The 69,670-nt window shown below is 46.0% G+C and overlaps 8 protein-coding genes and 1 pseudogene across 8 annotated transcripts; 4 read left to right on the forward strand and 5 right to left on the reverse strand.

Moving 5' to 3' along the window:
• Positions 1-279: 279 nt before the first annotated feature.
• LOC128297455 (calcitonin gene-related peptide type 1 receptor) lies at positions 280-13,215 on the reverse strand. Its single transcript, XM_053033093.1, has 10 exons — positions 13,097-13,215; positions 9,866-10,045; positions 8,003-8,135; positions 7,743-7,833; positions 6,635-6,726; positions 5,147-5,273; positions 2,809-2,910; positions 1,772-1,890; positions 1,050-1,230; positions 280-952 (listed from the first exon to the last, which is right to left on the reverse strand). The coding sequence occupies exons 1-10, from the start codon at positions 13,140-13,142 to the stop codon at positions 686-688; spliced, it is 1,338 nt and encodes a 445-aa protein (XP_052889053.1). The 5' UTR covers positions 13,143-13,215; the 3' UTR covers positions 280-685.
• A 1,222-nt stretch (positions 13,216-14,437) lies between these two features.
• Positions 14,438-15,135, forward strand: LOC128298272 (uncharacterized). Its single transcript, XM_053034018.1, has 2 exons — positions 14,438-14,552; positions 14,633-15,135. The coding sequence occupies exons 1-2, from the start codon at positions 14,495-14,497 to the stop codon at positions 15,010-15,012; spliced, it is 438 nt and encodes a 145-aa protein (XP_052889978.1). The 5' UTR covers positions 14,438-14,494; the 3' UTR covers positions 15,013-15,135.
• Positions 15,136-16,667: 1,532 nt separating this feature from the next.
• LOC128297145 (uncharacterized) lies at positions 16,668-18,021 on the forward strand. Its single transcript, XM_053032720.1, has 2 exons — positions 16,668-16,803; positions 16,881-18,021. The coding sequence occupies exons 1-2, from the start codon at positions 16,755-16,757 to the stop codon at positions 17,294-17,296; spliced, it is 465 nt and encodes a 154-aa protein (XP_052888680.1). The 5' UTR covers positions 16,668-16,754; the 3' UTR covers positions 17,297-18,021.
• Positions 18,022-18,269: 248 nt separating this feature from the next.
• Positions 18,270-19,647, reverse strand: LOC128298998 (uncharacterized). The gene is made up of 4 exons (XM_053034825.1): positions 18,868-19,647; positions 18,572-18,796; positions 18,411-18,500; positions 18,270-18,335 (listed from the first exon to the last, which is right to left on the reverse strand). Exons 1-4 carry the CDS (start codon positions 19,645-19,647, stop codon positions 18,270-18,272), a joined length of 1,161 nt encoding a protein of 386 aa, XP_052890785.1.
• A 1,830-nt stretch (positions 19,648-21,477) lies between these two features.
• Positions 21,478-22,724, reverse strand: LOC128299194 (uncharacterized; annotated as a pseudogene).
• A 299-nt stretch (positions 22,725-23,023) lies between these two features.
• LOC128299203 (uncharacterized) lies at positions 23,024-24,480 on the forward strand. The gene is made up of 4 exons (XM_053035094.1): positions 23,024-23,839; positions 23,897-24,040; positions 24,108-24,253; positions 24,324-24,480. Exons 1-4 carry the CDS (start codon positions 23,024-23,026, stop codon positions 24,478-24,480), a joined length of 1,263 nt encoding a protein of 420 aa, XP_052891054.1.
• Positions 24,481-26,644: 2,164 nt separating this feature from the next.
• On the forward strand, positions 26,645-27,497 carry LOC128299214 (putative gustatory receptor 28b). Its single transcript, XM_053035105.1, has 5 exons — positions 26,645-26,857; positions 26,927-27,076; positions 27,154-27,222; positions 27,283-27,372; positions 27,435-27,497. Exons 1-5 carry the CDS (start codon positions 26,645-26,647, stop codon positions 27,495-27,497), a joined length of 585 nt encoding a protein of 194 aa, XP_052891065.1.
• Positions 27,498-27,582: 85 nt separating this feature from the next.
• On the reverse strand, positions 27,583-33,258 carry LOC128297047 (uncharacterized). Its single transcript, XM_053032601.1, has 8 exons — positions 32,498-33,258; positions 30,759-32,429; positions 29,511-30,508; positions 29,178-29,432; positions 29,012-29,065; positions 28,661-28,712; positions 28,149-28,480; positions 27,583-27,968 (listed from the first exon to the last, which is right to left on the reverse strand). The coding sequence occupies exons 1-7, from the start codon at positions 32,886-32,888 to the stop codon at positions 28,176-28,178; spliced, it is 3,726 nt and encodes a 1,241-aa protein (XP_052888561.1). The 5' UTR covers positions 32,889-33,258; the 3' UTR covers positions 27,583-27,968; positions 28,149-28,175.
• On the reverse strand, positions 33,251-34,147 carry LOC128297048 (uncharacterized). Its single transcript, XM_053032602.1, has 3 exons — positions 33,877-34,147; positions 33,669-33,807; positions 33,251-33,607 (listed from the first exon to the last, which is right to left on the reverse strand). The coding sequence occupies exons 1-3, from the start codon at positions 33,991-33,993 to the stop codon at positions 33,300-33,302; spliced, it is 564 nt and encodes a 187-aa protein (XP_052888562.1). The 5' UTR covers positions 33,994-34,147; the 3' UTR covers positions 33,251-33,299.
• Between the last annotated feature and the right edge of the window lie 35,523 nt (positions 34,148-69,670).

Here is a 69,670-nt window from a genome sequence, read left to right on the forward strand (position 1 = left end):
CCTCCAAGCAGACCAGCCAAAATTCTCAATGTAATTTTCCTATATGTTTTGTATGTACATGAAACCAAATATTGGACCGAAATCGATTTACCGAATCCTTGCGGTGAGCACCTTCTTCTCCAATTCCAACGCGAAAGGATTCCGCGGTAAAAAGGCACACTCGCACTGGCAATGCATCCAAAGCAAACAAACGAAACTTCTTGTCGATACGTACGTAAAAATATTCTTTATTTCTACTTTATTTCTTTCTTTCAGCACCGGATGTGTTTCTCCCGGGTTTGCACATCCCCAACGTTACTGGTGTAATGTTAAATATATTTGTAGTCCTCTATGCTGCCGCACTCAAAATATCGCGTACCGACGACTTCTAAATTTGTACATTCACGGTAATTCACCACAGAAACAGCGAAATATGAACATCTACCATGGTTTCGGCTATACATCATGTGAGCTCTACACCCGAAAGCCCTATCGAAAGGACGAAAGGACACCTGCCGCGACTACATTGACCGTGTACGGTTGGGACACAGGGACACAGAAGTATACCAAGAGAGAGAGGGAGTGAGTGAGTGTGAGTCTCCTTCGTTCCTGCGACCGACCAGCCTTAGACAGCGCACTGTCCCAACTGGGGAGACGGTTCGCGCTGACTCACACTCGTCGGTGTGGAGCGTCGAACGTTCAGCAGTCATACGACCACGTCGCGGCTCTGCGTGGCCGGTTGCCCCCCATTGCTCTCGAGAAAGGGATGTGTCACAAGGTCGGGAAGGAATCGGCTCAGGTAGCACTGTACCGCAAAGATTACGTCGTGGTTGGCGAAGCAGAACAAACACGAAACGCACAAACCCTGAAGACTGATCAGCAGGGCGGCCCCGATCTGATAGTACCGTTCCACCGAGCAGCCCTTCTCCGGCCGCAGCGGCAGCAGGATGTGCTGCAGCCCGAACAGCGGTATCTGGAATAGAGTTGGGAATCGGATGGACCATCAGGCAATCGAATCTAATTCGAACATTCGGAGCGAAATCGTAACGAGCTTGCAGCAGAGTACGCACCAGAATCAACGTTGCACGTGTGGCTTTCCGCAGCCCGAGCGGTGCCGGATGGGGCGAGGTGGAGCTTAGCTTCGTCAGCAACACTCGGACGACATTGATAAGAAACACCAGGGAGGCGACCAGCGAAAAGCACACAGGAATCGTCAGCAGCCACATGGCGTGGCTTTCGTTCATCCAGCAGCTGTAGATTGCGGTTTCGAGAGCACGAGTACGACCGGTTCAGCGTGAGATAAGTGTTAATGGGGTGAAATTGGTTTGCAGGACCTGTCCGAACGGACGCCCTGAACCAACCTGATTGAGTTCAATTTATTTGCCAAATCGACCAAGGTCAATTCGACGAGATTGTTCGATTGGATAAGGTAGGAAATGCAAAGCCGAAACAGCCGAAGCCAAATAAAGAGTGGTCGTGCAAGCTTTATCGCGACTGCTTAAGCCTCATAAAAACGATATTTACTTCCCGAAGACACCCATCAACACCCAATCAATTAGGATGCAGCCACCGGCCGATAATCCATCATGCTGGGGAGCCCATAAAAGCGTTGAGCGATTGAAGCCGAAAAGGGAGACACAAACTTCACAACAAACTTCTTCCAAGGGCGCCACAAAAAGGGACATTCATGTGTATCCCGATCTGATTCCACCGTAGCACAAACAATCTCGTAAAAAAGCAAACAAGCACGCTAAAAAAAAGTGTGTGTATCAGTGCGTCGTAAAATACTTACTGCTCCGTATCGAGTGGCTGCGTGTTGCGGACGAGGGCGTACAGGCTCACCAGCACCACCGGCAATATCCAGCCGATCGTGACAAACCAACGCATTGCGACAATATCCTTGATGAAGACCTTTTTTTTGTCGTTGTTGGTTGGTTTGTTTGTCCGAGGTATCCCGAGGTGTGTGCGCCAGGAGGAAGAAAATGGTAGAGAAATCATACGGAAACGGAATTAAGTCGAGTAGAGAGAAGAAACGTTGACGGGGTGGGCATGAATCAATCTCGACCAACCAAAACCGCACACACACATGCTGCCTCCAGTAGGAACCGGTACGATATGTTCGCCCCAGACTGACAAGTCGGCTTTCGCAAGTTACACCAAAACGGAAGACACTAACGGACGTCGGGACGTGTCCGGGATGCACGGCACCGAAGCAGACGAGATACGCCTGTGACGCCGATAGCAACAGGCGACAGATACCACTGTGTGTGTGTGTTCTAGCCGCGTGGTTTGGTGGTTTGCCTCGAAGTCCTTCGGGGGGGGTGCCTACTGAACCGGTGTTGTTCTGATGGCCATCATCCGGTGGCCGGTTCCAGCAAACAACTTCATCGTGCGACTTCCTAATCGAAGAGAAAATGGGCCCCAATGAGGAAATGACCTCGTTCGTCAAGCTCGTCCTGTGGTGGTGGTGTTGGTGCGTCAGGTCGACATCGATAGTGCGGAACTTCGGAAGGAAGTTAGCACACACAATAACTAACTCACAAAAGGACACGAGTCAATTCGCCGTACTTGGGCCGGCTTAATCGGCCCACAAAAAGTTACCCAGCCTCCAGCCACAGCCCCAAAGCATCTGCCACATTCACTTATGAAGAGAGAAAATTAACTTTTCATCCTTGGGTCTTTTTCGAAAACCGGACCTATCCGGTCTTATCGGACCTCTCCCCTCAAAAGGCTTGCTTTCGAGACTAATGGCAATCGCTCCGATGCGTCCAAACCGATTGAGTCCAACCTTTTCCATGACGATGCTGCGTGTATGTGTACGATACTTACTATAACGAGCACGAGATGCAGGTGAAGTCCTTCGCAAAACATCCAGAAATAATTAACCAGCATCAGGTAGTGCAGCAGTACGTGAAGTCCGACGCACCAGCGCTGTGGAAAAGGAAGATAGTTTACTTTTTGTGACAGACAACGATTCCCGGAAGAGTGACACAAAATGGAGGTTAATGGTTGAGAGGTGGGAGAAGGCTTTGCAGAGTGTCGTGAAATATGAGAACTGATACAAAGAACTCGTCCCCATCCAATGGGTTCCCGCTTATATCGACCGCTCCATGAAGATACTGAACCGCATGATGACCCACCGGAGCGGCTAATGGCGTTTGTACGTCCAGATTGTCCAGCGCGTTCTTCCGGAATACCGGATTCGCCAACACTTTTGTGAGTGGGCAAACTTTAACAATTATCTCCACCACACTCTGCCCCCACAGTTTGGTCCGGTGTTCCCAGCATCACTATCCAAGGAGCCATGGTTTTAACTCCAGCACAAACTATGCCCCAAAACTAATCACATCCTTCGTGTGGATTGACCGTTGTGCACAATCACAAAATAAAACTGCATATTTTCACGGTTTTTTGGGAAATTCAGTGTGAAAATTTTACTGTTAACACTTGCCTTCATTCTTTCATTGCTTTCTTGCGTTTCGTGTGTGCTGCCCTTCGTACGCGCGATTCGGACGCAACACCCATGTGCCGTATCACGCGTAAAGGAAGATCACTTGAATAAACACTAAACTGCAAATGTCTGTGTTGCACAATAAGGTGTGAAATGTAGTCCTGAGCTCACACCAAGGCAGACAATGCAGGCGCGAATTGTTACACACCCGGAAAACAGTCGGGAAAACTCCTAAAACGTGCCCAAAAAGCATTATTCTCGATGGCAAATACTGACACAAGCACCGTGGAAGGTGGAATGTGTTTAATAAGTGAAGGCATAAACTCATTTCAACCGGCACCAGGAATAGCCCGCCAGCCAGCGAACTAATTTAACTTTTTTTCCTCTCCCGTGTGTTTGCTGCTCCCGGAATGACTGCTAAAATTGTTGCGAACCATGGCCATCTAGGATGAAATGTGGTTGTGAAAAAGCACACCCTTCGGCGGGTTTCGACTGCTGTGATGCACTCCCCTGCTTTTGCAGGGTTACACACACCCTGACATCCCGTAACCCAATCACTGTGACCGACACGTTCTCGTTAGCTCCGTTTGATCTTCAAATGAAACATCGAAAATAAAGCTAATTACCGGACGTGGTGCTTCCGGAAAACGCACGGTGGTGTCGTAACAATTTGCGCGCTTCCGCCACGGTGCAGACGGCGCGTCCCAATAATCGTTGATTATCATCCCGAAACGGTCAAGCCTGCAATCAAAACAGGTGAACCGTATTGATTCGATCGGCGTTTGGGTTGATTTGTCGAGCCCCATTTTGCAACTAGCTTCACTTACACACTCCGTAAGCCTTCGGTATCCACAGAGGGATCCGCCAGGGTGATTTAAACTAAATTAATTTATTTCCTACTTTCCCCGCAAAACAGCACTCGTTTTTCACACTTACGCTCACGCTCACATTATTAAACACATTTAGCCCGGGTGTTGGAGCTCGAGCCTAGTCTAGCGAACCTCGAAGCTCCCCCAGTGTTTCCAATATCCAGAAAAAACATGATACAACTTTAAAGCAAATAAGCAACAGAATGTAGTGTGAAAGTCCCTTTTTTCCCTCCAAGATTGCTTCTACTGTTTCACGTCTGTTTTCTCGTCTAGGAACGTATCCTTTTTTGTGTCTTTAGTTCACGATATTTGCATCTTGTATTCTACGCAAGTTTTGTCACCAAGAAGTACCAGCGAGAAGGAGGATGTTCATGACGATGATGGTACGTTGTGCTGTGTTGCTCTTTTGGCTTACACTCTAAAGCTCTGCCACCTCCTGGGGCTGGTGTAAGACTTCTCACTTGGTTTTTTTTTTGCTAGAAAATTATGCTCCAAGATGTACAAAAAGAAGGTGGTTGTTCACTAGAGCTGCTCACGGTCCATTGCGCCCGGTATTTCCCGTACGACAGGTGTTTGTGTGTTTGTGTGTTCCTTTCAGGTTGTAGGTTGTATCAGGTTTTACAAATTGTTAGAGACACATTTTGCAAATAGAAATCTACCTTCAAACCAGCACCACTAGTTCTTCCGCACGATCAGGAAGAGGCTACCGGGACATTGCCCGAAAAATTGGTGAAACCCTTGCCTGTCAGCCCGCCGTAGATTTACATAAGTTCACACAACAAATCACTAAAATTGGAAGACCCCATTACAGGGATAGACCATTTGTTAAGGGTGGTGTTGCGCTTACCGTATTTGCATTCAGGACCTCCGGAACCTCGACGACAAACTTGTACCAGACGATCCAAAACAGACAGCTCAGGGCCAGTGAGGTAAACAGATGGATGTGGATCCGTATGCGGGTGCATTTCAGTGTTCTGGGGGGTGGGAGGGGGGGACCAGAGAAAAATGGAAGGACACGAGAGCATTACACGAAAAATGTTCGATAAGTAAAAGTAAAGTCACACAAATACACGATTGGCTTTTGCTTTGGCCTTTCTGCGCGAATGTTTGTTTAGTGGAAGTTTTTCAATTTGCTTCTTTTTCGTTCACCAATTCGGATGAATGTTTAACGATGGTTGCCGTATGACTGGCTCGCCCGTACTTCTCTTCCGGCCCGGACCCTTAGAGCCGAGGTGGTGCGATTTCTAGTGCGATGCTTAATTTCCTCAAGTGGCCATCACACTCACCAGAGGAAGTGATTTCAAAAACAATGAAATTACATCCCCCCGGCGGGTCCATCATCGCTGGGTCCGTGACGGATGTCGCGTCGCGCTAGAACACACTTCTTCCCATTGCAAAACAGTGAAACTGACCACAACACAACACTTGAAAATAAAGATTGATTAAGAGACCACACAACAGTCGCTGACACGCACTCTCTCTCGCCTTTCCGGCAGTGTTTTGTGTTTAAAACAACCTTCGTCCAGTCATTCGTCCTTCCACAGCCTCCACAATGCTAGTGCGCTTTCCGGTTCCGGTTGCGATGATTTAACGGACAACAAATTTTTGGGAATTTTCATTCACACCCACCGCACTACTGCGAGCAGGGTGTAATAAATAAGATATTTAGCTTAACGGAATGTTCCGGAGCTTCGAACGCTCGAAAACGGGGTTTGTTCGGTGTTTTACACAGAAATTCCAGAGCAAAAACGAGGGATCACGGCGGAAACGGATCCGTTTTACAGCAGCCGACGGACGAGGAGGACGTCGTAACCCAGAAGGATTCGCTTTCGGGTTTTTCCCCATACCCAGAGGATCAATTATTCACCCAAACGGTCAGCAGACGCTGATTCCGGCTTAGTGGCCTTCTTTTTTGCCCAAATCTTACGAAAGTCGATGAGTCGAAGCTTTTCCTGCACACATCACACGCGCACCAAAAGAAGGCTGGCGCCACAAAGTGGTTCACCCGTTCCGTACGGCTTGTGGGCGCTTCATTCGGCAAAAGTCAACTCAATTGAAATACTAGTTATCATCAATCATCTGCTGCTAGGGCGGAAGCGTTTCGGCGTGATTTTCGGCCCATATCGCATCAGCTTCAAGCTGAAGTTGAAGGTGAGGAGGCAAAGCATCACAACGGACAAATTGCAGATTGGGACAGGAAGGCTCCAGCTGGCACCACGGCAGCACGATAGTCTCTCCTGTTTGTGGTTTCAAATTGCGCCTTTTTCTCGTGTCTCTTCAATGTCTAACGTCTACCCCAATTATTGCTATATTTGAAGGCGTACTTCGTACTTACCGAAAGCTATGAAAGATACACAACGATATAATTAGCGCTAAGAAGGAAACCGTGTAGCCACCGATGTAAATGTCGTTCACCAACCGACGAAGCTGGAAGAAGAAAATTCAATTCGACACTTTATTATTTCGCACAAAAAAGTTAAATGAGGACAAACACATGCATGAATCGGAGGTCACGAAGAAGAACGTGTCGAAATATGGCCAAATTATACGCCTCTTTGGGGACATCTGCTCCGGGAAAACGGCACCGTTGTAACCGGTAAAACAGTGAACCGACAAACATTCAACAAATGCGGCTCCACGTCTAAGGCAAATCACGCACATCATCATCAAAAAAAAATCCCGTCGTCGGTCCGTAATCTGTCGCTCTGGTGGATCGCTCGTTCTCGGTGGTTCATTTCTTTTTCTCATTTTATTAATCGGAATGAGCGTTTCACCATCACCACCACCCCCAGACGAGGCAAAACATTTGTAGACGAGTCGGCCGGTGCGTGACGCGTGTTGATTGCATTGCTCTGCTGGTCGTCGTCGCCGTCGTCAAGTATTCGTAGACCACCACTGGCAGTAGTTGTTGGCCGTCCGCGACAGCGTACTTGTAGTACCACCGGTACATGATAAGAGACACCATCCCCTGCTGGAGTGGGCCGTGATTTTTTTTGATTTTCGGTGCAGACTTAACCAGACTTAACAGTCAACCGCACTCGTCATTCGTCCGTCCATCCGTCCCCGGGGGTCGACTAATCGACAGCTCGTATCGCTTCTGATGTTAGGCATCTCCGGGGTCTCCCCAACAATTGATTTATTGCGGGAGTTTGAAGCGAACGAAATAAAACTAATGGTGAACCAAACACAGCCGTGCCATTCCCCGGGGCACGACAAGACGACATCATTACTCATATGTTGTCAAATTTATTTTATCATTACTCTCGGCACTCGCAGGGAACGGAGAGCGCGTGATGTGGGAGCAGAAGAATGATTGTAATTTAATTATCATTCCATGTTCCAACACCTTGATGGGTGGTGGTTTGTTGACATCGAGCTCGGTGTGGAATTGGAAAATAATACGCAAACTAATGAGGTAACAACAACCCCGAACAACCTGGTACCTGCATATCTTCCGTGTCGACACAGTTCGTGTAGTTGGACCATTCCCGGCCGGAGTGCGGGTGTACGAACCAGGACCCATTCTCATGACATCTGTAACACGAAGAAGTAACATGTCGCCCTGTTAGTACTTGCGCCAGCAAACAACCACGGAGCGGGGCCAAATACATAAGCCTAATTTCCCCGGAGCACTCTGCACTCTGGTAGAGCCTCGGGGAAAAAGGGGGCTAGAAGGGAAAAGGTTTAAAATAGTTATACTTACGTACGATAGGCTAGTCGCCGTGGATCAAAGCCCAGGATAAACTTTGGACAGAAATTGTCCGCCACCGTGCCCGCCAGTGTCGGTTCCCAGCAGGACCACCCGTCGAAGCGTCGGGGACAAAATGCCGTACTACCTGGTAGAGAGGGGAAAAGGGGTTAGAGGGAAAAGATGGGGAGTAAACACAAAATACAAATGAGGAGCTTCTACCGTACCACCGTGGGCTATCCTGTCGGTGTCCTGATGGCTGTTTGCACTTTAAGACGATGGTCCCGGTTCTTGAATGGGGACACATGAAACGGTACCACCGTGATTTCAGACCCTCGGTTAATGCATTACACGTGTGTGCTCTCGACCGTAGCGAACATTGCCCTGCCTGCCAGATGTCAATCCTGGAGTTGTCCAGCTATTTTTAAAAGACTTTGTGTCAGCTCACATTAGCTCGCATTAGCTCCTGTTAACCCGAGTTAACACGGGAGAGTCGTGGTTCAATCGAGCTGCTCCTTTATGGTGGAATTCACACCACATAAAGACACACATCACACGCCGGGCTTTCATTTATCCGCGAGAATATGCAACAGGACATTCCGACAGCATTTCGCTGCGATTCATTGCTTTGCCACATATTAATATTAATGGTGCTCGTTATAGAAAGGGAATTACCGCATGAAGCCATTGCCACAGAAACACAAACATATGCGAATTAAATCGTTCGTGTTAATGTTTGCCGCAGCTTTATAAACATTACTTCCGACCGAAATCCCATTTCGCACACTCGAAGCCGCGCGTGTTGTGGGCATACATTATAATACGTTTTGCATGGATCTCTGCCATTCGGATGCCATTACGTCGTTTGATGTAGTGCTTCACCAAAAGCCCTTCAAAATTCACAATGTCAGGGTAGTCAAATAGTATCTAAGCCCGTTTCCCAAGAGTTCAGTGCATTCAACAGGTTCCGATTGGTGTTATTGTACAATTAACTGGTCGAGTGATTTTAGACAAAACATTTCACCCTTGAAAACTTTACAAATTAATCTTAACCTTACTTTTTAATTAAACCCTTCTTGCCAGATTGAGGAGTGTTTTTAAATTGTTCCTTGGTTCCCCAGGACAGTAAAAGTAAGTGTGTCACCCCTTCAGCCTGAAGTTTCGCTCCCAACTTTTCCCAACCAAGGACAGCCGCGTACGTACGTACTTGTGCGGATGGATGCAGTATCATCTTAAAACGAGAATCAATTTCGATCCTCCGATCCAAGAAAGCCCAGGGCCAACCATCCGGGACCCGAGATCTTCGAGCCCGCCCCAAGAGCCGTCAAACCCGTATATGCCGTACACGTTCGCTCAGCTTGGCCCCGTAACTTTTACGCTCGACTTTTCACCTCGGCTTAAACTTGAGCTGTAACTCAATTTCAGCTACACCTCCACAAGGCCCAGCACACACACACACACACATCTTCAAGGACTTTGCATCGCACCGGAACTGGAACCGCACAATCTTCCTGTTTTAAAGCAAGCCACTGTCAAACCCGATTAGCCTCCGATGGTGCAGAACGGTTTTCTTTCTTGCCCGTAAGTTACAGGTTAACTTTAGCTGCCAACGTCTCTCCATCGTTCGTACCGGTCCTCGTCTAAAAGTTTCAAGTTCACACCGGATAGCGGCCATCGGAATTAGCAGCTATTTTTACGTTTAAATCAATCCCTTCTTCTACTGACAGCGACAGGGACAGGGCTTTTTCAAATCAACAATAAATGTTTGTTGCATTCTTGTGCGCCTTTCTACGCTGCACCACTTTAAGCAGGTAATTTATTAAGTTAAGAATATCCTCTACATCTTCAGGCAAACAGGTTCAGGCAATCAATACTTACCATCGGTGGTCCAGGGCGGCTCGGTAACGTTGGAGCGCATGCAGGTGTAGTACAGATGGCGCATTAAATCCTCCGGACTCTCGAACTGGAGCCGATCGAACTGAATTTGACCATCCTGTCCATCGCCCACGCGGCCTCCAGCATCAATCGGTGACGTTTGACCAGGGTAGCTTCCGTTCGCTGTAAAAGCAGAGCGTTGAAAGTCCGTTAGCACGTGCCACTCGACATTGATATTGTGCGAAATTCGATCAATCGCTTCAACTTAATTTGATAAACCGTACGGGAATGCATCGAGACTGAGGCCAAATTGGATGATCTTTGTTCTAGGATCTCAAAGTGTAAAGTATTCTGTACTCCTGCTTGCGAAACGTTCAGATGAAGTTAATTTGTATTGCCCAAACATATCTCGTTCCCTGTAATCAGTAATCGTTCAGTTAGGATTTTATTCAACCAGTTCCTCGATTTTTGTTCGACGCACGTTAGGACTCGCAATTCAATAACGAAATGTGCGCAATGTAAAACAAACTTCATAAAACCAATTTCGATCTCCACGTTCCTGGAACTGCAGCTGTTGACGCCGTTGCTGCTGGCGTCTGATGTGCTGAGGTGCCGTTGATTTTTTGCTGTTTTGCTTCTATCATTAAAATTTTAATACAATTTCACACCAAGCGGCATAAGCATCGGCACAGAAAAAAAGGCGTAAATCTGTTTACCAATTTGCCACTAGGGGACGCACTTAACACGCTTAACACACATAAAATCGACGAATGCTTCCAATTCCATTATATGTGCCGGTGGTATTGACATATTAAAAAAAAATAATAAGTCTTTTTTAGCTCAAAAAAAAGAACATCCTATTTCAGCTAGCAACTGCTACTACAAGCCACACCAAATGCCATGTCCTGGAAAGGATAACCACCAAAGCAACGTCGCTAGCTGTCGTAGAACTTCATCGTAAACGAATTACTGCACCATTCATGCTGAAAGCCAAGGACACCGGAGGAATAATCCTGATCAGAGAGCTGCCGGAGAGCTCGTGTCACTCGTAATGGCTAATGTACTTTTCCGCGCCGGCTGCTTTCATCGGTATGCGTTCGAAACGTTCAGGAATCAGGCTCATGAAAACATCGCTAATTTCAAAACGGCGACTGATCCCCCATTCAATGCGCTATTCATCATGAGCTGGCAACCCGATTACGGCCCTCCTCATTCACTGCTAATGGCTTGTAAGCGTTGCGGGAGATCGTGCTAGGCACTTTTAATCCTCCGGGGAGCTGTTTTGTTGGAAATCGTACTTCGATCGCCGTTACATCGCCGTGACTTTACCGGCTCGACAATGTTGCAACCTGTTCGCTGTCCGTGTGTAGCACACAAAGTATAACGTTCGTTGATATATTTCACACCGGAAATATACATCTTCCGTGAATTGTTAGCGTTTATAAACATATTGCAGGGAAAGAGCCATTCTTTATTCTTCAGTTTGTTCCTCACTATGAAAGGGATACAACGTGTCAATATCACTATTTAAATGTATTTAATTCCAATTTTATTGTTAATTATTGAGCAGCTTCTGAATGACTCGCCTAAGTTCGCTTTTATTTAATCAGATTAAAAATCCAATTATTCGTCCGAAATAGTTTGCGAGGCGTGTCAGTAAACCAGCACGTCGTTATGATACACATAAATGGTTAATGCAAAACGATAAACAATGGATAGCAGTAGCACACATTGCAATCTACCAATACTGCCGTTTATTAATATAAGCCTAATTAGTCCCCGGGATAATCCTTTTTTCCCATCCTTGTGCTCCAATCTAATTCGCACTATCACTCGGTCAGCGAATAAATACGCGAACCGAAAGCTGTATCAACATCATTCACGATCCATTAGGTATTCATTTGCCCCCGGATCCAACCTTCACGAGTGGATTCTGAAATGCCCACTATCAGCGCAACAAATTCATTATCTTTCCACTGTTAATTGCCTTAAAGGCATCGAATTTGATTTGCACCATATTTTCCCCCATCATGCGACGGTTCGTCAAAACAGTAGTGGCCCTTTCCGGTAGCGTTTCCAACTGATAACTGCTTTTTAGCAACATAACCCCCGCATGGTGGGTGTAGTCGTATGCGAGTGTCAAAGAGCGCAAATACTACTACCAACTCCTTGCTGTGGAAGGAGCATCTCCTCATCGGATATTGCAATTCGATACTTTAGCTTCCGGGGTCGGCTATGGCGCACCGGGGCAAACTTTTGCTGAACACCGACCACCTTCATCTCCCGGTAGGGCGTCGTTCAACTTTAACATTTATCACCTGTAACGAGCCGAACAAACATGTTGCGGTGGTACTTCACCTTCGGCACAGGAAATCAAATGATGTTAAACGATTTAATGCCCATTGTGTACGATTCATTGCGCCGTTATAATCACGGCCATGACCATTTCCATTCCCCGGTGAACGTGGCTCAAGCTGCAATTAATAGCGATGCTTAGTCCTTTTTACCGACACATTCAATGCAGGTTTAATAAGGTACAGAATGCTTGTAATCTCAAGATCACAGCGCAAGAAATATGTTATTGAGTTCCACCATGTCCTATTTGAACTTCAGTTTTCCCTTTTCGCATTATAACACAATCGGATATCGTTCGGTGCGTTGTGCTTCCTTGTGGCAAATCTAACACGAACACAATTACGCGGTCCGACGAGGAAGATACAGTTTGGCTTTGCCTGTTTGTTTTTGCCGAAAAATTGACGACCTGCGTTGCTATGTTCCAAGTACTGTAAAAGAAACTGCCATTAGAAATATGATACCGACGGTCATACTTGCTTGTAGGCAACTTGCCGCAACACTCAAATTTGATACCAACAATACCTCCACGGATGTTCAATCGATTTCGTCCCAGCAATGCCAGATAATCAAACAACGCCCAAGGAGTTTGCATTAGCCTTAAAAATGTTTGCACAGCCATTGGTTCGTCGCTAGTGCTTGGACGCGACATCAAATAAATTGGCCCAAAGAAGTTAATTCGGTTAAGGGTTCAAACGACGCTCCGATGTTCGTATTCTAGTGCCACAAATAATTACCATAATGAGCGCCATACGTCGCTTCATTGGAAGTCATTAAGGCTTTGTTTGATGTTTAATAGTCGGATAATGCAACACTCTCCACGGTTGATACATATTTGATTCACACACCATTTGACGAGCAAATGTAAATTCAACTATTTACCTTTCGCGAGATCAACGCGCACCAGCTCCATCGCGTCTTGGATCATAACCGTTGCCGTTGCCGCCGTCGTCGTCGCACCCGATCTGCAGAACCACCACCTTCAACTTCAATTACCTCCGATGAGCTTGGTGCAGATTAATGTTTGTACATTCAATTATCCACCATTCGCCACCATTTCCCGCAAAAGCAAATGCAGGATTATTTATTCAACAGGCGAGAACGGTCGTGTGAGTACGTGTTGCTACCCAATGATCGCTCAACATACACGTACGTATTACTTCCTCGCTCATTTAATAACACCAGCGCGCTACTTCGATTTTTTCAAGTCTTCGGGTTTCTTTAAATAAGACCATTGTCTCGTCACTATCGCCCCAATTCACCCAACTCGCGGACCGTTCGTTATCGGGTATTGTCACCGCAACGGGTTTGCTACAATCGCAACACAAATCACCACCATTAACGACACCGGAGACGCACTGCCCGCAAAGATCCGTCTGCATCCAGCAGCCCGACGCAACTGAAAGGATGAAACTGCCATGACGGTCCATATCCCAGCACGGTGGCGATACCATGACGACGGCCGTGTGCTCTTGCCTTTTCCGATATGAGGTGGAGGTGCCTGGTGTTATTTGTGCGTTCAAGAACATATTGGAACGGGAGCAAGAGAGAGAGAGAGAGAGTTAGCGAGAGCAAACGCAACGCAGCTACTAAACTACTACAGCAGCGAGCACGAATGAGAGAAGAGCGGGAGAGAGAGCGCAGTCGCATGGTTTCTCTCGCGCGCTGTATATTGTTTTCCCGCCATTTTCAAACCGCGTGGTCCGCGTGTCGTTTGTTGCATGATTTATGATTCTTTTAAACGTCTACAATTTCACAGCTATTGATGGCTTGTTCTAATCGATCTCTTATCTCAGTTTTTAACTTGTTAACGAAATCTTAATCTACGATCTCGTTCGTATTACATGTGCCTACTTTTATGTTTCAGAAATGCTTGTTTTGGTTGTAATGTGAACCCATTTTATAGCTCCTTGCCCTTCGGCTCGATTAATATTAATCGATGACCAATGTGCTAAAGCATGATAACTTCAAGCACACGAGTTCGTTTAGCAATCGTGGAAAGATATTGGTGGCGATGAATTTTATGGAGCGTCTGATAACACCAATACCAACACCGATCTGATTAATGTTTATCAACACAGATTGCTATTATCTGATGGTTCTCATGTGCAGAAGAATGTTGATAAGAGCGCTGATACGATACCGTATAAACACACCAACGCTAGGTTGGTCGGTTGACTGAAACCGCCAGTTTTTCGCCGTAGCTCATTGCCATTGCATCACCCCATTACGTTGTGTTTTTCGTACCCATTATTCAACAGGCGTTCCCTCGTACGAACCATGAATCATTGGAAGCATCTTCTTGTCGGTATTTTAGTGTGCTGTTTCGTGCAAAATGGTAGCTATCCGAACATAATGAGCAGTGAAACGTTCTCGGACTTCGCTAACAAGGTACTATTTGGTTGTTATTGTTGGCAGCATTTTCCATTTCCTGTTTTTCGTGCGAACACTCGGACAGTGACAGTGTGTGTGAGGACAACCTGATCGAGTGTGATGCGAGTGCGGCATCGCTCGGCATGGCAAGGGTGGCAGCGTTCAAGCCCACCATGCAGATAATCCAAACGTCAACGTTCAGCTGCTTTGAGCTGGTGGTGGAGGATAATTCCGCGGTACTGCGAACACGGGGCTGTGCCTACGATGCCGTCGATGTGTGTCCGGGTGAAGTGCGCGTGGGTGTGCAGACTGGATGCCGATGGTGCAACGATAGCGACGGATGCAACTCGGCGGGCATCTTCCAGGTAAACGTGCTCCTAATGGCGGTTGTACTTTTGGTGGGAATTTTGCACAAAATGTTTTAAAATGAAACAATATTTGCCCATTAGTGCGTAGACGAGATTTAACAATCATACGTGAAATGTGTAAGTTACAATGGAAGTCAATCTTGTCACAAAACATTATAAAACCATTGCATTGCAACATTGCAAGCGACATAACATTCCGTTTGATTGTTGTACGAAATAAAAAGGAAAGGAAAAGTGTATTTGTTTTGTTTATGTTTACATACTTCTATCACACATGAAACGAATTCTTTTAATGCTATTCTTTAGGATTATTATTTAAAAAAATATATGATTTTGATTCTAATCCAATAATACGCAGAAATCAATCATCAGAATCCAATCTGCCTAGGGTAAGGGCACTTGTTATACGTTCAGGAAATGAATTTGATTCCACAGGTTCCATAGCCTTATAATCTAATAGACTAGAGTCTGTACAGCAAAGACTCTAATCTATCTGTTAGAAGTATAGCTTGCTTATCTGGCCATCTGACAGCCATTGTCCACCTCATAGAGTTAGGCTTTTGCAGTGGAAATTTCCGGTAGACGTCGGATGATATATCAAATGTTTGTGGCTGGCCTAGGACTATGGCCTATTGACTAAGCGCATCTACAGCTCAATTTTACTACAACGATTTGTCCATCTGCTTCTGTTTTCTTATTTATCGGTACAACAACATCAAGAGGTAGAATTCCTGCCATTTTTTTCTTTGAATTTATTTATCTGCAGCGGGATAGTCAGCCCTACGTACGGCGGATTGGTCTGGATGGGATTGTAGACCGGTTCTGTCGTGTAAAGGCTGGCGCCGCTACCAACACACCACCGGACCGCTCCACGAGTTGTCCATATGCTTCAATCTCAATTCAATCTCAATCTTCAATTCATATCTCAATTATTTCTATTTCAATAAGTTCTTCAATATATTATTTTTGGCAATCATACTTCAATCGCTTTAATTCCACCACGAAGATCACCGATGTTAAAAATATATTTTAATGCTGAACAAAAAACTATTTCGTTAATCATGAAAACAAAATTAAATGACCAATAAATACATATATAAATAATTAAATAGATTGTTTAACACGTAAATAAATAAATAAATAAATAAATAAATAAATAAATAAATAAATAAATAAATAAATAAATAAATAAATAAATAAATAAATAAATAAATAAATAAATAAATAAATAAATAAATAAAAAAATAAATAAATAAATAAATAAATAAATAACGCGTTTGTTTGACTAAACGCGCTTGAAAACACCTGACATCATGTTCGAGAGATTCAAGCGAGTTTTTGCGCCGAGAGTTAACGCATTTTTCCATGGTGCGCATGATCATCAGCGCTGTCAAACATCCGCAGCTATAACATCGGAACACGCCCAAAACTTTACGGCATTGCTTTTATGCTTCCACTGCGGTACATATCGAACAGCGGTAAAGCAAACTTCTTGAAATGTTTTTGTTCGAATTAAGCCTACAAGTTAGGCGACAAAGAATTGGTAAATTCCCGACGGTAATAAATGTTTTACGCCATTTTCAGCATTTAATGAAACGCATCCAAATGCGTATGTTGGACATGCCTGATTCATGACATCATTGCTTTGTGTTTCACTTTGTCGTAAAACGACGCTCGGTCATTAAATAAAATATTTCCTCCCGAGCCGCGTTATTACTGAATTGACTTCGGCCGTGTGCAGTCGTGTTTTCTTTTCCCCTGCTGGTGCTGTTATTGAAAGTGAAAGCAATACCTTCATCATGAAACTCTTCCTGCTGAGTGCGTTCCTCTTCCTGGCCACCTGCCACGGTAAGCATCTGGTCGAATCGTACGCGGTACGGCTTCTTCTCACGGTTTCGTTTCGTCCCGTTTTCGACGTTTTGCAGCCGCTCAAGCGTTGCGCTGTATGCAAGGCGTCGAGCTGATTCTCGACGCGAACAGCACCCCGGCGAAGGACAATGAAAAGGTGCCGGAATACACCGAGTGCGGTCTGGTGACTACCGGTGTCTCGGCTGCCACACTGCTCGGGCTGAAACCGAGCACGGCCGTGCTGCCCTCGGGCGACTACAAGTGCTTCCATCTCAAAATTGAGGATAGCGCCACCGAGAAGGCCAGCGTCGTGAAGGGCTGCATCTACAAGGCCCAGAACGTGTGCGACGGCAAATTCAAGGTGGACACCGCGCGCGAAGTGTTCTGCAGCCAGTGCGATTATGACGAGTGCAATTCGGCCCTCCGATTCGCCTCCAACTGGAAGATTCTCAGCCTCACCCTGTTCACCGTCGTGTGCTTCCTCATGAAGTAATCGCTTCCCGCGGTCCATACATCCCACTTACTTCATTACCTTTATGCCAAAATGAATCATCCATTTTCGTTTTTAGTGTGTAAGCTTTACAACCACAACGTACAATTTGATAGGCCTCAGTCGCAAATCTCTCAGGATAATACGCACGCCTTCGGCGAGCGTCGACGGTGCTTGCGTACGATTTGAGGCAGCAAAAAAGAGGAAACGAACTACAACGAACTGCCACTTCTATTCTGCGACTATCGTGATGTTGAACACGCATCAGAAGCCCGGGATAAATGCCTTAACAACGATGAGTACCAACGATATTAGATCGTAATCTCAAACGCTTTTTAGAATGCCGTAGAACTTCCGTCGCTTTCGAGTTTCGAGTCTCGCTTTCGGGCTCAATTGATTACTCGTGATGAAAGAACGCTATTTGCGCTTGCAGTTAATTGTTTATTTTTCTTATGGCAACATATTCTCGTAGCAAGTTTGACTGAGTGAATGCCGTTATCACGCTGGAATGCCGGTTCCAATAATCTGCGTAGAAGTAGCTGTATGTTTTCTTGCTTTTTTGCTGCGTGAAATACCGCATACATGAGCAATAGGGCCTGGCCGTCTATCTCGAATATATAAAACAAAAAAACAGCAAATAACGCATACTAGATTGTGTTTTCCGATGCATTGTGAGGCATCTTAGAGCGTGATTAAAGAAACAATAAAATTTGCTATCATTAGTATGCCGCCCGTGTGTTGGTTGTTGGCGTGAAAGGTGCCGGGTTTTGTCAGTGCCATTTTTCACCGGCATGACATCATGACATCATCATCCGAAACAAACAAAACCGCGCATGACTTCATTCGCGTCGCCCATGTCGCGGGCAACATTTGTCTCTTTATTATTATGCGTTCATGCGCTTGGGGTGATGGTGTTTGCCACACAACACTAACACGCGCACAAGCGGGTGTTGAAGGGTTGTCCACTTTGTAGTTCTTATCCATATTCTTGCATGTGGAATTGTACCAGTATGATCACGTAACTCGTCACAGTGGCTATTATCTAACAAATAAATTATTAGTCAATGCAACAATGCAGCTGATGGTCGACGATCGTTTCGTTGGGATGAAAGCTTACCCCAAACAGCAGTGCCCGGTTCATCTCATACAGACCAAAGTTTGTAACGCTGTAGTTTCGCTGCATACAATCCAGCATAATTAGTTCTAGCTGCAATGATGGGTTAACGAACAACGCTGTAAACTTGTTGCTGGCCGGTAAATACCGAATTTACATCCTACCAATCTTTCCATTCTTGGGCCGTGGCATTGCTGGTCGACGGTGCTGAGGATTAAACACATTTTCTTCGATCGTTCGGTGTACTGCGCTGGTACCGTAACAAGGCAGTACAGCTGAAGACAGAGATACAGGAAAAAGGACACCGTGTTTAAATATTTCAAGATGTCCTCTACGCCAAGGCTTTGCTGCTTTATCTCAAGCATCGTTGAGGTGTACATGTAGTATACCTGTGGGCAAAATACCTTCCAATTAATGAACTGTTATTCCCCAATTTTTCTCGATCTGCCCTCGTACATACCGACAGCACAATCATGAAAAAGAACCAGCAATTTAGCAGCAACACCGGAAGATTCATGATGATCATAAATTGCTTTTCCAGCTCTGCAGTTTTGCAATGTAACATATACACGCGGTGCAGTGTGGATTCCATCGGTTCGTCTGCATTCTCGCCAACGCTGGTCAGTTGGGAATTGATCGATCCTTGGATGAGAACAGCGATCATCAATCCCACCAGATACAGGTTCGCGAACGCAGTAATAATGTATCGAAAGACAAAAAAGCATACACCCATCGCTATCTGTGCGTTCCCGGGACTTTCGTCCAGCGCGACGTAAAACATCACCAACGAGTACACCAGCAGTACGACATCGACAAACACTATTTTAAAGATAAGCCGCTGAGTGTACTCTCTGCTCGGGCCACTGCAGTGCCACTTCCGCAGGATGGAGTTTCGCAACGCAAACAGATCATTCAACGTGCAGCGCAAAATGTCAACATTGAGCAGCATCTTCACGTTCACCACGATCATCAGCAGATAGATGAGGCACAGTTGGACGGCAACGGAAACGGATTCCGTGAGAAAAGAGCCCGTGTATCCGTAGAGGTATATCAAAACCATCACACCAGGCGTACCAACAGCAATGGCAAGGGTCATCACTACACAGAACAACACGCGTTTACGACTTTTTGAAAATGACCCGGGAGAACCGGGATCGTACTGCAACGCGAATGTGCCGCATGCCAGTAGAAAGCACCACAGAAACCGTTCCGAAAGTTCGGACCACTTGCTGACGTTCATTGTAACGTTGTGTTCAAGTGAGTCTCCTTCGGGTCGATTATGAGGCCGCCCCTTCACACGTCCTTCTGTTGTTTATTTATTTAGTTATTCATTTCTATCATTAATCAATTTACACAACGCATCTGCGACAGACTACGCGTAGACATTTAATGTCGATTGCTTCCGCTTGAAGTTGCGGAAGAGCACATTCCACCGTTGCGTTATTTGTATTCCTGAATGTGGAACTGTATGAGTATGATCATGTAGCTGGTAATCGTTGCTATCATCTGTAACGATAACGACACATTAGCCAGCCATTAGTGGGTTCGTGAGACTGTTCCTACTCCAAACAAAAGGGCCCGATTGATGGCGTACATGCCGTAGTTGCTGATCGAATAATTACGCTGCAAACAGTCCACCATGAGCAGCTCGATCTGGAAGAGGCGGAAGTAACCCTTTACGTTAGCCGAAGCGCACACGAAATGCACTGCCGACATAGTCCTTACCAAACGATCCTGCCCAGCTTGGTGGCGATGCTGGTTGGCGCAGACCAGATTTAGTAGTCGCATCATTTTTTTAGCCTGATCGGTGTACACCGTCGGCACCAGCATCAGTAGGTACAGCTGTACGCACTGATACAGGAAGTATACGAAGGGAACGAAACATGCTTTAACCTCTTCCATTTCCATACCCCGTTCGGACGCTTCAAACACGTACACGTATATGTAGTAGACCTGAAACGTGTGCAGGGAACTCGAATTACACAAATGCGACATCGTCCCTCGCCGGTTTTGTACAAGCATTACCGCGAAAATGATCATAAAAAAATACCACCCGGTAAGCAGCAGCGTTGGGAAGTTGAAGGTGTCCATAAATTTCTTCACTATTTCCACATTTCTACAATGCAGCATGTACATTTGCACCAACCCCGGCGATGATGGGCTGCCGTTCGTCGACGCCTGCTTCGACCACAACTGGCGGTGTGCCAACTGCTTCGCAATTACATTTATCATTACTTGCATCGTTCCGCAGATCAACAGTCCAAGTAGGATGACATTTTCGATTATCGCTACGAAGTGCATCATGGCGTAGAACAGCACTGAGTTCGCGGCTAGCTCCTCAAACTTACACAGCGATAGCAGTGACACGGCGAAATCCAGCAGTATGATTTTTACGAACATCAGCGAATACGTGCTGAACTCTGACATCGTGCGACTCTGCCAGCTTTCCAGCTCGTGTTTGAGAGCGAACATTTCATTCAACAGCACGCACAGGGTTTCTTTCTTCAGTATAAACATGATCTGCACCACCAATATAAAGAGGTAAATGAACGTAAACTGAAATGCGCCCAGCAGCTTGGTGATTTGATTCTCTGCGCTCAAGTTGCTGGTGTACAGTGCCACACAAACGATCGGTCCCAAAACGGCAAACAGCACCAAGAACACGACGCAGAAGATTAATTTTAGCAACCGATTCTTGAATCGTTTGCTTCGACAATCGAAATTTAACGGCAATATTCCAAACACCAGCATTAGCGCAATGCTTTCCACAACGATCAGCCAACGTCGAGCCGGCATTGTTGAGTATTGTGTGTGCATGTGCAAAACGGACGGGAAGATATGACCCACCATCGCTAATTAGTAAATGGACATAAATATCGAATGCGCTACATTTTCACCTGTCTAACGACAGTTATATTGATGCGCCACTCATCCCTGCGAACCATCTGCTCTCACTCCTGTAGATAGTATTGCACTAAAATAATCATGTAGCTTGTAGTGCTGGCAACAATCTGCAACAGTCAATGCGCATCCTTACTGTAACCATTTTACGCAAATGTTGATGGATTGGTTAGAAATACTTACGGAGAACAGCATCGTATTGTCGATTGTAAAGAGTCCTTTAACTTGCACCGTGTAGTCCCGGTTCAAATGCTCGATAGTCACGAGTTCTATCTGTAGAAGAAATAGAGCGAACAACATGTTCATTAGCAAGGCGATCCATAGCTTACTTTGCAGACTATTCGCTCAGTGTACCGCTTGGTCCTCTGGACCGTCCGAAACTCTGCCTGTATACATGCTCAAGTACGAAATGATTTTTCGCGCACTGCTGGTGAACATGGCCGAAGATGATGCGAGAAAATAAACTTGAGCAATCTCACTAATGAAGAATGCGATCGGATTAATGATATTCCGTACAGCATCCATCGAGCCCCGTTCAAGATCTTGCACAATGCCCGTGTACGTGTAGAAAACCTGCGAATTGAAGACATTTGTTGTACCCTAATCGCTACAAAGTTCACTTCCAAAAACCGGAAAAGCACGTACCGAAAATACAATGATGAAGAAGTACCAGATGCTCAACATCAGAATTGGTATGGTCACGATCTCTATGATGCTTTGAACGACGACAGATGTTTCCGTGTGCATCAGGTACAGGCGTACGGTTTCGTGGGAAGTTTTCGACCCATACACCAGCTCGCTACAACGTGCGTTAATGATCTTGTAAACATTCACAGCATTATACAGCACAAACAGAAGGAAATTAATCGTAGCGTTCATGCTGCTCACTTGCAGCAGATTACAGAATCCAAGAAACGAGTAAATCAACGAATGGTTCAAATCAATAAACGTACGAAAAAAGGACGCGCTCAGAATCATCATCCCCAGATCAAACACCATCAGCTTCAGGAGCAGCTTGCGAGACAATGCTGGCGCCAACGCAACACCCGGCGAACCCTGCAGTGTCTGCTCGCGTAGTGCCAGCAGGGCGTTTAGTAGCTTGCAAAGCTTTCCCCGATTAGCGATAGCTTTTGCGCGCGACGTTATTACCACGGTGTACATGAACACAAACTGTACCACCATCATGTAGTTGTTCGCTCGGCTGCCCGGGTGAAGTAACTTGGTAATTGACATCCAGTAAATGTACGGTCCTCCGACGGCGTACAGCACTGTGCCCGCCACATTGCCCCAGTAGTGTGCGGCACTTTCCACAAATCGATTCGTCGAAGCATCCAAACTGAAGGGCAACAATCCACAAACCATCAGCAACCAGATGCAACACTTTTCCACAAGAGTCAGCACTCCTTTCGGGGCCATCCTGTAGGTTGTGTCTGCTCGAAGAATGATGTTCAACAGCGATCACGCTACGCATCAAACCGGCCACCCGAACACCATTACCTCTATTGCTATTGCGAAAGGCGACAAAAGATAGGGAGGAAAAAGGCTAATTAATAATACAAACGCGTGGCTTTAATTAATAGCTTCTCCTGATTAATGCGAGCATGTCACATCTTGCAAACGGGACAATGAGTTATAATTGATGAGCATGAGCTTCGACCAAAGCTAGGACTCCGGACGGTGTAGTAGACGAGTACGGTAGTATCTGACGCTAGACCATGTTACGGTACTGCTTCGCCTTTCTCTACTACTTCCATTCGATCATGGGATTAATCCCGTTCGGGATTAGCGACCGCCATACCGTACAGCGTAGTAAATTCAAACGGCGCTGGACACTTACGATCGGTTGTGCGACAACGATTTTAGTGTGTTTCAGCTTCGGTTCCATTTTGACCGGAGCCTCGGGTTCATCCACCACGTATGTGGACTTGATTCTCATCCGATCGCTAGTGCTGGTAGAGTTTTTCATCCGCTACTGCTCTGTCGTCGTTTGTTTCTACCAGATACTCACCAACGAAGCCAACCTGCACAGATACATCCATCGTTTTTTCGCGATCGTACAAAGTTTGCGGTGCAGTCAATCAATCATCCCTCGAATGGTGTACACCCTGGTTGCTAAGATACTGATCGTTGATATCGGGCTGTGCACACTGTTTGCGGTAAACTACGACATAAATCACCCAAGCGCGTACCGAAGTGGATATCGTACGGTCAACATCTACGTGGTTATGATTGGTGCACAAATCACGAACATTATTCTGCTAATGCTGCTCTTCAGTTCGCACACCTACGCCCAAATAAATAGTCAGCTCGATCGGACTGTGCGCCGGATGCTTTGCTTCGAAACGGAGGGTTGCTACTGGAGCAGAAGAAGGGTCCTGCAGCAACAAATTTGCTGTGACGCTAGCGATACAATCGATCGGCACTGTGCGCTGCATCAGGAATTTACCGAGATCATACAAAGGTTGATCTCGATTTTTCAAATCCTTGTCGTCCTGACAAACCTTAACCAATTCGTCGTCATTGTTTCACGAGTAAGTGTATACTGTAAGTGTCCGTGTGAACCTCAATCTCATCCTGCGAACTTTCAGGTTTACTTTATCTATATAACAACAGCTCAAAACGACAGTGACTTCATCTCCCATCATCGGCTGTACAACTCGATCCTGTACACCTGCTTTGAGGTTATCCAATGTATTCTACTTACATTAGGATGCTCGATGGTCACCAAAGAGGTCACTAGAAGCCGAAATGGGATGAAACTAAATTCTCCACATGATCACGACTATTTTCTCTTGTTAGGCTCGAATGCCGGGGATCACGCTGAACCTCTTCATTGACGCTCCACTAGACGTACGTGCAGAACGCAGCATCGAGGCGTTCAGCTTTGCCTTGTTGGGCACTGATCTCAGAATCAAGGTCGCTGGGTTGTACGTATTGCGTGTAGTGTTTTTGTTTTCGGTGAGCATGATTCTTCTCTACTTTATTTACTATGTTTTAGGACTTTCCTCTACAGAGATTCCCGTTTCTCGCTTTAGCTCGCCACGACGGTTTGTATGTATCTCATCGTGTTGATACAATTCCAACAGAGCAGCTATTAGCCATGGATGTCCAAGATATGTGCTGGTGGAAGTATTGCAAAGAAGCATTATTAAAAGTTATCAGTACGGTATAATAGCAAAATAAAATACATATCAACATAGAGCAAACAGTATCTTCAATCTATCTTCTTTTCCGTAAGCTTTAGACGTGGAATACTTCTTAAAGATCTCGGTTGCACAAATCGCCCGAACGCCTTTCCTATAATAGGGATAACTGGCTGTCTGGAACTGTGGAGCTCTGAACCTCTCAGTCATATTCAAGAATGCACTCCGTTTTGGCACTCCCTCCGACTATTCGAGAGTCATATGTCCCCTACTGTCGGACAACTTATTAAGATAACTTCAGGACAACTTCAGGGTTGATAAACTTTCTATGCACATTCCACACTAGCTGACTGCATGGTTTGGAATGTTAGATCCTGATGTACACCACATGAAGCTACAGTACTTATCTTTCTGTATGCTTGGACTTGTGACTGCACTGATCGTCAGCTACTGAATCGATCAATAATTGTACGACAGCTCTTCCGGTGCGTTAATAGCCACCTAGTTGGAGGGCATATTTTAATTAACTTGATTACCCGTGCCGATTTATTAACGATTAACGACGGATCTTCTACCGGCGGCCACCGATGGAGTGCGGTGTATTGGAGATAGAGAGCGTCAGTGTGCCTCGCAATGTCGTACGACATTCGCATTACGAAAGCTGTTCTCGTGCTCCTGAAGTGGTTCGCCCAGCTGTATGGCATTTTACCATTCTCATCGGAATCGTTCTTCTTTGTACGTTCCCGCCCAAGGCTTTGGTACAGCCGAATGGTAGCATTGGTTCTGATAGTGATCTATCCGTGCGTCTATCTCATAATTCTGAAGAATCATGATTTCCCTGTGCTAGCCTTAAGCTACTACCTCGTAATAATCCAGTTTACGCTCAACTACATCTTCGTGGTCGTACTCTACCTGCAAGTGTTGTTCGATCCATCGACACTGCTGCAAGTGCTGAACGAGCTGATCGCAAGCGCCCGAGCTATACTGCGATATACTTACGCCTCCGGGGAGTTTACCGTTGGACGTCGGCTGTTGTTCAAAACGATTGCCATCGATGGTTTGCAATCGTTTTCGTGGTACGGCATATTTATCTGGCTGCAGCGAAAATTCGGTTTGAGCTATATGTTAGCGTTCGGATTGAATGCGTTGGCCGTTATGCAAATTGTAAGCGCGACGAACATTCTTCTGGCGGTCTTGCTTTGGGGCGCTTTCCTCTATCGTCTCATCAACGAGCGCGTCCAGATCATAATCGAAAGTCTGGTGCAAATGACGGGTGACCCGGCGCAACTTCGCGATACGGCCAACCCCGACAGACGAATCGCCTTCAATCATATCTACCGCCAGCTAGGTATACTACGCGCTCATCACAATGCGCTCACCAACTGTATTCAAAACATCGTTCAGTTTTACGAACTTCCACTAGCGCTGGCAATGTTGTATCAATTTTTTATTATTATTTCTGAGGTAAGCAGCTGTTCCGGTACTCGCCGGTTAATAATAAATCGCACAGAAACCAAGCCCACAAACAATAACGAATTCCGGCGTCTCTAGCACATCCAGTCGTCAAACATACCTTCGATCTACGAGTTCGCCATGCTCTACGATAGATTAACGCTGTTTGTGCTTCGCGTTCACTTTCACGCCGCGCGGTTGATCGGATTCTTGCCGTTTTGCTGGACTGGAGAGTTTGAACATTTTTGCATTAGCCAACGGCTCACTGTTTGGTCGTACGGCCTTGCCGTGGCCCTTATTTGCTTCTATCCGATTGTCTACTCCAACTTGATGTTGGACATTCCTTATCCGGATCTAAGTCTCGTCAATTTTCTCGTTGGGTTGCAGATGATCCTGCACTATTCGGCACTCACGCTCATGTACATGTATCTGCTACACTCCAGAACAGTGATTTGTGGCATTTGCAACAGCCTTGCCTATCTCTCCCGTTCACTCAATGCCGGTGGACAGCAGTGGAATGGCAAGAGAGCGAAGAAAAACGTCCTTAAAATCGTCTTCAAAGTTGTCCTATCCGACAATATTATGTGCGCATTCTTTGCGTTCTTTTGTGGACAATTTATTACTCGTGGTAATGTAAGGTCAGAAATATTCTGGTTGTTTAACATTTTTGCTCTTTGGCAATGTACGATCTTCACCAACGGGATCGTATTGCTGCTAAACATCGGCACCCATCTCTACGACATGCTGAATCGCAATATCTGTCTGCAAATGGATCACATTCGTTCATCTCATTATTCCGATCGTAAAACCTCAGAATCAATAACGTTTGAGGCGTTAAACGCTATTAAACAACAGCATCATTCCGTCACCGCCACTGTGGGGACTGGGATTCATGTTTTAAGCTTCCCCATGTCGTGCTTATTGCTTGTTCACTTCACTATTATTATATCGGAAGTATGCATCAGATGCGGTCTGCTAGTACGATTAGTCTGATTGGTTTCGTTTACTACCACAACACAACAGATATTCTACGCGTATACATCCATCGTGCAGGATATCAAAAACGATGTTGATGTGCCGTTGGGGACGTATATGAGCTCTATTCTGTTTGCCGCTTTTGAAGCTATCCAGTTTTACTACATCATTTCGGCCAGTTCCGAAATCACCGAACAGGTTCGTCCGGTGTTTGAAAGGAAGTGGTTTCACAACCAGGAATGGAGTTGCAACTGATTGCCGTTGTCTCTTCACAGGCGGAAAAAACTGGTATACTACTAAACGAGTTCATGCCAACAGCTCCTAATCTGCGAGTAGAACGATGCGTAAGTACTTTAAATGGACGCTAGCAATTCGCAAATCTGAGCTGAGCGACTTTCGTTTAGATCGAATCTTTCACTATAGAGCTGTTGCACCAAGACTTCAAAATCAACAACTGTGGCATGTACGATGTTGACTACACATTGATGTTCTCGGTAGGTGGTAATTTCAAAGGAATCGTCCTTATGTGTTAACTAATACTGCGGATCTCTTGCAGATGATCGCCACCATAACCAGCTACCTGATCATGTTAGTGCAGTTCCAACTGGCTGAGATTTAATCTGCCTTTGTGGGTCACAATTTCGGATATTCGAGTTTTGTTCAGCAACTTTCAGTGCATGAAATCCTATAGCCAACTTGCCGTATTCGTTACGTTTATTCGAAATTTCGCAAATACATCAATTGAGCTATACGTATTGAATGAATTCAGATCGGGGTATTTATATTATACGTTCCATGTAACGTACATGACTGCAAAAGCTTTGCAAAACATAGACATGTGAGTCTCATTTCTTACAGACAGAACTTAGTACGGGAAGCACCGGTCTCTCAAATGACAGGATCAAACCGAATTTGACCAAATCCTATCCGGACCGTATTCCCGTAGCTAAGCACTAACTATCCAGTTACGTGAAAAAATAATTCTAGTAAGCCAATCATGGCAGGCATTTGACCAACAGCAGGGTCATTACACTGTAGCTGCAGCTGTTATGTAATTCACAATTTCTCTCTTGATTGGCACCGAAATCACCTACAACGAGAAGATCAGGATATATGGGAGTAAAGATGTGAAGATTAGTCGTTCTGAGAAATAGAGAGAGAGAAAAACTCAATTCACACGTGATTGACATACTGCTAATCGATTGCAACTACCTGCAATAGTGCGTGCTCGATATTAGTACGAATAATGACTGTTGATATCGTCCTTTACTTGCATTCATTCGGGAGTTCGGTTTCCTTACTGCTGTCTCTTCACTCTGGCAATGTACTTCGTTTGCGTGAGCGCACTGCTACCCTCGGACGGGTCCATCATACGCTTCCAATCCGTAACACCGACGACAAACCCTAGCTGGCGCATCTTTTCCTGCGCTTTGCGCTCCTCGACATCAGCCCAACGCACACGCTTTTTCTTCCCGCCCGAGCTGCTGGGAGCGTCCTGCTGATTTGCATTCTCGTGCTCCTCGCTGTTGAAATCATCCAGCTGCAAATAGTCCTCAAGTGTAGGGGGCCGTTTCAGGGGTTTACTGATACCATCGAGCCTTGCTGTGAAGAAAGATGACGAAAAAACAACACACAAACGCGACTTAAATTAGACATTGGTGCACAAATCTTAGGATTACTGTTTGCCAAATATTCTGATGGTGAAATAAGATTGTTTGCGGTATACGTCAAGAGATTTAAGAGAATTATTAAGTACGGTTGAAAGAAACAAGTAATACCAACCTAAATTCTGCTCGCTGGTGTCGTGGTCCCATTTACTCGCGAATATGGCACACTATATGCACGCATTATATTTATCAATAACAATCGTTAAGAAAAAAACCGTATCATTACGATGCTATACGCTGCATCAATCGTCGGATGTTTCATTCAACGATGTGTCTCATACGCATCAATGATGAATTACGATAAATAAAATAGTTGGGGAATTGGAAATACTAGACACTGGGGTGGGTAAAACATCTGTTCATATTTTGCTATATAGCATATGTAGCTAGCAAACTATACTTTACAAAATATCCAACGAATCTGTTTGGAGACAACATTCGTTTTGCTTAATACTCAATATCTCACCTCAGCCGTACCCTCCGGAGAACTGTCGTTACTGTCGTCCTGTGATGGATTAGTCTGCGAAAGTACCTGAGAAAAAGGTGAAACATTAACGTCAACTACATAACCACACGAATGGGAAGTAAAATCATTCGCAACGTAACGATGACTCGAGGTCACTATTCCCTACATGTTCCTCCTGGCCCCTATTCTCCTCTGCGTCCGGGTGCTCCTCGTCGACCGCGGCAAGGTCCATATCGGCCACTGTCGTATCCGTATCTCCCGGCAGTTCCGGCTTAAACAGAGAGCTGAAATTGATTTGCACGTGCTCATCTGGAGCCATGGCCCAATTGTCAGCATATATCTGAATCTCCTGCTCAGTGCGATTATGAACGTTTTGCCGGGCACAATCTTCAACATCGGTTTGCATCGTACAGGTGTACACCTGCGAAAGTATAGTTAGTACGAATAAAAATTATTATCCTGCATCTCTCTACAACCGGTCATCTTCATCATCCTTTACCTTAAACCCATTGCTCCTGGCGTAGTTATGAAATTCATTATAAGTTTCTAGCATATGGTTGCAACAGTCGACAATGACAAAGTTAAACAATCGCTCCGATATGGTACGCTTGAATGCTTTGATCAGATTCTGCACATAAATGTCTTCCATTTCCGCATCGTACTCGTACTCCGATTTGGTCAACTTTGTTACCTTGCCAGTCATTGGGTCCTTCTCTTCTTCCTCTCTTTCCACTAGAAAATAATCGTCGATACTTAGCACTCTTGGCGATTGATCGAAGCGTTGCTCGGTGTTTTTGATTAACCGCGCCAGGTATGATTTTCCACTACCCGGCAGACCGCGGATCAGTAGACATATTCTAGGCGGACGGTGAAAACGTCCCGGAGGCAGCAAAAGATCATCAATATCGACCATCCGTGATGGTGTTTGATTCTGCGAGGACAACGAAGATACCGTCGATTCGGACCGTTCGTCTAGCGGTTCTTGCTTGATGGGCTTTGCACTTTCGTCATTGCTCTGATAAGCAAATCCACCATCTGTTAAGGTATCATCGTCCGAGCTCAAGTCCTCCAACAACAGGTCCGGCTCCTGCTTACAGACCACCTGCGGTTGATCTGTTGTCGAATTCGCACTAGGCTCACTCTGGTTCTGGCTGGCTGGCTCTGGCTGAGGCTCGTCTAGCTGCTGCTGCTGTTTGAGCTTTTGCTTGCGTATGGACGATGGTCGCTTACCGCGCTTCGTGCTAAGGCAATTGGGACGATTATCGTTCATTAGCAGGAACTTGCTCGGATAGTTGGGATTACTCTCTTCCGGATTAGGATTCAGGTGCATCTGGGCCAATCGTTCCAATCCCGATACGGTTCGATCTTGTGTTGCGGGTTGATTCGTTGGTGACCATTGTTTGCTTTGCTGTACGGTAACTACCGGCGCCGTATTCGCCACACGCGAATGGTTATAGTCAAAACGTTGCGTATTTATACCGAATCCGTTTTCATTGGCTGAAACAGATAAAACACCACGTTAATACGGCATCTGGACATAGTTAACTTTTTTTTGGCCTGGCCGTATCGACTTATTTTACCACGTAGCAGGATAGTCAGTCCTTGCTACGGGGGATTGGTCCGGATGGGATTTTGGTCCGGTCCGTTCGTGTGAAGACTGGCTCCGCTACCATCATGCCACCGGGCCGCCCCAGACATAGTTATCTTCATATAATGACAAATATCATACCTCTTCGACTGTGATTACCAGCTCTGTCCATATCATGGAACTCATTTCGCCTGTTGTTGTTGAATCTGTGATTAATCGAGGTTTGTTGATTAGTCCCACAGTGACCATAATCTATAACGCGCCCCGCTGGCAACTGATGACTAGTGACTGATTTTGAATTGCTACAGTTGGAGTAATCAAACACCTGCTGAGGTTTGAAGTAATCATCGACCGGTTCACTTTTGATCGGTTCCTTAATCGGTGCCATAGGTTTCGGCAATCCTCCCACGTTCCGAACGGGAAGATCATCCAGCACGAGCACTCCTGTACGAATTTTTTTCTGCCGCAAAACCTCAATCGCCAACAACATCTTACTTTTACGATCCTCAAAAACTTGCACATGTTCGTATCGATCGTAAATTTCCTGATATTCATCCTCGGACATCCAGTCGGGTTTAGGTACGGCCACTGGACGACCCAATTCCGGATCCACCTCGTACTCTTTGTGATTGACCGCTGCTAACGGTGGTCTTAAATCGAATCGTGGCATCTTCGCTAGCGGCGGGCCGTTCCTCGCATTACCATCGTTGTAAGGCCCGTTCTCAGATGCTGGCTCCGAATTTCTGTCAAATCTATCGCGGTGCGACTTATTGGCTGATCGTATCATGGGGGGTGGTCGACTAAAATCGACATCTATTAGTGGCGGTGGTATGCGAGGATCGAAACCTTGCCGGTTATTGTGTCCTAACACCCAATCCTCCCTTTCCATCCTGCCATGAGGAGCAATGTTTGACGATGGATGAGGACCTCGATCACTCGGTCCATTAGGATGGGAACCAAACGATCTTGCTACGTTTGAGTGCTGTCGTACATTTTCTTCGACCATTTCATTCGATGGCTTTTCTACAGAATTATTTTGCTCCGGAGTTGAATTTGCCAGGTTTGTGCTATTTGTAAGCTGTGCCAAAGCCGCTACTAGAGGATTCGTTGCACCGCTAGTACCTGCGCTGTTTCCAGACATTGTTTTACCGACCAGCTGCAATAGAGCATTCACGTTGGGATCGTTCAACAAGGAACTGATCATGTTGTTCGGGTTGGGTTTTGGAGCACTCCGCTTGACATCTTCCTCGTCGTTCGACAAATCGATTACAGGGTCTTCTAGTTTTGCTTTTTTGGGCAACGGCGCAGGTGTATCATCGATCAAATCCAATCCAGGGATCCCACCGTCACGGCAGCTCTTACCAGGACCACTAAACAGACTTTGCATATTGTTCGACATGGAGTCTCTATCTTCCTGAGTATTCTCGTCCGTCACGTAACCAGTTTCTTTGTTGGAACCGTAACTATATGTTTCTTCCGGAGCTGGCGGATGCGAGGGTTGCGAGGATGGCAACGGAGGCGGTGGCGGTTGTGATGCTCGTGGTGGAGGTGGAGGAGGTTTTTGAGGTGAAGCAACTAGAGGCGTGCTACGAGATGCCTGAGTCCCAGCATTCTGACCAAGCCTCCGCCGTCGCAACTGTTCGCGATGGTCAAGCAGCTTCTTACGCTGTTCCTCGTACTTCTGCTCGTATTCTCTGTATGCCACCTTGTCCGGATGGTTGATGTTGGTTTTCTTCCACGTTTCGAACTCCTGTTCCCATTTTCGAAACTGTTCATCGAAGGCGACCTCTTCGGAATTTTTTTCTTCCGGAAGTGGTGGTTTCTCTCCAACTGAAAATATTTAGAAATCCGTGTAACGAAATATAAAAGACACCACCCTTAACAAGACATTTCCTTACTTCTGTTCATATGCAACTCGTCCGGATGAGGTTCTGAGGGCGGCGGTGGAGCAACCAACGAAACAAAAGATGATGCTGCCGGTGGAGGAGCCGGTGGGACATAAGCATTGGCCATGGCATTGGGCAAAGCTTGGGGCATCGGAGAGGCTACGGGTGGCAACGAATTGCCTGTTTGCTGTGCGTATTTTTCACCGTACATCGCATACCATTGTGCGTATTGTTGTTCATACTGCTGCCATTGCCATTGATTGTACTGATCGGTATTGGACGCCCCGTAGTTCGGCATCGGGGCACTGAGCGTACTCGAATGTGCACTATTGCCCATCGGTGGCGGATATCGTGGGCCCATGCCTTGCTGCTGCATTGCTGACCAATTGTTCTGCCAGGCCATACTGTTTGCTCGCTTTCAATCGATGTTCCACCAGGTTTTACATACCTTCACGACTCTGCAAAAGAGCACAAATTTTACACAACGTTAACAAGTCCTCTTGAGCTTGAATTGGTTCATGCAGGTCTGAGCACTTTAAATGCTTCTTATACGGGACGCGCTTTATCCTGCAGCACGAAACAAGGAAATGTTCCACAAAGCCTTATTTCGTTCGCACCTAATTTGTTTTGCTGCAAATTTTTATTCCAAAACCGCTTCTGACAACTCACTGACAGCTGACTGGTTGGAGACAGTGCTGCCAGACACCTGTGTAAATTGATGTCACGGACTGCCCAGTACAGACAAATCAACCGGATTTTGGTCGTTTCTTTTCATCGTGTATTTACAGTTTTTCCATAGCAATAAACAACTACACTATCGACGACGACGGCCACGGACCTGGGTCCATCCAGGATCGATGGGTTCTTCGATAAACTTCGTGCTGGAGCCACCCGTGCTTGGACTAACTTCCGACGACACGTCCACTGTCGATGCCGGTTCCACTTCCATATCCTCTTGATCTTCGTCACTATCGCTGCTATCGTCCGCTGGTTGATACTTTATTTTCGATCCACTCATTATCCACATTTCGCATGGGACCATCATGTCTATTTCTGCTCTAACTTCTTCCTCCTTGCCTTCCTTTAACATTTTCAAATGTTTTATCAACAGACCGCTGACCTCTGTGAAGCGAAACAGAAACAAATCAATAGACGTTCATCGTGTTGCCACCAACTCACTTACCGTGAATGGAATCATCTTCACAAATGGTCTCAAATTCTTGATCCATTATTTCTTCCAGCACCTCACGTAGATCGATCGCGTCCACATGTTTGTTTTCAGTGCAGTACGATGTTACGTATTCGATCAGTTCTATTGCGGTCTGCGGAGAATGATACACACAGTGTTGCTAATAAAAGAGGTGGTGGTCGGTCCACAGCAGGCTACTTACATTTAGTCCTAGGGGACCACCCATGCCATGTTCTACAGCGAGCCGCAATGCCGTCCAACGATTCAACACATTCTCCACGACAACCCGGAAGACTCCTTGCAGTGCTTTGCTCGACATTGTGCAAAACGAAAAGTGTACGATGATGGTAATCTAATTAGACCTCACAGGAATCTACACGAGTTTATTCTGCTATCGTAATGTTGATCCAAATCATGGTAAACACGCGTTTCTAGCGGAATTCAACAAAAATTCTTCTTTATGTTGTTTTGAAAGCACGGCACCCAGTCAACAAGACAAACGTCAAATAAACCGTCGAGCGACATCTAGCGATCGGTGCTAGAAGTATAGGTAGAACATCACAGTGGGACACGACCGTAAAAATACGAGTAAATTATTTTTTTTTTTTTTGAAAAACTCTATGTATTAATACGTAAAAAAAATAACACATTACGTACTGCTACGAAATGAATGATTCAAAAACAAAAAATCAACACTAAAGTTAATTAAACGTAAGTGTACTTATTCCCAAGCGACAGTTTCTGTGAGAAGTGTTATATAAGCTTTTGTCAAGAGTTTAAAAAGGCTGATTGGCAAAATTATCAACCTTAGATAGAGTAATCAGTCAATCCTCCTTGCTAGATCTGTTGAAGTAGTAGTTCCACAGAAGATACTGAATAGTGGTTTTCGAATAGTCAATCCGGTGTACTAGTGTTCGGCTCGAAACGGATTTTGTGTGATTGTCGTGTGAAGATTGGCGACACTGTTATTGAAACAAAGACCCTTACACGTAGTGCCATCCATAAAAAAAAATGCCTTTTTCTTGTTTCGAGCAATTTTTCAATATAGGTAAAGTACTGGTTGAAGAATTTCCAAGAAATACGCTAGAATCAACAGAGAGTGTAATTTATCTCTACAGTGCAATCGTTGGAAACTACCCAAAGTATCTAGACATAGTTTCATGGCTTAATCCAATTAAGTAACCATACCCGTTCAGTTCATCCTGCATGAAGCGATGATATACCTTCCCTCACAGAAGACGACAAAATGGTCATGTAGCACTACACTCCCGTGTTATCCACGGTACGAATCACACCTACACACGCCAGCCAGTCTCACGCTTATATTGTTTACCGTTGCGATGGAAATTGATCATAATCAAATCATTGGATTAATAATTGGCACGCCTTGGCATAGTAAGTCCCGAAGTCTGTGCTTCAAGGATGAGTTGGAGTGAATTCAATTTCAATCTGGAACTATCTTCCTTGCGCACGTAGTGGGTATTGGTTTTGCTGAGAGTATAAACCACAACATGCACGTGGATGAGACACGTGTTGCTATGCGTAAGAACACTAATAACTGGTGGCCGTTCGATAATGATTAGATGGAAGGTATGCAGAGGCATGCACGAACCAGCACGAAGTGAAATGACCATCTTTCCTCGTACAGCCAAACAGGCCAATTTGTACTTCGCATCCATTGAAAGCGGTGCAATAAAATGCATCCTTTTCTAGCAAAGCTTTCCTTTCCCTTGGCTGGCGCTTCGCAATGCAAAGGATGTTGAATCTGCGAAGTTCAGCAATAATGACTGGAATGGCCTGTAATTTTCTCTGCCTGGCCGTAATGCTACGTTTGCTAACTTTTGTGATGGTGATGGTTTCGTGGGCGAGCGGTTTTCGTTTTTGCAGGAAGGTTATAAATTTTCTTCGTCCTCCATCGTTCCGATGGCATCATCAAGAGGGAGTAGCAACTTTGGCACTTCAGTGGCACTTCAAAACAATTCTCCTTACCTTGCTGGACCGCCGGCCAACCAGCCCGTTCCGAATGTCCCAACCACAAGCATATGATGGGCCGGGGATGAGTTTGTCGAACAGACGAAAAATATAAAAGGAATAACGTAACCAACTAACCAACAGCAGTGCCCGAACAAACGGGCCACTATTCAAACCTCGAACGGGTATGCCAATTATGGAATGGTTCAAGTTTCTAATTAAACAAGAAAGATGATTGCAACGTGTACCAGCGTTCACGAGCGCGTTTCTCCGTCCCAAGTGATGAAAACTCTTAAGGAAAAATGATTTTTTTTGCGGTAGGAAAGTCAGCTGTGTTGAGATGGACTTTTAATGTTTGTTAAATGCTACATATTTCATTACAGCAACCCTCGGCAGTGATGTGAAAAGGGCATTAAAGCGTTCGGATTCATTATCAAGTTCTTTTATTCAGGTTGTGTGAAACATTAATCCGGTCGTTCTGGCTGGACCATGGAAGTCGATGCGATGCCTCATTATTTTGGAGTACATTGTAACGAAATTGCATTCGAAAACCATTATTATGATGTTTCACGTTTATTGTATTGTTTTCCTGTATATTTTCACGGTCCGCATGCCGTGCTTTTGTTTCATGCTTTCATACGTTCCGTGTGGGTTATGCGCACCCTCTCCAAAATGCCACAATTCTGTAGGCAATTTCGTGATATTTATTTACCTACCCGGAATGGTGTGTGATTTTTCATCTCGCTTTCCCGCACTTATATGCTCTGTACACGGAATCATGCAAACAGTTGGGTTGCGGGGCCATATTGCCATCCCCAGCAACACAAAACACGCGGCACGGAAACACGATTCGGAAATATGACTCTCGTTCGATTGAACAATCAATTTTATCGCTGAAATAAGAAATTATCTACCATAATCGTATTACGAGCTCCACTTGTGCCATTCCACGACCGTCCACTAGGGAATGGAAAACTCGCAACCTTTCCGCCCCACCCACCAGTCGGCTCCATCGGCAAAGGTGTTACCGAGAAACACGTGCCGCTATTTGGTCCTTTAACCGCTTCCGTATACAATCGTTGCGGTCTGCACTGGATTCCATTACGGGCGGTTCCAGTTCGTCCCCACCGATTGCGATAAGATTCCAATCGGTGGGAGAGAAACCCTCCGGAACGAACGAGCAAGAAAATCCACTTTCGCCTGTTTGCATCCTGTTGCATCGTCCATTTTGGAGCAACTATGGAGCAACGGCCGGGCATTAGTAGTTGTTTGTGTGTTTGTTTTTTTTTTGTTGCTTCTGCACGTAACAATTGAGTGTCGTTTGAATAAGGACGGGGAAAAGGAAATGCAAAACTGTGGCAATTGGTATTTATTAAGCTGGCTTAATTTCTAGGGCGGAAATGATACATACAATCAAAAAGGGACAACAAAAGCTACAGGCGGGACACAGGTTTACAGGTGCTCTTTTATGGTGCAAAGAATTAAAAGGTTTAGTGCAACACAATTGGATGAACAATGTATGCATAATAATATTGTTGTATATTGTTACAAAAATAATGCTCTAATTATGTAAGCGAATATCGACAATCTACTACTTTCCATGCTATGTTTGCACTAGACACGTCACTCCGGAGCGAAGATGTCTCGTGAGATAGATGTCCGCCGGAAATTGGCAATAAACATTTGTAATCAGTGGAGGATCAATCCCCTTGGAGGCCCAGGCGGGAATTATAGTTGGGGCCTCTAATTTTAAAAACGATGCAGGATGGAAGGGGGACATTGAGGGGACTTGAAATGAGACAAGGCGAAAAACGCAGTAAGAAGGGGCCTACTCCGCCTACCGTTTGATCCGCCGCTGGGCCGCCCCTAATCATCTTCTTCAAATGGTCCGCCAGGGCCATCACCATCTTCGAATACAATATTGGAACCGGCTATATCCCCACCAACTTCAGTTACCACTGTATCTGAACTTTTAAAAATGGAGCTACAATCATACGTGCGCCAGCTTAGAAAAGCTGTACGTGGTGGAATTTACAACTAAAGCATCTAAGGAACACTTTGCCATCGCATTGGTTCGCTCGCTGTGCTTCCGGGATATTTGTCATGCAACACTCAGTTATACTTCTTCGATCTTAACTTAACTTAACAAAACACTCAAGCACCAGCATTTGGTGGTGAAGTTAATCGCTATTGTTTATCCTGCAGCGGGTATTTATCACACACAATCTCCTAACACGGATGTTCAGTCATACGTATGAACGCGTGTCTGTTCGCGATGAACTGCGCCTTTGCCTCCTTTCACGTAAACCAGGTATTGACCAGTTCCGGAACAAAACACCGACTGCAGGTGAGATGGGTCATGTGTGTTTGTGACGATATCACCGGTAGCACGGAATATACACGGGAGATTGTACTGCAACATCGTGCTACAGGATCCTTAAGGTCAGTGTATGAGACCAACCAGATGATGCGTCCACTACAGTACCCGATCCTGTTTCCACGGGGTGAAGCCGGTTGGACTCATGGTATGTTTAAGATACGTCGCCGAGGAAGACAGCCGAGACCATCGAGCACGGGGACAAACACAGATAGTGGTGCGTCATCAATGAGAATGATCCCCAGATGGAGCCGAATGCAGAGGAAAATTCATCCAATCAAATTACTCCACGTAAATATGCCGCGTATATATTGCATATCCTGGCGGGAGATCGCTTATTCTCTGATGCATTGTAAGGGGTAATCACCTGTCATACATTTTGCAATACAGAATGAGCGAGTTACTTTAAGCGAGTTAAGTTGTGAATTTCGATTTTTTTGTTTATTTATTATTTATTATTATTACAATCCACGTTTAACATTGTGTATCCCATTAAACAAACAACGCAAATTTTATATAATAATAATAATTTGTGTTATGCACAGTCGGTTAGATGTGCATAGCTTTCAGCTTTTGAAAACTAAAATGCTAGGTCAAGTTTTTGTGTTGAAACACTACCTCCATGATCATTCGCTCACGTCGATGTTTTAGGCGATGAACAAATATTAACGGTTGATTTCTGTGGTGAGCTTCTACTTACAGAACTATTTCAACAATTGATTATGTTTTAAGCATTCTTTGATCCATTAGGTGCAGAGCCACGAGAGTTGACAAAATACTGACAAATTTTTCAAATGACCAAATCAACTGGTCAACTGTGAAAACCACTATAACATAGCCGCGCTTGTCAGCCATCTTGTGTCCGCCATCTTGTGTCCGCCATCTTGTCCGCCATCTTGGCCGCCTTCTTGGCCGCCATCTTGTGTCCGCCATCTTGTCCGCCTTCTTGGCCGCCATCTTGGCCGCCATCTTGTGTCCGCCATCTCGTCCGCCATCTTGGCCGCCATCTTGTCCGCCATGTTGTCCGCCATCTTGTCCGCCATCTTGTGTCCGCCATCTTGGCCGCCATCTTGTCCGCCATCTTGGCCGCCATCTTGTCCGCCATCTTGTTCGCCATCTTGTCCGCCATCTTGTGTCCGCCATCTTGGCCGCCATCTTGTCCGCCATCTTGTCCGCCATCTTGGCCGCCATCTTGGCCGCCATCTTGTCCGCCATCTTGGCCGCCATCTTGTGTCCGCCATCTTGGCCGCCATCTTGTCCACCATCTTGGCCGCCATCTTGTCCGCCATCTTGTTCGCCTTCTTGGCCGCCATCTTGGCCGCCATCTTGTGTCCGCCATCTCGTCCGCCATCTTGGCCGCCATCTTGTCCGCCATCTTGGCCGCCATCTTGTCCGCCATCTTGGCCGCCATCTTGGCCGCCATCTTGTCCGCCATCTTGTCTGCCATCTTGTCCGCCATCTTGTGTCCGCAATCTTGTCCGCCATCTTGGCCGCCATCTTGGCCGCCATCTTGTGTCCGCCATCTTGTCCGCCATCTTGGCCGCCATCTTGTCCACCATCTTGGCCGCCATCTTGTCCGCCATCTTGTCCGCCTTCTTGGCCGCCATCTTGGCCGCCATCTTGTTTCCGCCATCTTGTCCGCCATGTTGTCCGCCATCTTGTCCGCCATCTTGTCCGCCATCTTGTCCACCATCTTGGCCGCCATCTTGTCCGCCATCTTGTCCGCCATCTTGGCCGCCATCTTGGCCGCCATCTGGCCGCCATCTTGTGTCCGCCATCTTGTCCGCCATGTTGTCCGCCATCTTGGCCGCCATCTTGTCCGCCATGTTGTCCGCCATCTTGTCCGCCATCTTGTCCACCATCTTGGCCGCCATCTTGTCCGCCATCTTGTCCGCCATCTTGGCCGCCATCTTGGCCGCCATCTTGTGTCCGCCATCTTGTCCGCCATGTTGTCCGCCATCTTGTCCGCCATCTTGTCCGCCATCTTGTCCGCCATCTTGTCCGCCATCTTGTATCCGCCATCTTGTATCCGCCATCTTGTACGCCATCTTGTCCGCCATCTTGTCCGCCATCTTGTCCGCCATCTTGTCCGCCATCTTGTGTCCGCCATCTTGTCCGCCATCTTGTACGCCATCTTGGCCGCCATCTTGTGTCCGCCATCTTGTCCGCCATCTTGGCCGCCATCTTGTCCACCATCTTGGCCGCCATCTTGTCCGCCATCTTGTCCGCCTTCTTGGCCGCCATCTTGGCCGCCATCTTGTCCGCCATCTTGTCCGCCATCTTGTGTCCGCCATCTTGGCCGCCATCTTGTCCGCCATCTTGGCCGCCATCTTGGCCGCCATCTTGTCCGCCATCTTGTTCGCCATCTTGTCCGCCATCTTGTGTCCGCAATCTTGTCCGCCATCTTGGCCGCCATCTTGTCCGCCATCTTGTCCGCCATCTTGGCCGCCATCTTGTCCGCCATCTTGTCCGCCATCTTGGCCGCCATCTTGGCCGCCATCTTGGCCGCCATCTTGGCCGCCATCTTGGCCGCCATCTTGTGTCCGCCATCTTGTCCGCCATCTTGTCCGCCATCTTGTCCGCCATCTTGGCCGCCATCTTGGCCGCCATCTTGTCCGCCATCTTGTGTCCGCCATCTTGTCCGCCATCTTGTCCGCCATCTTGTCCACCATCTTGTCCGCCATCTTGTCCGCCATCTTGTCCGCCATCTTGTGTCCGCCATCTTGTTCGCCATCTTGTCCGCCATCTTGGCCGCCATCTTGTCCGCCATCTTGTCCGCCATCTTGGCTGCCATCTTGGCCGCCATCTTGTCCGCCATCTTGTCCGCCATCTTGTCCGCCATCTTGGCCGCCATCTTGTCCGCCATCTTGTCCGCCATCTTGGCCGCCATCTTGGCCGCCATCTTGTCCGCCATCTTGTCTGCCATCTTGTCCGCCATCTTGTTTCCGCCATCTTGTCCGCCATCTTGTCCGCCATCTTGTTCGCCATCTTGTCCGCCATCTTGTCCGCCATCTTGGCCGCCATCTTGTCCGCCATCTTGTGGCCGCCATCTTGTCCACCATCTTGTTCGCCATCTTGTCCGCCATCTTGGCCGCCATCTTGTGTCCGCCATCTCGTCCGCCATCTTGGCCGCCATCTTGTTCATTATCTTGTATCCGCCATCTTGTCCGCCATCTTGGGTCCGCCATCTTGTCCGCCATCTTGTCCGCCATCTTGTCCGCCATCTTGTCCGCCATCTTGGCCGCCATCTTGTCCGCCATCTTGTCCGCCATCTTGTGTCCGCCATCTTGTCCGCCATCTTGTCCGCCATCTTGTCCGCCATCTTGTCCGCCATCTTGTCCGCCATCTTGTCCGCCATCTTGTGTCCGCCATCTTGTCCGCCATCTTGTCCGCCATCTTGTCCGCCATCTTGGCCGCCATCTTGTTCGCCATCTTGTCCGCCATCTTGTTCGCCATCTAGGCTGCCATCTTGGCCGCCATCTTGGCCGCCATCTTGTCCGCCATCTTGTCCGCCATCTTGTCCGCCATCTTGTGTCCGCCATCTTGTCCGCCATCTTGTCCACCATCTTGTCCGCCATCTTGTCCGCCATCTTGTGTCCGCCATCTTGTCCGCCATCTTGTCCGCCATCTTGTGTCCGCCATCTTGTCCAACATCTTGTCCGCCATCTTGTCCACCATCTTGTGTCCGCCATCTTGTCCGCCATCTTGTCCGCCATCTTGTCCGCCATCTTGGCCGCCATCTTGTTCGCCATCTTGTCCGCCATCTTGTCCGCCATCTTGTTCGCCATCTTGGCTGCCATCTTGGCCGCCATCTTGTTCGCCATCTTGTCCGCCATCTTGTCCGCCATCTTGTTCGCCATCTTGGCTGCCATCTTGTCCGCCATCTTGTCCGCCATCTTGTTCGCCATCTTGGCTGCCATCTTGGCCGCCATCTTGTTCGCCATCTTGTCCGCCATCTTGTCCGCCATCTTGTCCGCCATCTTGGCCGCCATCTTGTTCGCCATCTTGTCCGCCATCTTGTCCGCCATCTTGTCCGCCATCTTGGCCGCCATCTTGGCCGCCATCTTGTTCGCCATCTTGTCCGCCATCTTGTCCGCCATCTTGTTCGCCATCTTGTTCGCCATCTTGTCCGCCATCTTGTTCGCCATCTTGTCCGCCATCTTGTCCGCCATCTTGTCCGCCATCTTGTCCGCCATCTTGTTCGCCATCTTGGCTGCCATCTTGGCCGCCATCTTGTTCGCCATCTTGTCCGCCATCTTGTCCGCCATCTTGTCCGCCATCTTGGCCGCCATCTTGTTCGCCATCTTGTCCGCCATCTTGTCCGCCATCTTGTTCGCCATCTTGTCTGCCATCTTGGCCGCCATCTTGGCCGCCATCTTGTCCGCCATCTTGTCCGCCATCTTGTCCGCCATCTTGTGTCCGCCATCTTGTCCGCCATCTTGTCCGCCATCTTGTCCACCATCTTGTCCGCCATCTTGTCCGCCATCTTGTGTCCGCCATCTTGTCCGCCATCTTGTCCACCATCTTGTGTCCGCCATCTTGTCCGCCATCTTGTCCGCCATCTTGTCCGCCATCTTGGCCGCCATCTTGTTCGCCATCTTGTCCGCCATCTTGTCCGCCATCTTGGCCGCCATCTTGTTCGCCATCTTGTCCGCCATCTTGTCCGCCATCTTGTTCGCCATCTTGGCTGCCATCTTGGCCGCCATCTTAGCCGCCATCTTGTCCGCCATCTTGTCCGCCATCTTGTCCGCCATCTTGTCCGCCATCTTGTGTCCGCCATCTTGTCCGCCATCTTGTCCGCCATCTTGTCCGCCATCTTGGCCGCCATCTTGTTCGCCATCTTGTCCGCCATCTTGTCCGCCATCTTGGCCGCCATCTTGGCCACCATCTTGTCCACCATCTTGTCCGCCATCTTGTCCGCCATCTTGTCCGCCATCTTGTCCGCCATCTTGTCAGCCATCTTGGCCGCCATCTTGTCTGCCATCTTGTGTCCGCCGTCTTGTCCGCCATCTTGTTCGCCATCTTGTTCGCCATCTTGTCCGCCATCTTGTCCACCATCTTGTCCGCCATCTTGTCCGCCATCTTGGCCGCCATCTTGTGTCCGCCATCTCGTCCGCCATCTTGGCCGCCATCTTGTTCATTATCTTGTATCCGCCATCTTGTCCGCCATCTTGGGTCCGCCATCTTGTCCGCCATCTTGTCCGCCATCTTGTCCGACATCTTGTCCGCCATCTTGTCCGCCATCTTGTGTCCGCCATCTTGTCCGCCATCTTGTGTCCGCCATCTTGTCCGCCATCTTGTCCGCCATCTTGACAGCCATCTTGTCCGCCATCTTGTGTCCGCCATCTTGTCCGCCATCTTGTGTCCGCCATCTTGTCCGCCATCTTGTCCGCCATCTTGTCCGCCATCTTGGCCGCCATCTTGTCCGCCATCTTGTGTCCGCCATCTTGTCCGCCATCTTGTCCGCCATCTTGTCCGCCATCTTGTCCGCCATCTTGTCCGCCATCTTGTGTCCGCCATCTTGTCCGCCATCTTGGCCGCCATCTTGTCCGCCATCTTGGCCGCCATCTTGTCCGCCATCTTGTTCGCCATCTTGTCCGCCATCTTGTCCGCCATCTTGTCCGCCATCTTGTCCGCCATCTTGTCCGCCATCTTGTCCGCCATCTTGTCCGCCATCTTGTCAGCCATCTTGTCAGCCATCTTGTCCGCCATCTTGGCCGCCATCTTGGCCGCCATCTTGTCCGCCATCTTGTCAGCCATCTTGTCCGCCATCTTGGCCGCCATCTTGGCCGCCATCTTGTGTCCGCCATCTTGTCCGCCATCTTGTCAGCCATCTTGACCGCCATCTTGTCCGCCATCTTGGCCGCCATCTTTTCCGCCATCTTGTGTCCGCCATCTTGTCCACCATCTTGTCCGCCATCTTGTCTGTCATCTTGTCCGCCATCTTGTCCGCCATCTTGTCCGCCATCTTGTCCGCCATCTTGGCCGCCATCTTGTGTTCGCCATCTTGTCCGCCATCTTGGCCGCCATCTTGGCCGCCATCTTGTCCACCATCTTGTCCGCCATCTTGTCCGCCATCTTGGCCGCCATCTTGTGTCCGCCATCTCGTCCGCCATCTTGGGTCCGCCATCTTGTCCGCCATCTTGTCCGCCATCTTGTCCGCCATCTTGGCCGCCATCTTGTGTTCGCCATCTTGTCCGCCATCTTGGCCGCCATCTTGTCCGCCATCTTGTCCGCCATCTTGGCCGCCATCTTGTGTCCGCCATCTCGTCCGCCATCTTGGGTCCGCCATCTTGTCCGCCATCTTGACAGCCATCTTGTCCGCCATCTTGTGTCCGCCATCTTGTCCGCAATCTTGTGTCCGCCATCTTGTCCGCCATCTTGTCCGCCATCTTGGCCGCCATCTTGTCCGCCATCTGGTGTCCGCCATCTTGTCCGCCATCTTGTCCGCCATCTTGTCCGCCATCTTGTCCGCCATCTTGTGTCCGCCATCTTGTCCGCCATCTTGTCCGCCATCTTGTCCGCCATCTTGTGTCCGCCATCTTGTCCGCCATCTTGTCCGCCATCTTGGCCGCCATCTTGTCCGCCATCTTGTCCGCCATCTTGTCCGCCATCTCGTCCGCCATCTTGGTCGCCATCTTGTCCGCCATCTTGTGTCCGCCATCTTGTCCGCCATCTTGTCCGCCATCTTGTCCGCCATCTTGTCCGCCATCTTGTTTGCCATCTTGTCAGCCATCTTGTCCGCCATCTTGGCCGCCATCTTGGCCGCCATCTTGGCCACCATCTTGGCCGCCATCTTGTCCGCCATCTTGTCCGCCATCTTGTCCGCCATCTTGTCCGCCATCTTGTCCGCCATCTTGTCCGCCATCTTGTCCGCCATCTTGGCCGCCATGTTGTCCGCCATCTTGGCCGCCATCTTGTCCGCCATCTTGTCCGCCATCTTGGCCGCCATCTTGTCCGCCATCTTGTCCGCCATCTTGTTTGCCATCTTGGTCGCCATCTTGGCCGCCATCTTGTCCGCCATCTTGGTCGCCTTTTTTGAGGGGAAGGGGGGAGGGGGATGGAAGATGTTACCTCTTGAGCAACATGCTCTCCTGGTATCGGAAATCTGAAAACAGCTGGTTTGTATGAAAAGTTAGTGTATAAACATTGCATACCTTACGGCGCATTGCATTGCAAGTTGATTGCATACCTTCCGGCGTAGTACCAGGAGCTACCTCTTCCGTGGATGCTTTCCTGGTACTATACATTCAAAAACTGGTAGTTTTCGATGAAATTTTACACGACCAACGGGAAAGTTAATGTTTAAAAATTACATACCTTTCGGCGGTTTTCGACCAAAATTGCTGTACAAGGTGCTACCTCTTCCGTGGATGCTTTCCTGGTATTGGGTATCTGAAAACAGCTGGTTTTGTATGGAATTTCGTACCAGCCGACGGAAAGTTGGAGCGAGATGAAGGATGCTTTCCGTTTTATTGATATTACTTATTAGCGATCGTTCTCACGTGTTTGACAGTATGCAATAGCAATTGTGATGGGCAGATTTGTCCCAAGCTGCAGATGTCACCTCTGGAAAAAACATGCTCTCCTGGTATCGGGCATCTGAAAACAATAGTGTGCGCGGCAACAGTATAGTGGCTTTCACAGTTGCCCAGTTTATTTGGTCATTGGACAAATTTGTCAACTCTCGTGGCCCTGCACATATTAATGTGAATTTCGATCGTTCGCTTGATTTTCGCGTATTAAGTTTGATGCTCCAAGTGGAGATCGGTTGTCTGTGCGTCAAGAAATCCAAGAATTTCTGGGCCGATCTCTTCGCTCATTGTGAAGACACTTGCGATAATTTCGTCACATTTATACTTGCACATTTACATTAGTATGAAACACACTACGTGCTCTTCAGGCACAATTTGATAGTCAGTAGCAAATTATAGGGATACAACACCACAAAGCACTCACTAATTTTTCTCAAACAAACTGAGTTTTAAATGCAAAAAAACGAGATCGCTTTCAGCACGCACGACAATGTTTTAGCCAGACTACTATGATAGGTTCTTCACTGAACACATTGTTTTTATATCAATGCATACTTGATTTCTTCAAGTATCTTTTTTTGTGTTCTTTTTTTAATTTAGATCAACGATTTCGCGGTGATGATCTTCAACCGTATGGATTTAGAATTGGAAATTTTAGAACAATTTCAGTCTAACAACGATGCAAATGTTACCGAGATTACAAAAATGTAGTTTGAACAGTATTCTACAAGGGGATATGATGAAGTGTTTGGACAGTTTGGGATGGGTGGACATAAGCTGGACCTACAATCCAGCTTCGATTAAGTAATAATGAAGAAAGACAGAAATGGTATTCCAAGAACCATGAGGTATCAAATATCAAACGGAAAAGAGAGTTCTAATGATTGCAATATGATTTTATTCATAATCTATGACAATGCTAGCTATGTCGTAGTACACTGACCGATTGTGTCGGTTATAACATCATTACCGGCTTGCAAACTTGCAGAAATTGTGACAATCGAAATACTAAACACAATACTCCACCACAATACTGTTCCGAAACACGCAGGCTGGACATTTTGACGGTTCAATCGGTGAGAGAAAACAATACCACATCACGAGTATCGCAATGGCAATTGCTGGTGCTATACCGGGCCGATATAGCTAATCAAATAGAAACAAATGTTTTATATAACCAAGGATATATAAAATCCAAGGATATTTTCGATCAATTTAGTATCTTTTTAATTAGATTTTGTGCTATAAATTAACTATGCTGCTAAATTTCCAAAAATCGCACAATCGGCACAAGTTGTTTGGGGCCCCCAACACGGCGAGGCCCTAGGCGACCGCCTACTCCGCCTACCGTTTGATCCGCCGCTGTTTGTAATATATTTTTTAGTTCACCAGTTCTCGAAATCTTCGGAGTAACCGTTCACAGTAAAAGCAGTGAACAACATACTTCAACAACAGACAGACGGCACTGGTGAGATATTAGCGACTAAACATGATATCAGGATCTTAATGGATAATGAGGCCTATTCTATACTGCATAAAACCAAATTGTGTCCGTATTTTACCGTTCATGGACATAGAATACTCCAATCCCAGCTACCCAATCAAGGTAATTGCGTTAGGTTAACGACCAACTCCAAAGAAATTGAAATTCATTACTACAGGACTTGCTGCTCAACAAAGTGTCCTCCGGAAGTTGTTGCTCTCGTCAGTAAGTGTGATGCGCAGAAGTATGGGATAACTGAGCCTTCCGTCGTGCTAAGATATTACTGGAGGAAATAGCTTCAACCCTTCTTAGAAAGATGGTCAAACTTCGAAAGAGGGACCTCATACAGTAAATGCGAGTCCAAAACGGAAAACAGTTGGTCTTTAAGGCCCCGAAAACTTCAATGTTTTGAGTGGTAATTGTATAGTGGTTTGACCATCTGTTATTAAGGATTTGAGTCCAATTATAGTAGGTGTTGACGCTGCTAGCCATAAAATGAAACATTTCAAAATGACAGTTGTCAAGTTCCAACAGACAGTATAAACGGAGGGGAGAGCTAGGGCCACGGCTGAACATGGAGACTGCAGGGGGAGTAGCGAAAAGAAAGCTAAAAAGGAAAGACGCGTTCGACCACTATTTTGAGTTGTCTATTTATATTTGTTTCTTACTTGCTATCCGGTTGGAGAAATAAATCAGTGAAAACTTCAAAATGGGTCTTTCGTTTGTTACAAAAGTAACAAATTTCTCAAAATAACGAAATGCAGTTTTCGAAAGAGCTTTCTAAAACGGTGTGGTGATCCACAGACGCTACCAATACAACGATAGACGCAAAACTACTTCACGGTCAGAACGCGTCCTTTGTGCGGCAAAAAGATACGGTGCGACGTATAGAAGAGTGCTTGTGCAAATTACGGCGTGGTTCGATTTGCAGGAAAGTGAATTGAATAGATAGTGAGTGTTGAAGAGAGACTAAAGTGTACGGTAACGTGAATTGAACATTAAAAAACAAAATGGACGATCAGCCGACAAAAAGCGGCCATGATGCCGAGGATAATGGTGTTGGTGAAGTGACGCCAGAGAATAAAGGTGCGATTCCAAAGCTTTCCAAGAAGAAGCTGTTATTCCAGGACGAAAGCGACTATAGTGATGGTAATAGTCGACGTGTAACGCGAAGCATGCACAAGCAGCAAGCGGAAAGTGGAATAAGGGGAAAGCTGAAACCCGCACCAATTTCTTCGAAAAGTGTTGAAAGTTCTTCTAGTGAAGAAGAAGTAGAAGAACAGTCAAATAAAGAACATCGACGTGTTAAGTACGAAAGTGACGGTAGTGTTGGTAAAAACCGACGCGTAATGCGCAACACGCGCAAGCAACACGCGAAAAGTGGAAAAAAGAAAATGGTGAAACCTATACCAAGTTCTTCGGAAGGGAGTGAAAGTTTTTCTAGTGAAGAAGAAGAAGAAAAACAGCCGACCAAAGAACAGCGACGAGCTCGGCGTGGAATTTCTCAGAAATTGCCTGTGTTCGATGGAAAGCCTGAAGACTGGCCGAGGTTTTACGGTGCATTTAATGCATCAAACAAAGCATGCGGTTATACGACAAGTGAAAACCTCGTGCGGTTGCAAGATTGTCTTAAAGGTCCGGCACTGGAACTAGTTCGAGGAAAGCTAATTCGACCGGAATCAGTACCACTGGCTATTGACAAGTTAAGACAAGTATACGGAAGAACTGAGCTTATTTTGCGCAATTTGCTAACGAAGGTGCGCGAAACAAAAGCTCCTAAAGCCAATGAAATGACAAGCTTCTTGCCGTTCTCCAACGCGGTTGAAATACTTTGTGAACATCTAGAAGCTTCGCAACTTGAATACCATCTCCACAATCCGCTGTTGATACAGGAATTAGTGGAAAAGCTTCCAGACGCGGACAAGCGAGCTTGGGCGCGCTTTAAACGAGGTCATCACTCTACATCGCTGAGAACCTTCACGGATTTCCTGAACGAAGTGGTGTCTGAAGTCCTCGAAACCACCTTAGAGATCAGTGAATATATGCCTCAATCTTCGAAAAAAGATGCACGTAAGAAGGAAACGGTGATACATCATCAGACGGCGCAACCAGAGAGAAAACCTTGCCTTGCGTGTGACAAAACGGATCATCGCCTGCGTAACTGTTCTGTTTTTAAGGAATCAACACTAAAGCAGAGGCAAGAGCTCGTAACGCAACACAAACTATGCAAGCTGTGTCTTAACGGGCATAAAGGAAAGTGCATGGTGCCATCGAGATGTAATATAGGGGATTGTAACCAAATGCATCACCCTCTTCTGCATGAACAGGTAGGATCTATAAAAATTGACGGTACTAGTGCGCATGTGGATGCAAATGGAAGTATGTTATTTCGCGTGGTTCCGGTAGATGTTTATCATAATGGCATAAAAATAACTGTTCTTGCTTTTCTTGATGAAGGGGCATCTGTAACATTGATAGAACGTCGTTTAGTGGAGCGTCTTGGGGCGGACGGTGTCCCAGAAGACCTGACTATGCGGTGGACGGCTGGCATTGAACGAGTGGAGAAGGGGTCACAGAAACTAAGCTTATCAGTATCATCCGTAGGTTCAACAGAGCTACAGCTATTGAGGGATGCGCGCACAGTCGAAAGCTTAGATCTTCCACTTCAACGATTAGATCCGAACAAATTGAAAGAACGCTACACACATCTTCAAAAAATTCCTGTGCCATCGTATACGGGTAGACCAGAGATCATGATAGGACTTAACAACATTGATATGTTCACACCCTTAGAAGTTGTTTCCGGAGAAGAAAATGACCCTATTGCAGTGAAAACGAAGCTGGGTTGGGCTGTTTATGGCTACACAAAGTCTGGTGCAACAAATAACAACATCGGGTATCATAATTGCATAACCAATGAAGACCTGTATGAGCTCATAAAAGAACAATATAAATTGGAAGAATCCGTCACCACAACTGCCAGTGAATCCATTGAAGACAAAAGAGCGAAGGAGATTTTAGAACGCACAACCAGACGAGTGGGAGAGCGATTTGAGACGGGACTGTTATGGAAAGAAAAAGAACGAAATTTTCCAGAAAGCTATTCCATGGCGATAAAACGCTTTAAGCAACTCGAAACGAAACTGATGAAAACTCCTGAACTACACAACAACTTATGCCAGCAAATAGAAGAGTATCAACGAAAAGGTTATGCCCATCTCATTACATCGGAGGAGTTACATAACACACCATCCAACAATGTCTGGTATTTGCCGATTAATGTAGTATTGAATCCCAAGAAACCTGGCAAGGTAAGAGTCGTATGGGATGCAGCTGCAACCGTGAAAGGAGTGTCACTCAACACCGAGTTACTTAAAGGCCCGGATCTGCTTGTTCCCCTCATGCAAGTGATCATTGGTTTTCGAGAAAAGAGAATCGCGTTTGGTGGAGACTTGCGTGAAATGTTCCACCAGATCCAGATACGGGCAGAGGACAAACAGTCTCAAAGATTTGTCTTCAGAAAATCTACAAATGAGCCGATGGGAACCTATGTGATGGACGTGGCAACATTTGGAGCGGCATGCTCACCTTGCTCAGCGCAACACATTAAGAATAAAAATGCAAGCGACTTCAAAGATCAATTTCCTGAAGCAACCGAAGCAATCATAAAGCGACACTATGTAGACGACTATTTTGATAGTACCGATACGGTAGAACAGGCCATACAACTGGCGAAAGAGGTCACTCTAGTGCATCGTAAAGGAGGATTTGAAATTCGCAATTGGGTTTCGAACTCAATAGAATTCCTCGAAAGCTTTGGAGAAACAAAGGAATTAGTCCCAATACACTTCAATAAAGATAAAGAGACCTCCAACGAAAGGGTATTAGGCGTGATATGGGATCCAAGAGAGGATATGTTATCTTTCTCAACTTTGATGCGAGACAATTTGAAGCCGTACATCGAAGAGATGGTTGTGCCTACGAAGAGAATTGTAACCAGCTGTGTTATGGGTCTTTACGACCCTCTGGGCTTAATTTCGCTTTTCACCATTCATGGCAAGATCCTCATTCAACAGCTTTGGAGGTCAAAATGTGATTGGGATGACGAAATAAATGAAGACGCTATAGCTCTATGGCACAGATGGATAGAGCTTCTAGAGAAGATCAAAGCCATAAAAATACCTCGATGTTACTTAGACGCAACACATTCGAATGCCATAGAATCGATCGAGCTACATATATTTACAGATGCCAGTGAACACGCATACGGATGTGTAGCATATCTCCGTATTCTGGCTGAAGGTAAAATTCGCTGTAAACTCGCCATGTCCCGTAGCAAAGTCTCACCATTGAAACGACAAACAATTCCTCGCCTGGAATTGATGGCAGCGGTTTTAGGGGCTCGAATCAGTCGCACCATCATTGATACTCATTCATTAAAGATAAAAAAATGCACATTTTGGACAGACTCCAAAACTGTTCTCAGTTGGATCAATTCTGAACAACATAAATTCGTGCAATTTGTAGCTTTTCGCATAGGCGAAATATGGGAGCTTACCAACAAAACAGACTGGAGATGGGTGCCAACTCAACTGAACGTCGCCGATATTATGACCAAATGGGGTAAAGGTCCTCCACTAGATATGAATGGAGAATGGTTCAAAGGTCCAGCCTTTCTTTACGAGCCTGAAGAAAATTGGCCTGCTCAAGATGAAGTTATAGAAAGCACTGAAGAAGACACCCGGAAGATAGTGCTATTTCACTCCGTAATTTCATCACCACAACTCCCAACCTGGCAACGATTAGTTCGTGTTATGGCATACGTAAATCGATTCATCGACAACTGTGTAAGAAAGAGGCAAAAACAAGCAATCCACACAATAGAAGCAACTGAAAGGCTCTCAAAATCACTAAGAGGTAATGTGATCGCTCAAAAGATACCATTACAAAAAGAAGAGTTGGAAAGAGCAGAGACCAATTTGGTAAGACAATCACAGTGGGAATCATTCCCAGAAGAAATGAGTATCCTTAACGCGAATCTTGACAGCTCAGACGAAAGGGCTAAAAGAAAGATAAAGAAAAAGAGCCCAGTATACAAGTATTCTCCAGTGTTAGACGAAAATAGAATAATGCGGATGGATACCAGACTGACTAACAACCCCGATCTTCCATTCGACCAACGTTATCCGAAAATACTGGCAAGACAGAACAATATCACAAAAAGGATCGTTCAGCACTATCACGAGTCCTACGGACATGCCAATAGTGAAACGGTCTTAAACGAGATGCGACAACATTTTAAAATCCCGAAACTTCGAGCAGCGATCAAAGAGATACGTCGTCAATGCACTTGGTGTAAAGTCTACAAGTGCAAACCTTTTACACCAAGAATGGCGCCGCTACCTATTGAGAGAACAACACCAAACCTTCGTCCATTCAGCGCAGTCGGGGTCGATTATCTCGGTCCATTAGAGGTCACCGTTGGGCGGCGCAAGGAGAAGCGATGGGTAGCTGTGTTCACTTGTTTGACCGTAAGGGCGGTACACCTGGAAGTCGTCCACAGTCTATCAACCCAATCCTGCATGATGGCGATTAGACGGTTCGAAAGTAAGTTCGGGAAGGCAGACGACATCTATTCCGACAACGCGACGTGTTTTCGAGGTGCTGACAGCGAGCTACAACGTATTAAACGGATCTTCTACGAGTGTGCAGAGAAGGTCATCTCGGCGTCAACATCATGGCACTTCACCCCACCTGGAACTCCACACATGGGCGGCGTGTGGGAGAGGATGGTTCGGTCGGTGAAAGAAGCGATGCGGGTGCTGGATGGCAACCGGCCACTGACAGACGAAATCCTTGTTACAACGTTGGCTGAAGCGTGTGAAATGATTAACTCTCGACCGTTAACCTATCTGGCAGAAGATTCATTAGAACCAAAAGCGCTTACTCCTAACCAATTCTTGAGGGCACCTGGGTCGTGTACTGCGGTTTGCGAAAGTTATAATCTAGCTGAAGGATTGAGGAACCAGTTCAAACGCTCGCAGCATTTAGCTGATAGGATGTGGGAGCGATGGACAAAAGAGTACTTGTCGTCCATAAACCAGAGGAGTAAATGGTATGAGGATAAGAAAGAGTTGAAGGTTGGTGATTTAGTGTTCGTTGTCGAGGGTAGGAATCGAAATGAATGGTTGAGAGGTAGAGTTGAAAAAAGAATACGGGGAAAAGACAATCGAGTAAGACAGGTGGATGTGAGACTAGCGAATGGAAAAATCTTGAGGCGAGCAGTTATACACTTAGCAGCTATGGAAATACTGTAAGTCCATCGTTGCGAACGAGGGACGTTACGGGTGGGGGTGTTGACGCTGCTAGCCATAAAATGAAACATTTCAAAATGACAGTTGTCAAGTTCCAACAGACAGTATAAACGGAGGGGAGAGCTAGGGCCACGGCTGAACATGGAGACTGCAGGGGGAGTAGCGAAAAGAAAGCTAAAAAGGAAAGACGCGTTCGACCACTATTTTGAGTTGTCTATTTATATTTGTTTCTTACTTGCTATCCGGTTGGAGAAATAAATCAGTGAAAACTTCAAAATGGGTCTTTCGTTTGTTACAAAAGTAACAGTAGGCTTACTGAACATTGAATTCTAGGTAACTTTCTTGAATTCAATTATCTTTCCAACTTCATTTCTCAAACCCGCTCGTAATCAGTCAATGCATACATATACCAATAAACTTTATGAAGATTTATCGCCTAGCAAAGTTCGTTTGCATACCTTCTCCGATTTAAAATTAACGCAACAGAGTAAGTTTTCATCATTATCACAATAACAGTTCCTCGTTTCTAGCCGCACAGGAATGTTTATTGTGTATTGGTCTGCATGCGAAAATTTCATCTAACGCACCACAACGAAAGGGGAAAAAGCAAAAGCAGTAAGAATGCCCCACAGTGCTGGTGTGGCAAGCCACCTCCAATAATGTACAATACTGCCTTACACATGATGCAAATGCAGCTCGTTACCAGTTCCGGAGCCTGCGTGCCGAAACCAGCGCACTACACTAACCACGTGCAAGCGGGAACTTGGCTGCCAGCCCGCGTGAATATGCCACGCTCGTTGGTCGGAGCTCGCGAAGCAAACACTGCCAGGACATTATTATTAGCGTAAGCTTTGCCCTGGCGTGTACTTGTAATCTTGGGGTATTTGCAGAGATCACCGATGATCAAGGTTCGCGAAGCGTAAGGGCAAAGTTTTGCAAAAACCCCCCCATAGTACGAGATTTTCATTTCATAAAAGGTGAATTTTTGATTACCTTCCACAGGTCCGGGCTTTTTTTTTTGTTCTGCGTACGACAACAACGGCGATGGGATGGTTTCAGAGTTTCTCACCTACATACGGTAACCGCTGGTACGATAGTTTCGCCGCAGACTTACCCGTGACGGCTGCGTACCTTTTAAAGCGTGGCTGTGTAGTGCGATGTTGCTGAACTTTTTTTAAAGTTCCACTTTGTGTGTAGTTTTTTTAAGTGAGCACATCCCTGTTGTGATTACCTCTTTTTTCGAGAAACTGTGTCTTTGCCATGTAACGAGCGCAGAATGAATCTTTCCCGTCAAAGTTTGGCGGTAAAAAGTTGTTTCAACACCTTCGTTCGTGGGCAAAGCGACATTCCGTCGCATGGAAATAGGGGAAATGGAATGAATCTCATGGCATGCTTGTCGTTCAACGATAATGTACATCAAGGATGTAGCAGAGGGTAAAGTGTCTCAAGATGGCTTGATGCTGGTATCTTAAGACCGCGGCTTAACCTTGTTTGTCAGCATTTGACGCAAAGCACACTTGCTGCATACTCGCATGCACTTACCAGCGCACAAGTGCTACAATCTGCTCTTCATACCACAAGTGTAGCGTAGAGCGGTAACGCGTTGCACTTTTCCTACGTGGTTGTGCTTTCCGCTTTAAACAGTCAGGCTAAATGATACAGCAGCAGCCGAAGCGGATAAACATACATTGATGCTAATGCTACCGAATAGATCTGTTGCTGGTGAACTTTAATTGTTTGCGCGCAGATACGTCGGGGTGTTGGGTGAGATTAAAGTTGAGGCAGAAATATTACCATGCAGAATTAAAATCTCATCCCCCCCGCTGTGTGTGATGCTCTGCTCTAAACACTATACCAGGAAGTTGTCATGTACTCCGCTATTTGTTCTCCAACCATCAGGAAACCCCTTCTGATTTGAGAACGGAAATGATGGCGCCGGCGTCTGGGGTGATAAAAGTTGAACATCGATGCATGGTGAGTGTAGACGCCTTTCGGGCACTATAGTGAGCAGTGTGAACCGTAGTGCTGCTTGTCTCACTACGAGCTGCCTTCCGATGAAAACAGTTGAATGTAGGAAAATGAGAACAAGAGCGTCAAAACTCTTCCGATGCTTGCTCCATCTCACCGAGCAGCATCCCAGTCGGGTTTGTTTCGTGAGCTTTAAGCGATGGGGCTTTTGAAGCTTGGAGCTTTCCGAGGCAAAGGACGCCTTCGGCGTTGTGTCGCATTTGCGTTTAGTATGAAAGCATCATTCCAGCCGTGATGATGCGTTGCTGCTTTTGCAGCATATTGCCCTTTCTGCGTGGTGGAGCAGAGTGAAAGTTCGAGCGTTGACGAAATTGTAAACATGAGCAAAGTTTGTGATTGGAACGAAAGTCAACCATCTTGATGGTTTATTTTCCGAAGATGAATATTGATTAATTTAATTTTAAGAGGGACACAGCACGTCATAAACGATCGTTAAAAACATGACATACCACTAGAACATTAATTACGATTAATTACTGTTCGATTCGGAGCCTTCGCATCGCTTCGTCCCAATGATGTATGATGATGAATGATCAGAATTTTTGACACGGTCCCAAACAAAGTAATGAACTTTGTTATACAAAATATTTAAACGACAACCAAGGTTCGTCCGCAAAAATCTTAATGTCCTTCCCGATGAATGAGTGCCAGCAGAACAACGCTCCGGATACTTGTTTATCGGTAAACTGTTATTATTATTCAAACCCGTGAGGGTGAGGCTGGGGCTTTCTATTTCTTGGTGCGCCGCAGCAGTAGATTGTTTCGCTGCGTCATTGCACTGTCATTATTTAGCTGCTTAAACATGTCCCGCGGCCACAGAATTTGCTGAACAGGGAAACGGTATGAGGGTGGCGTTAATTTTCGTTGCCATCTATCATGCCCTGATTAATAAAGGTCACACCCGCGCTGTTTGCTGAGGGCAGTTTATTGTCGAGCCCGGCCATCGTTTTGTTCGGCCTGCGCAAGTTTAATCGTTGCGATGTAACAGTGACATACTTTCGGTGGGATAGAATCACACGCATGAAAATGCTGTACATCCAGCCATTGTGAAGGTGCGAGCAGCTTTTGATAATTAATTATTTGCCGGGCTGCTAATTGCTCTTTAAACACAAGATCACACACTCCACTCGTTTTGAGTGCGGTCGTACACGCAGTCGGTCGCACAATGAAGGATTTGTTTTTGCGACTACTTGACGACGTTCAATTTGTGGCAAACGGCAAAAGGTTTGCGCTTGGTACAGTGTGTTCATTTTGTTGAATGTTTTTGAGAAGGTTTACCGGGGGGGGGGGGGCCCTCGTTTGTATGGCTCCAGGCACCGGGATTTCCAGCTCGTCAACTTGCGTTACCGGTTGCGCATGATACACCACTGTGCGGGCCGAGGGCAGCGCTGGTCGCCGGGGTTTTGTGTACACTGGCGTGATTCTTGTTTACACTAAGTCAAAGCAGCAGTTTCGGAAACACATCGAATAGGACATCAGTCGGTGTCGGGCCAGGGTTTTCGGTGATACTCGATGCTAAGAGCATCAAAACGTTCCCATCGTTGCTGTCGACGTCGGTCGATTCGGTCTTTGTCACTGCTGGGTTTGGCTTGGAAAGGATTTGACGACATTATTTGGACAGATACAGGTCAGATCACAGCCCGAGGGCAGATTGACAAGATGTGTACGCGTGTGCGATAGCGTATCAGGAGTGAGGAAAATCAAAACACTGTATCCGCTAGAGGAAAACGAATGCGAGGCTATATATCGCAGGCAGTGGTGAAAGCGAAAAAAAAACGAAGAAAAAAAGACCGAATCTCGTCTCAATTCCCAGCGGAGGTCTCAGTGGATTGTGGAATGTAATACGTACGGTCTTACAAGATGGTACCCCAGTCCGAATGTGAGCATCCCCGGGGAAGGTTAGCATTATGATCGCATGATGTAATTTCTGACTAGCCGCCTGAGCGATGGTAATGATATTTGACGAAGTGTTAGTATAAGCCCTTTCCGGTGCGTCAATATTTGTTCTATTATCCACACGAAGCGTGTACGCAAATACGGCGACCGGTAGCTTGCAGTTATTCTGTGTGGGACTGGAAACTGGGAAAAGCTGGGTGTTTTCTTTGGTGATGAAAAACGGAGCATTAAGACAATGCTTTCACCGAGATCAGTTTGCAACTGTGGTGCGTTTGTTGCCTGAATAAACTATACATTTAGTGGCAATGCTTTGCAGCAGTACGGCAGTAGCTTTGGCTAATCCATCGTTGGTGATTATTGAAATTAAAATGATCCTTCTTTCGGGACGTTCAGCGCTGTGCTAAACCGAGTCGAAATTGCACACAAAACCCCGCTGTAAACGGTGTAACAGCTGGAGTCGAAATTTGAATAAATTTGGGCCACAATTGGCTGGCAGGTTAGTGTGAGCGAGCGTTGTCTAAGGCTCCAACGGAACAGTTGTTTAGCTTGCACACGAACGTTGTTTATCTAGCGTGGAGCTCTGCGTAGAAGGATGCCAATCTACGCTCGCTTTGAATCATCGGATTATTTCAAACCCAACCGGCAAACGCCTTCGTACAACGTGATTGTGAAATTTTTAACAATGTTTATACAAACAAAATTTTTTTAATGTAACTGAATGAATATAGATCTGCAAAATAGTCATCAATCATACGTTCAACGCGCTATTCCAAACGGCTAAAGAGAATCCGGTTCCGGCTCGATGCGTCCGCCAACGCATAGTCAATATTCTACAAATATGCTAATCGACTCACCTTTCGGGTGCAGAGGCGTATTCCATACCTTTTTCCGTGGAAGTCAAACGATGGCACCCGATCGAACCCGATCCGGGATATATGACGTACACACCCCGGCAACAACACTCCCCGGCTCCCCCGTGCCGTGCTGCAGCTGACATTGTGACAATGTTTTCTCACTTTATGAAAATTCCTCAAATACCCACCATTGCTCGCAAGGATACAGGAAGCGCAATGCTGTTTGCCCCAGCAACTGGCGGACTGGAGGGGTTGAATCAGTGGGTTTCGGAACGTCTGCTTTTTCATAGCTGAATGGTTGGTTAAATTTTTTGGCGAATCGTTACTCACCCGTATCATGACGTATTGCGAGTTTCTGTGGTCTATTAAGGGAGTTGGGAATATGTTCGTGGTTACATGCTGCTTGCTTTGTATCCAGTCGAACTCCAAACGGAGCTAACGAGAAGGACGGATGAGTGTGAGGCGGGTGAGGTAATTAGACAATCGTTTTTCACACCTGATTTATGCGATATTGAATTACGTTATTTAACTTTAGCCGTGCTAATTGGGACTAACGAAATACCTTCAGAATGTATGTGGGATCCGAATCTATACTACATTGCAAATAAAGGACTTGGGTGTATGACTGAGAAATAGTTAAACCTAGTTAAGCGTGTTGTTTCAATTTACGGAACTTTCACAAGCATAAACCGATGTGTGGGAAGTGATTGTTTATTGCACAGAAATAAATTCTACCTTTGAAAATAAATAAAATATTTTTATTATTAAATAATAATAATAATAATAATAAATAATAATAAAAATATTTTACATTTCATTTTCGGACAGAATCAACAAAAAGCTTAAACTGTATCACTTTAACAGTAAAACCCTGAGAAAATAATGTAACATAGTCGAAATTATTAGAATAAGCTGTCAAGATTGGCGCGAATCATTTGATTTATTTAGACCACTTCTTGTTTAGTGGCGAAAGTATCTCCAGAGGTCTAGGCCCACCATTTAAGGCTTGCTTTGAATTTATTAACCTGTAGCTGGATGGTCACTGCTGGGTATGGGGGATTGATGCTGATGAGATTCTGTATCGGTCCTTTCGAGTGAAGCTGACGAAGCGAACGTAAATCCGACCTAAGGTAAATGGCTATTGTCTATATCTGTTTGTATTTCATACTCTGTTAAATAGGTTGAATAATAAAAAAAATCACTTAAAAAGGACTCCACAAAAACTCCATCCAGTAAGTGAATATTTTTATGCAGCTCGTACGAAGCGTAAGAAGTTCGAAGGAATTTGCGACTGTCTTATGAAGTTGCTGCCACCAGCGTGCATATGATATGCAAATCGTCGACACCTGCTGCTTTATATGTCTTCACACATCAGAGCATCGAAATCACCGACACGTCAGCACGGTGAGAAGTATTCTGTGGGGAGGGTGTAACCTCTATCCCGACCTCGATTCCCTACTGACAGTGGTTCCTTTTTATAAAATTGAAGCGATGATTACCACGCCACCACTGACACTATCTCTGCATTGAAGCCCTCCCCGCCGAATGAAACGGGTTCAAACGTCGTTTGCACACCCGATGCGCTCCCGGTCGATTAAGGAAGGAAAATTAGATTTTCCAACCGATCGGTAAGTTGCTCGGAAAAGGATTGATTTTGCCCCGGCCATCAGTCCACCGTGCAGCTAGTCCAGATGCCTTAATTATAATCACCATCGCCGTTGTCGCCTTTGTTCGAGCAATCTATTCTCTACGGCCGGCGTTAGCACATGTTTGCTGCTGGTACGAAGGAAGGGAAAGTGGAACGGAAGCCTCCGGCGTTTGCCGGGTGCTACGACAACGTTTAACCCTTGCATTCTTTTTTGGAGCGCCAAAGATAGGATCACACCGTACCGTACCGGGCAGGCCTGGCTTGAAGCCTGCCTGAAAATGAAGATTAATTTGAAATAATTAGACATGGGCTTAGAGTGGGAAGGAGTTTGGTGAAGGGCCCGATGTAGAAAAATAATGAAGAAGACGCTATAGATTTCACCCCGGGATCTTCGGCAGTCGTACGATCTTATTTCTTGCCCACCTGGCTGCTATAGCTATAGGACGGAAAAGAGCAATTTGATCCCGTTGCCGGTGATAATTATTTTCGGTGAATTGCTCTCAAGTGCTGTCGATACGCCGGTACTTGCCACGTACAAAATGACGCAGATAATGGGGTAAGTGAAAGTCTGCCTGGGGTTTTTACTTCTTCTGCACGATTAGATTTTACGCGAACAGATTAGCAATCGGTGAGCCGTTCTTTTGTATGCAAACGAACATTATGATGGAACATTCAATGATATATGGCACGTATACTTAAATTTGGGGACTTATATTGTCTAATCCACAATTAGTGATCGTAAACAGGTTGATCGATTATTTTAAAAATGTTATCTACACTAATTGCTTAATGTGAAAACAATTTAATTATAAGTAACACATTACTGTTAGCCCTTTGATTTGGCGCTTGGTGGTTGCTTAATATTCCGATCAGACCGGGGCAAAGATTTTCCGCTGGTCAAAGATGTGATACCATGTAGCACCGTGTTCCGCGACGTTCGGAACAAGCAAAGCTACGTGATTTATTCTTTCACGCAATAATCCTCCCCCGGGAGGATGGGTGAAACCACCGTGAATCAGCCTTCCCGGCGATAGCGCAAAAGGTGGCCGCGACTGCGTCGATGGTAGTAATTAATGCTGTGAATAATTAATGAAGCAATATTTATAGACTGCATGCTAGTGCGGATGCTGATGGGGTGTAAAAACGCAAAACCACGGTACGCGCGAATGAGTTGAAGCAATCGGACCAAATCACACTGGCGTCGCGCGTCAGAACAATCGTATCGTTGGTATCGCACGTTGCTTTGAAAAATTCCCCACGATGGGAAGAGTTATAGCGCACCGTTAGGAATACACAATCCCATTCCTTTGGCACGGGGAAACTAATATGTCCGTGTTCGATTTATAGCTCACTCTCTCTCGCTGGCGGCAAATGGGATACATTTTTCCTACCATTATTACCTTTCCCCGAAGGTGCTGATCTGCGAGAAACGACGTTAGCGTAGGGTGGGATTGGTTAGACATTAAGACACACTTTGTTGTGCATTATTATTAGTACCCCGTCTTTTTGTTGCTTGTAGTTTCCCGGTTACATAATGAAACAACCGAACAACGGCGGATGTGCGGAAGACGGAAAGCTAAAAACGAAATTGCCTCCAGCCAACCTGGTACGCTCCACCCGGTACGCTGGGCAAACACTAAAGAGTGCGAATAAAAAACCGAAGCCAGCTGTGTTTGGGAACGGCGAATAAAACGCGGCAGGGCAGCATAGAAATGATAAACAATTCATTAACTCGCAAAAGGGTCGCGGAAAGTAACAGCTAGCCGGGTGTGTAAGCCTTTTGCTCTGTTTTGTTGTGTTTTTTTGTGTGGTGCTATTTTTTGCGTGCATTGCCTCAAAGTAGAAAAAGCGATTAAATATGACCCCAGATCCATTTTCGGTGGCCAGGCGTTGAGGTAGTTGGGTTGCTGGTGGTTAATTAAAAATTTCATTAATGGTGGCAACTTTGCAAAGATTTATCGGTAAAGTCATTGTGGGTAGCGAAATGCAAATCGTACCTTGCGGTCAAGATTCGTTCAAGGTCGCAATGTGAAGTGAGGAACGACGAAACGGCACTTTTGTTTGGAATTCCACAAAGAAATCGGAGTCTGCTGAACAGAATTATATTTTATTTGTTTGCGAAACAATTTTTGGTTTATTAAAAAACAGCCAATTTACAAATAAAATTAAACGTTTAAATTAAACGCGCATGTCTATAATGAACTTAGACAAAATAAACCCATTATACACACTGTTAAAGTTGTGATTTATTTGTTACTGAGCTGTGCACCTATTTATGCACCTATGCTGCACCCAACAACAGGGGCAACCGAGTGCAACGCAGTCATTAGCCGTCACGGTACACAAACTAAGAAGATACGAAAGCTTCAGTAAGTTTAATGTCAGAAGTTGTCGTAACACATGTGGGTGTTATCTCGGAAAGAAGTACACACGGAACAAAACACGTTCCTCCCATCTGGCTGTTTTAGACCTGTTGTAACTTGGAAGGTTTGGTAGAGTTTTTGTAGAGTCATGTGAAACTTTGGTAATTAAAACCCGTAGGGGAGGTTGTGTTTTAGTCGCACAGCGTTGGCGACGAATTTCGTTCCAGATGTTTTGTGCGAGACTTGCTCAGGAACAATGTTTGGTCTTAAGTTGTCTAAATGTACAAGTTGCTTAACTCCTTTTTTGTCCTCCTATTTCATGGAGGATTTCTGTTCCAAATTAAGAACTTCAATTGGTTTAGGTTCGTTTTGAGGTACAAAAATCAATTATTTTGTTCGATTTCTTGAAGTAAGCTCCAGCTGTACCTATTCACGAATTGAATAGTCTAATCGATGTTTATGAAATCTTTTCAATCAAATGGATATTAAATGAGCAAAGCTAATGGAAAATCGATCGGGCTCGCGAAATCTACGCGCGAGTGCTCCGTACCAGGTACAGTGAAACAACAAATTGTGTTTCGGCGCTCTATTGGGATATTGAAACGGGAACGCCGGATGTCGCCCGGATATGCCAGCGCGACATTGCATTACGCTCGTCAGGTGCATCGCCGCGCCCCGTCCATTCCCGCAGGAATTTATGTAATGGAAATCTAATGAAAACGAAGCATTTCGTAACAATCCAGACGTCGCTAGCCGGGTAGCTAGATAGCAAACGAGCGATGCGATGGTGGAACCGTGACTGGGAGTGCGGTGGAAATCGGTCGCCTTACAGTGGCCTTTTACTCATTCATCACTGACTAACGCGCGCCGCTCCGGAGACAGGCGGGAAGAAAAGAAAACCCGGAAAAACCTCGGCAGGCCAGGGGGAGGGGGGGGGGGTAAGGCAAATGTTGTCAGAAAATGCGAGCTCAACGGTTTTTTACCCCACCCCCCTCCCCTCCTCCCCGGTGAAAAATGAAAGGAAAAAAAAGCATTCTTCGTTTGTGCTTTTCATCGCGCAAAAATCCACGTGGCATCATCGCGCGCGCGAGACTGCAAGTGCTGGCGAAGAAAAGTGCTGCTCATCTTCCGGTCGGTACGGGAAGCCGTTTATATCTGAGGTATCGTTCGTTTCCTCTCCCATGAACGGGAGCGATGTTTGGGCTAGAGTTTGACGTGCTGGGACTCTGTGGAAACGAAAGCCGAGTGTACACCGCTGCACACGGACGGAAGGGAAATATATAAAATGGCAATTTTCAATTTATATCAATTCACTTTCGTTTCAACTTGCCTCTCCAGTTCCAGCACAGACGTACGGCGCGGCGGTTATACTTTTGTTGCCTTGGTGACTTTGTTGACTGGACAGGATGCCACAGCTTTCGGTTTGGATGGGGCAGTGGACCCCGTTTCTGGTACATTTTTTGATGACCTTCGCCATTAGTTGTACACTTTTTCTTTGCCCCATCCGGATCTTTTATCAAACTAATTCTGGGTGCGGATGTTGTGCTACAGGAAGAAGGAAGTCACAAGACAGTCTTTTCCCTGCAACTGGAACTCTCGGCTGGGGCGAGCGATAAACCATTGGCTGTCGATAAATTCCCTTGCAGATTTAATTCACCCACGGGATTGAAACTGGCGAGTGATGTTCTGGACGCGGTCGTAAGAAACTTTGGCCGAGATTTACTTCGTTCTGCAAGCAAAACGAATGCTACCGTCGGTCTCATTTACTTTGCTGCAGTCGCGTTCGTGCTGGAATACGCGTGGGATTTTTCGGTTGGAGGTTTGTATGAAAGTTTGATTAGATGTGTCCCGTTTTGGGATTCTTACAGTGCCTTCCATGAATGGGATGCTGGTTGAAGATTGAGTTCGCTGCAGCATTACGTTATTGCCCAATTAAATAAGAGAAATTTTAAATATAATTTGTTTTATACCAAATTGAAGCTAACTTCTTTTCCGCTTAACAGGAAATGCTTTCGAAAAAAGGATTTTTGTTGACCATCCGAAGCATTTAGATCCCACCCACCAGACTACGCGCAATGTCGTTACAAATGGCTTTCACCACGGGACAGACCACAAAACGTTCGATTTTGGGTAAAGTGTTTCCAAGAGTTATTACCTCCTGCATGGCCAGACAGAATACGAAGCTGCAAGCCATTGTCCAACGTGTGGGGACGGAGGCTATCTTCAACATTAGCGTGGTGAGTTATGAGACGACGACTATCGAACGCCGGGTACTATGGTTTCGTGCGTTCGATTATGGGACAATCGTTTCACAGATTGCGCATTAAATGCTGATGGTACAGATCCACGATACCATCCGGACCATTTAAAGCTTTGCAATAGTTCAAGTTGATGCTGTTTTTGGTCGGTTGGGCTCGATACCAAGGTCGGTACGATAGCTTTGGGTCATAAATTCAAGGAATATATTTACAAATCTAAACCAAACCATTAAGTGCGCCATATAACACTTTTAAATTGTACTGTACTACTACTGTACTATTAGTAGAAAACTTAAGTAATATTATTTTCTATTGACACATTTTGAATTGTATTTAGAACACCTCTGTATGACCAAATCCACCAGAATGCATTTGTAACGCACGTAAATGTGCAATGCTTTGAATCAATTTACGGTCTCTAATCGAAAGCATTAGCTAGCCACTGTTTCGCCCTAAAATGTGGGACACCGTTTCGACCAGGTTCGACGCAACGACAAAGAATTTCGTAGCCACAGCGAAATGTTTACAACGGCCGTGGACGTAACATTGCATTAAGCGAGAGCCAATTCTAACTCGATCAGCTGTAAAGCAAATTTGTCGACCCCGATTGCAATATGCAAAGGTACTCGGGCCACGCTTGTACGTACGGTGCATTGTACCGTTTCGGGGCAAAGTGAAATCGTTTTTAACAAAACCGGGTTAGGAGTCGACTTTCTGAACGATTTTGAACGGGATGAGATGGGAATTTGGATGCGTAAATGGGAAACTAATGAATGACTCCGACCACAGAAGGCATCCCGATTTCAGGCTCGATCCGAATCATCATGACCATCGTCATCGCCAGCACACGGACAACATGGATGGAGGCGCCTGGTACGCTGTAATGGTGTACACAAAATACCGGGCGTCTCCATTGAATGCTCGTACCCGTTCGACGGTCATCCGAAAGCGAACGATGTGGTGTTGTTTTGCTGGGTGCAGTTTTTGGTGAAGGTTTACATTAAAAACGCACCCACCTACCAAACTTATGGACACTGCACACTGGACCAGTGTTTGATTAAAGCAATAAAACCAGCCTATCTACACCGGCTGGCAGTGTGTTTTTGCTGCACAAATCCGAACCCGGAACCGGATTGGCTTTGCTATAAACACGCTCCATCCAAGTAGCAGTACACTGTGCATGTGCGGGATGGAAGCAAAGAAAAGGGTAAGAAAAATAAAAATGCACGCGCACCTCAACATTTATGACACCGTCTGTCATACGGACAGCTGTTGGTAATGTGATGAGAGTGTGTGTGTGTGTTGGTGTGGGTGAGCGAAAGTTTACGATGCCTTGTACCGCGCAGCTATTTCCCCGCTGCTCCCCAGGTTCACAGGATGATACGTCCTGTTGTCACCATTACCAGCCCGAAGGAAAGTTTATCGAGACGTCCCAACGGGTGAGAAAAAAAGTTAGCGCACAATTTTTGCCATGTTTTGTTCGGTGTGTTTATTTCAATCCGCACGCCTTCGCACACCTGCCGTTGACTGGCTGAGCATGGCTGAGTTGGCAAAAGAAGCGCCAGTGCTATAACTAGTTTTTCCAATTTCGGTTTTTCCCCAAAAACTTTCCCATGGTGTACTTCCAGCAGGTAATATGGTAAAAATTTGTACCGTCGGCCGGGCCCGGTTCGGTTCACGTGCAACCCACCACAGCCCATTTGATAGAGGATTTATGGAGCCGGGGCCACACGAACCACAAAGCGGTCGGCCCTGTTCATGGTGCGCTGATGTGCTTAGGGATTTGGAGCTGGGGTATGCAGAGTGCGTTTCTATTTACTGGCTGCTGTCCTGCTCTAGCGCCACCACGCTTCGCAAAATGTGCATACTAATTGAATCCCTGAGCTGTGGTACGAGCTGGAGTGCGGTTTTACCACAAAAACCCCTGAAACCGGAACCGCAAAACAAAGCGGCCCGTGCCCAAAAAACGATATTGTGTAACCTTCCAAATGAGCGAAACGGCTGCGTGGATAAAAGTGCAACACGTGCTAGCCGCAACGATTCGATCATGCCTGGCCACATGAACACACACACACACACACACTCGCCCATAGATGGTGAATGATGATGCATAATTTGATAATCGAAAGCAGAAAAGCCATCGCATAAGCCCTCGTTATGTGCTTTTGGGACACTCAGCTGGGACGGTGTAAGCGGTGGTGGAGGGATTTTTAAAGTTTGACTTGAAGTGCTTAAAGAGCTCAGCTTTAGACGTCGTTGAAAAGGATAAGCGGTCTCACGCTACCGAGCACTTCCGAACTCGAATCGATTAGTAAAGTGTCATCGTGTAATTAGAGGATTATTTGCGCATGAAGATGGCTTTGAATGGGCTTAATCTGGAAGTTGAAGAACTAGTCCAAATAAAGTCGAGTTACGGTCGAAAAGGAGGATTTAATCGATGTTGGTTAGTCAAGTGACATTTTTGATGTGTTATAAGATATATCACTAGTCGTGACATCATCCTGGGAGTAAGATGTCCCGCAAATGTCTGATATAACATTTCCAGGCTTTGAGTATGACGGTCTTCTGAATAAAAGAAAACCATAACCCGTACGAATTGCCCAAGAGACCGGAACAGTGTTCCCCAAAACTCGCAAGGAAAGAAAATAGTTTGCATAGAGTAAAATCATAATCCCGGATAAAGTTTTCTGGCCTAGGTGGGATGGAAAATTGAAGTACCAGGAACCGAAACATATAACCACCTCTGTCCGGTTGCCCTGTGAAGCTGGGCTATGTTTCCGGTGAGGACACAGTCGCTTCGGTGGTGTGGACCCAACCCTGTCCCATTTCCGTGCCGAAAGCATCCGCAGGAGGAAATTATTTTGAATGTAGAACGATTATTTTCTTAAGAAACCCATGCATATGGAACTAGGGCAGTGGAGACGTTAATGTGAAATCCTGACAGCGAGCGGCTGAGCTAAACCGCAATAGCCCAACGCCCGTATTATGACTATAGTTACCGAAACGAGGTAGAATAAATAAATAAGTAATCATAGTTTGACAGAACGGCCCACCCCAAAACTTGATGGTCATGGGAAATAGACGTTTGGCGAAGAAACTGTTACACCGGTACATCCTTACGGTTGGGGGGTTTCGTGAAACTCGTCTCCAAGCGGAAAGGGGCGGTGGGAAATGTGTATGGGCACGGTATTCAGTTTTGATTTACATTCAAGCTTCAAGCCCAAATTAGCATACTCATGTTTAAGTGATGAGTTGTTACCGCGGATGTGATCCAATCTTTGGCAAAAGACGGCGAGCCGGGTTGAGCTTTTTCGACACATGATAAAATAAATAAGCACCTAGCAGCCGGTAAACGTCATGTAAAGACAAGTTATAGCTGAGTTCCAATTTAGGTACGATGATTAATTTTAAATAAGACGAAAAAACAATTTTGTTTTGTTATAAACAATTAGTTTATTACTATAACATCGTCAAAATTACCCATTTTACTTTCATTACATAATTCCACAAAGATAGAACTTTTTGATCACCAAGAGCTGGTAAGAAAGAAGATTAGAAAAACCGACACGAATAAAAGTAATTTCACATAATGACTTCAAGAATTTGTCGTAGTAAAACGGCATGCTGATTCTATCCATCCCAAAAAGTAATCAGCATGGAGCTCACTTGACTTGACTCATGATGATTGAGTGGCTGACGGAAGTAATAGCAAGGGATTGCATCACTGTAAAATTGAATCAGTACGTTTTGTGACGCTGTAGAACTTCGTTTTTTGGAAGAAGGATATCTCTTCTTTATGCAAAAAGTATTTCGCTAAGAAACGCTCGCAAAAGGAAGGGCAATAAGCAAGTTTTCTTTACTGCCGTAGTATCATCGGGTGGAATTATTAAACATGATTTTTCCCCCCCGTATGTCTAGTACTCGGTTCGTGGAACAGACTCGAAACAGTAGCTGGAAGCTAGAAAGGAAGCGGAAAAAGTTTATTGTATTATTTCAAACTATGATCTAATCAAACATGTTTGACCTTTCCTCGGCGGTCAATGGAAACCGATTCCGATCGGTCACGCTTCCGGGAATGGTGCTAGACGTGTGGCCTGCGAGCCTGCAACGCCTTCCGTGCTGTCAGTACGGAAGAAGTTATTTATTTTAGCTTCATTTATGCTCGCCATTCCGCCGCCCCCAAAAACCTGTTGTGGTCTGTTGGCCATTGTCACCAGAATTTCGACGTGCCGTACGTGATCGGAACAAGTTTCGGAACCGGAAGCAAACTTCCTTTCTGGTTCGGGCCGAAAATAGAACGATCGTGAAGAAAAGCTGACGTCTCATTTCTGCGGTAAAGATGGTGAAGTGCACTTTCCAATTGTGGACGTTAGGTAGAACTTTACTGGCTCGCTTGTATAAGGCAGGGAAAATAATAGTGTTGTCCAGGAAATGAAAGACTCAAAAATGTGGCACATCCTTAATTGGATGTTTGGATGAAGAAACGCCCGAGAATAGTTTCGGAATTTCGTGTTGGGCTCGTTTAGACGAAATGGAACTTTATTGCAGGTTATTGAATTCGAAATATTTGTAGGACTTTACCTTCTTCGTGAGATGAAGATCTTTCTCCTTCTCATTGCATTTGTTTAAATCTTGCCAAATGTCGAACACAAAGCATCGTCCTGAATCGAATTACCACAGTAAGCCATGAATACATCGGATGGGCAGGTACTGCTGGTGAATTTCCTGCGAAAAGTAGCAACTGTATCATAATTATTACTTCTCCTACAGTGAGGTTTGTTGCTCGGTTTTGTTTTACACGTCCCGAACATTATTGCATCAAGCGAACTTATCCCGTCTGGTGTTTGCAGGCTTCAGTCGTCAACGCTACTGACAACGAACGGTAAACCGTAGTTGCAACTCGAACGACAGTGAGCGGACGCGAAAGTTCGCATCTGCACCTGTATGCATTTTCCACGTGCTGGTGAGACACGGCATTGTCCCGCAAAGTTGCACAGAGCTGACACACGTAGAAAGCAACCGGCAAGGCTGGAAGCGAAAGTATATTTGAGGTACGGCTTTTGGTTTTCCGTTCGTTCGGTTCGTGTTTGTGCTGTTTCAACACGCCACACCGGTGGGTTTGTGTTCGATTTTGTCATGCAGGACGACACGAGGAGCGCACGAGCAGTCCGGTGGCTGGTGGTATTGGTGGATTTATTTTGTACACATTTCGCTTTTTCCCCAAACCGGCACAGATGTGGCACGGGAAGAAACATGAAAATAAGAAAGT

This window comes from Anopheles moucheti, chromosome 2 (genome assembly GCF_943734755.1).
Source record: "Anopheles moucheti chromosome 2, idAnoMoucSN_F20_07, whole genome shotgun sequence".
Classification (NCBI taxonomy): domain Eukaryota; kingdom Metazoa; phylum Arthropoda; class Insecta; order Diptera; family Culicidae; genus Anopheles; species Anopheles moucheti.

Coding starts and splice junctions, on each gene's coding strand:
- LOC128297455 (XM_053033093.1), bottom strand. CDS start 13,142: ATGATCCAAGACGCGATGGAGCTGGTGCGCGTTGATCTCGCGAAAG. Junction 2,911..5,146: donor AGGTCCTGAATGCAAATACG/GTAAGCGCAACA, acceptor CCTTTTCCACAG/CGCTGGTGCGTCGGACTTCA. Junction 1,231..1,771: donor CAGCCACTCGATACGGAGCA/GTAAGTATTTTA, acceptor CGCAATCTACAG/CTGCTGGATGAACGAAAGCC.
- LOC128298272 (XM_053034018.1), top strand. CDS start 14,495: ATGAATCATTGGAAGCATCTTCTTGTCGGTATTTTAGTGTGCTGTTTC. Junction 14,553..14,632: donor GTGCTGTTTCGTGCAAAATG/GTAGCTATCCGA, acceptor TATTGTTGGCAG/CATTTTCCATTTCCTGTTTT.
- LOC128297145 (XM_053032720.1), top strand. CDS start 16,755: ATGAAACTCTTCCTGCTGAGTGCGTTCCTCTTCCTGGCCACCTGCCAC. Junction 16,804..16,880: donor CTTCCTGGCCACCTGCCACG/GTAAGCATCTGG, acceptor GACGTTTTGCAG/CCGCTCAAGCGTTGCGCTGT.
- LOC128298998 (XM_053034825.1), bottom strand. CDS start 19,647: ATGAACGTCAGCAAGTGGTCCGAACTTTCGGAACGGTTTCTGTGGTGC. Junction 18,797..18,867: donor TTTTCATGATTGTGCTGTCG/GTATGTACGAGG, acceptor TTTTGCCCACAG/GTATACTACATGTACACCTC. Junction 18,336..18,410: donor ACCGGGCACTGCTGTTTGGG/GTAAGCTTTCAT, acceptor TTTATTTGTTAG/ATAATAGCCACTGTGACGAG.
- LOC128299203 (XM_053035094.1), top strand. CDS start 23,024: ATGTTACGGTACTGCTTCGCCTTTCTCTACTACTTCCATTCGATCATG. Junction 23,840..23,896: donor TCGTCGTCATTGTTTCACGA/GTAAGTGTATAC, acceptor GCGAACTTTCAG/GTTTACTTTATCTATATAAC. Junction 24,254..24,323: donor TTGTACGTATTGCGTGTAGT/GTTTTTGTTTTC, acceptor TCCTCTACAGAG/ATTCCCGTTTCTCGCTTTAG.
- LOC128299214 (XM_053035105.1), top strand. CDS start 26,645: ATGCTGAATCGCAATATCTGTCTGCAAATGGATCACATTCGTTCATCT. Junction 27,223..27,282: donor ATCTGCGAGTAGAACGATGC/GTAAGTACTTTA, acceptor ACTTTCGTTTAG/ATCGAATCTTTCACTATAGA. Junction 27,373..27,434: donor ACTACACATTGATGTTCTCG/GTAGGTGGTAAT, acceptor GATCTCTTGCAG/ATGATCGCCACCATAACCAG.
- LOC128297047 (XM_053032601.1), bottom strand. CDS start 32,888: ATGGCCTGGCAGAACAATTGGTCAGCAATGCAGCAGCAAGGCATGGGC. Junction 29,433..29,510: donor CCAGGAGCAATGGGTTTAAG/GTAAAGGATGAT, acceptor ATACTTTCGCAG/GTGTACACCTGTACGATGCA. Junction 29,066..29,177: donor ATAGGGGCCAGGAGGAACAT/GTAGGGAATAGT, acceptor GTACTTTCGCAG/ACTAATCCATCACAGGACGA.
- LOC128297048 (XM_053032602.1), bottom strand. CDS start 33,993: ATGTCGAGCAAAGCACTGCAAGGAGTCTTCCGGGTTGTCGTGGAGAAT. Junction 33,808..33,876: donor GTGGTCCCCTAGGACTAAAT/GTAAGTAGCCTG, acceptor CATTCTCCGCAG/ACCGCAATAGAACTGATCGA. Junction 33,608..33,668: donor TGAAGATGATTCCATTCACG/GTAAGTGAGTTG, acceptor TTCGCTTCACAG/AGGTCAGCGGTCTGTTGATA.